We start from the raw sequence: 69,813 nt of genomic DNA on the forward strand, positions 1-69,813 counted from the left end.
AAGAAGCCAGGAATGCAGGAGCATTCAAGGGATAGAGGCAAGAAACTTTATTACAAAGGGTCACATTAGACAACAGTGCCCCCTGATGGAGCTCAGAAGAAATTGCACTTAGGAATACGTTTTTTTTCTGTTGCATTAGCTCTTGTCTGACACACTATGAGAGTAATGCGATTTCCATGGCTATAAATCCTTTGGCTGATACACTGGCTTTTGATAATAGAAATTGTATAGAAATTGCATGGATAAAGATAGACTGCTCATTCAGAAACGCACTTGGATATCACATACATATCACAGCTTACCAATCAAGTCTCTCTTTGTTTTTTTTTATATCATTAAAAGTATATCAGTAAAATCATTATGCACCTTCATAAAACTGAATGAACCTGATACGCTTTCAGAGGCTGCCCCTATGTGACATCACATCAGTCATCGTTCCGTCGCCTGCAGGTTAAAGTGGTGTCACCCTGTCACAGAGGGGGAGGAGGCGGGGCAGGCTTTACTATCATGGGGCAGGGCTAGGTCAGAGCAGCATGTGTATTTTTAGTCTAACATGCAGGTTGCAAAACAGCCAGTTGCCATCAGACAGAGAAAGAGAGAGACAGACAGAGAAATAGAGAGAGAGAAGGAGACAGGGGAAGAAGGGGAGAGAAAGTGAAAAAAGTAAAACATTGAGGGAGGAAAGGCAGAGTGATACTGGTGAGTGAGAGAGGACAACAGAGATAAAGAGTGAAAAAAGAGGAGAGAAACACTGAGCTAAGCTGTGAGACATGCTGAAGCACCTGTGCCTGCTCGTGCTTGTGAGTTTGGGGACACACGCCACGGACATCTTAGAAGGAGCCAGCGCCCCTGGAGACATCATCATTGGGGGGCTCTTCCCCATCCACGCCGGGGCCCGACGCTCAGCCACATATCAGCCAGGGCTCAGCCAGCCAGTCTGTGTGCAGTGAGTACTATAATCACACTGTGTTTTACGCCTTTAAATGTATCTCAAAGTTATCTCAGAGTTTTGGTTACTAGCGAGGTACCTCCCTAAAAAGCATGACAAATTGTTTCATAGTGTTGCCTGAAGTTGTCAATAAGGTAATGCACTTTGCCTTTCACTGTATTTTAATACATATGACTTCTCTTACAATAATCTTAACCCCATTTTGTCATTATCTGTACTTCATCAAAGTGCTTAATAATCAATTGATATGAATGAATTGGTGCCTACAAACACTTCTTTGAAAGCGCAACTGTTATAACTTACAATTGGATCAGATTTAGTTGTTCATGACTAGTTTAGGTCATGCACGTATTACTTAACAGTATTACTGTTTAAATTACAACTACTGACCAGAAAAGATAGGTGTTCAAATTTTAAATGAATAAGATAGTGGTTTCTAAGTTGTAACTGTAAATGTACTGTAACTATAACTATTAGCCATTACAGTAATAATAATGGTATAAAGATACATTAAATAAAGGCATGATATATTATAGTTATACAAGTCATAAGGCAGCTGTTTGGAGGTATGCATGTTAATTGTGTCATAACAATGTTTTCATGTTAAAAGAGTAATATGAAACAATAATCAATTATCATAAAAACATAACTAGCTATTGATGTGATTCAAATGAACAAAAACACGAATGCAACGTTCTTCAGAGGCAATGCAGGTTGCATTGTTTTCCAAGTTGATCAGGTGAACACACATAATTCAGAAGTCAAAAAATTCCCAAGAAAATTCTCAACAGAGTATCCACCCATTGGTAATTGCTGTATACACATACTGAGGCCCTTATTTCCCTCTGCTCCTTGGCTGCTGTCTTGATAACAGGTTAAATAAAGGTGGCCTCACCCAAGCCTTGGCCATGATCCAGGCCGTGGAGGAGGCCAACCGCTCCCCACAGCTCACCCGGCTGGGTATCACCCTGGGTTACCGCATCCATGACTCCTGCTCCGACGTCAGCACGGCCCTGCGGGCGTCCATGGATTTCACGCAGGACTCCAGCTCCAGCGGTGGCGGCGGTGACTGCCGTGTAGCCAGTGGCAACAGTTCTGAGCGTGCCCAGCCTGTGATGGCCGTACTGGGGGCGTCCTACTCTGAGCTCTCCATCGCTCTGGCACGACTGCTCACTCTGGAGTTCATCCCACAGGTACACCTGGGGAGACGGGGTACGGGTGGAACGCTGGTTATCTCTCATGTCCCTTTTGTGTTTCTACATGTAGTTTATGAGATTCAGCTCAGTTCAGCTATACAGTATATGAGCAGCCTTTGCTTATGCAAAAACTTCCTTTTCCTTATCCAAATGATATTGATATTTGTTTAAGCTCTTCGAGTTACCAGTGTGTAAGAACTGTGCTACGTCAGTAAATTCACCTGTCCCTGCCTTGTGTCAAAGATCAGCTACTCGTCCACCGCCACCATCCTGAGTGACAAGGTTCGCTTTCCTGCCTTCCTGAGGACCGTGCCCAACGACGTGTACCAGACGCGCGCCATGGTGAAGTTACTAAGCGACAACAACTGGAACTGGGTGGGCGTGATTACCACGGACGGCGACTACGGCCGCTCAGCGCTGGACAGTTTCGCCACGGAGGCAGCGAAGAAAGGTATCTGCCTGGCCTTCAAGGAGGTCCTGCCCGATTCGGTGACCAACCCCAAAGTGAACAGCTCCATCAGCCAGGTGGTCCAAACCATCCGCAACAACGGGCGGGCAAAGGTGATCGTGTCCTTCTCCAAGCCATCGTACATGCGGCAAATGTTCGAGCAGCTGCAGGACGGCACTGCCCACGACAGGGTGTGGATCGCCAGCGACAGCTGGTCCACCTCCAGCAACGAGATGGCACACATTGATTTCGCCTTAATCGGGAAGGTCGTGGGGTTCACCTTCAAGAGCGGAAACATGACGCCCTTCCATCGGTACCTCAGGGAGCTGAACGCCAGCAGAGAGATGCACTTGAGCAATGACACAAACATGCCCTTTATGAGGGAGTTCTACCATTATGTGGACAGTGCCAAGGCGGCAGCCATCCTGCTGAACAACACATACTCAGATGCAGTCTTCAGCATCCAGATGGGCATCTGTGCAATCTCCCAGGCAGTAGCAGACCTCTGTTCTAAAACAAATCCTAAAATAGATTGCAAGACTCCTGGAGCAGTCAAACCATGGCAGGTAAAACACACACTTCTAACATTGCTTATTGGCAGTTTCTTCAGCACCACACCTTATGAGGCAGACTGACAAACACAGGACTAGAAAGGTTAAAGCAAATAGAGATTCCGTTTCACATTCACTTCCTGACCTTAATGGATCCTTTTGCTGTCTTCTCTATTTCAGCTCCTTAAAGCCCTAAAGGGAACGGAGTTTGAGAAGGAAGGAAAGACCTATACATTTGATAAACATGGAGATGTGAACCTGGGTTACGACATCTGCATCTGGAACACCAGAAGAGGAGCCATACAATCCACCAACGTGGCCGAGTATCACCTTCACAACAACTCCATTACTCCGACCAGTCAGCTCGGTCCTTTAAAGGTGACTCACTCAACCGGGGAGCATAAACAGTTATGACAGCGAGTGTGACAGCACAGGCAGACTCACAGTCTGACAGAGAGCGTGACAGAGCTGACAGACTCACAGTCATTCAGCAAAAATGATAGGCAGCTCGTGCTAAGCCTCGCTTATCATACACCTACTCACACAGCACAATGGCACTGAAAGTTCGCACAATTATTAAACCTGTATTTACATCAGGGATTTGTCAAGGAAAAGTGCTTTTGTTTACTACTCCTGTATTGAGAGAGATTAATCCTATTCCTAATAGACTCTTCCGTTCTTAATCCTAGGCAATTGACTTTTTTTCATGATTTAAGAAAGTAGGGCGCAGATCTTTTTTTCTCTCTTTTTTTTCTCTCTCATGGATGACTGCTTTGATCTATACCTCTGGTCAACTTGTTGCATAGAGTTTGGGAAAGCGCTGTTTAGTGTGGTTTCAGTTCGCTTTCCAACAGCACAACTGTAGCACAAATAATAGCCTAATTATTAATGATTTGGCATTATTAAGTGCAAGATAAATATCTATCGGCCAAGAGGCTTGGATTACATTGACCAAAAACAGCACATTTGGCACAGATCAAAGCTAGGTAACTAGCAAATGTATTGTGGCTATACAAATGGGAATATCCATCTGCAAAAGATGTTCTTATATTTCTGCTGGATTCACTGGGTTCCGTTGGGTTCCCAACCCCCGAGGACAAAACTAGACAGTGAGCAGCCTGAAAAACTTGTCCTTAAAAAAGTTCACCCACAAAAACATGTTGAAAATTCCTGCGCAATGTTATGATAACAGCACTCCGCAGCACTCTAAACGGACGGAAGCCAATAGGGCAGATGATTCCAGAATGTAACCTGCATAGGCCCACGGGGCCAGCAGCCATCTCTCAGTGACAGCACCACGTCTGTCTAAGTGGTTTGTGATAAGCAGCTGTGCCCTATGACTGACATTAACTTACACATGTCTACGTCCTCTCTGTCCTTCAGGACGTGGTGTCCAAATGCTCCAACAGCTGTGAGGCAGGAGAGGTGAAGAAGACTGTGGAGGGCCAGCACACCTGCTGCTATGAGTGTATCAACTGCCCAGAAAACCATTACTCCAATGACACAGGTGAGCAGTTTAGCGTGTGTGGGTGTGTGTATGTGTATGTGTGTGTGCGTTTTTCGCAGGTGACATCGCTCCCACATGTGTCAGTCCAGTCTCCATATCTCCAAACAGAGGATAGCTAATATTTACACGGATAAATGAGAGACAGAGAGAGACAGAGCGAGAGAGGGATAGAGATAGAGACAGCACTTTACCGACACTTAAACGCTGAACGGGACGGTTCAGTGATGACTGAAATGTACACAAAATTTCCACTTCCTTGCCATGCTAGTCAAAACTTGGCAAGCAGAAACTGTACAGAGCAGGAAACCTCCATGGCCACCCATTTAGCATTTAGAAAGCATGCCAGTGCACTCTGCTGTGCCAGTGAACCCTGCCAAACCCTCAGGCCATCTCCACCAGACATGCCTATGGTCTTTCTGACAGTGGGACCCCATGCTCTATACACAAATGATGACAAAAGAGAAGAGTGGTGGCTATCTTGAACAGACTTGAACAGAGAAGTCCTTGTTTGGTCTCCTAGTCTACTGTCAGAAGTAGCTAGAAAGGCATAGGATAAAATTGTTTTATTGGTAAAATAGTTCCATAAGCAGAACTGATCAAATTATTTAATCAATAGACTTGTCCCTTTTCACTGTATGATCATGTAAATAGGTATAGTTTTATATTTGGAGTATTATTGTTTTAATATAGCCTAACATTAATAATTAACATGACAATTATTGTATGTAACAATCTTTACATACCCCACTGGTATGATATGTCTAAACAGTTCATGCATCTAAAATTTACTTCTGTGGAGTTGTAGTTGAGTAGTGCAGGAAATAATAGTACATACAGTATGTGACGCAAATAATATATCCTCTAATTAATATTTTTCATCTGCAGAAAAATGCTCTACAGATTGTCATTAGTTCTTATAATTATATACGTATATATAAATTATAATTTATGTTTAAGTATGTTTATGTTTTAAACAAGTATTACATTATATGTACATACACACACATATAAATATGCACTTGTACATTTTGGTTGTTAGATATGGACCAGTGCCTGAGCTGTAACACTGCCATTGAGTGGGCGCCAGAAAGAAGCTCAGCCTGCCAACCCAAGACCCTGGAGCTGTTTGACTGGGAGGACGGCTTCGCCATCGTGCTGCTGTCACTGGCAGCCCTGGGCGTCATCATGGCTCTGGCCATGGCTGTGCTGTTCCTATGGCAACGGAACACGCCGGTGGTGAGGGCGGCAGGGGGTCCACTGTGCCAGGTCATACTCCTCTCCCTGATGGGGAGCTTTGTCAGCGTGGTGTTCTTCGTGGGCCAGCCAAGCAGCATCAAGTGCAAGGTACTCTCACCCTGTGGCTAACTTGAAGCACATGCTAACAGGCCATTGCCTACTCTTAAGCTTTAAATGCCCAGTCTTCTAGCTGTCCATTGGGAAACAAACATAGTGGTTCGGACCGAGCCAAAAACAATCCCAATACACATACATCAGGAGTACTGAAGGAGGGGTGTAACTTTATTGGCTGTTGAGCTCACATATCAACAATCTTTGGCAAACCAAATCATGGACTCTGCCTTTAAGTCTCCATTTGTCCAGCAGTTGTCTTTTTTCTTTCATAAAGCTTAATTTTTTTTGTTTCACTTTTGTGCTGCCATCACTGTATGAAGGATGTGTGAGATGTGGATCTGGTTAAAGCCTGTGCTGTACTGTGCCAAGGATGACCCAGCCTCTGTAGGGATTTAATGTATTAGGCCTATGTGAGGGTTAGGAGCCAGGGCCTCTTGCTTGCTGGTGGCCGTGCTTTCGGCTCCTGGTAGGGTTTACCACTAAACTGCCCTAACTGGCTCGCCTCTTTAACCTAGTCCACGAAGCTCTGGGAGAATGCCAGAACTACCTTGAGAACCACCCTGCCACAGGGCTCATTTCCTCATCACGAGTCCCCCATTTGGAGGATTTTGGCACAAAGGAGAAAACGGCCCTGGTATTATTCTCTCAAAGCACAGGTAGAATTTCTCCTGTGAGCCCGGATCTCTGAAACCTTAAACCTTTGAAAACATCCTGGATTTGAAAGATCATACCGAATTACTGGAATGGAATTACTCTTTATCTTTACAAGCCTAATGTTGTTTAATGATTTATCATATAATATCATAAACTTAAAACGCAAAAGTTAGTTATGGCAAGGGGGTGCGGGTGAAACAAGAAAACACTGGGTACATTTTGTATAGCAGTGCTCTTACAACATAGTAGCTTATTTTCATAATATGGTCAGGGACAACCGTTTAGCCTATATGTTAGAAGGGATAGCTAGTCTAATTATTAATACAACAGGCATGCCTTAACATGAACATTATGTGGAGGATAAAAAAAATTGAGTTACAACTGTTTAAGTGTTTTATACAAGAGCTCTTATCAAATCATTTTTTAAAAATGTTTATCCCATAAAATAGCTATGTTTAACCGATAAAATAAAATGGTTAAAATGTTTAACTGTTCAAATGCCACAAAACATTTGGGATTCACTGGTATAATATTGCCCGATGTCTCCGTCAGGTGCGTCAGGTGTTGTTTGGTCTGAGCTTCACCCTGTGTGTGTCCTGCATACTGGTGAAGTCTCTGAAGATCCTGCTGGCCTTCCACTTCAACCCGTCCCTGCAGGAGGCCCTGCGGCGCCTCTACAAGCCCTACGCCATCGTGCTGGCCTGTGTGGGGGTGCAGGCTCTGGTGTGTGTCCTCTGGCTCGTGCTGCGCAGCCCTTGGTCCAGGCACACCGTGGGAGCCAGGTCTGTGCTGGCTGAGTGCCAGGAGGGTTCGTACGTAGCGTTTGGGACCATGCTGGGCTACATCGCCTTCCTGGCGGTCGTGTGCTTTGCCTTTGCCTTCAAAGGCCGGAAGCTTCCGGAGAGCTACAACGAGGCAAAGTTCATCACCTTTGGCATGCTCATCTACCTCATCTCCTGGGTGATCTTCGTCCCCGTGTATGTGACCACGTCGGGGAAGTACGTCCCCGCCGTTGAGATGGTGGTCATCCTCATCTCCAACTATGGCATCCTCTGCTGCCATTTCCTGCCCAAGTGCTACATCATCCTCTTCAAGAAGCAGCACAACACCAAAGACGCCTTCCTGCAAAGCGTCTACGAGTACTCGCAGAAGTCCACCAGCTCGGTCGGTAGCCCCGGCGCAGAGGACATAACGAAGAAGCAGTGTGAAGCCAGAGGCAGCGTGTCCATTGACCTGTCTTCAAGCACAGGAAGTGGAGAAAGCTCTACAGATACTGTGAACTCAGTAATCACAGTCTCACAGTTCACTGGAGGTCAGATACCTAGGCCACGGCTGAAGAGGACACTCAGCATATGATGGAATAATAACAACTCTTGTTTTTTTAATCATATCTCTAGGCTTTTTTGGTGATGAACATGATCTACGGTAATATTGTCATGTCATCGTAGATCTATTGGGGCCCTACCTTCACAGCCTGCTCTGGGATTTTTAATGAGGTCAGCATGTCTTACACAGGTAGCTATTGTTTCTGTAAATGATGTGGTGATCTGATGGTGTCATGTTTCATATTGAAAGCAAATTTCCCTTTTTGGTTCGTTTAGAGGATCTTGATCTCTGTTTATAAATAAAATTCCTGTGCATGGCACATTTTTTACTGCAAAAATGCATGAAAAACCGGTCCCTCTCCTGACAGTTGGGACAAGATAAGATGTCTGTGATGCGCGTGAGACTGCTCTCTGTGTGCTTCAGGGAAAAACCCTGAAACTGAGTTTTCCTCTTCTCTTCTACTCATCTCTCTTTCCCACGCGGTGAAACTCAACTGCTCCTTAAAGCCTCAAGCCAATATATAAAAATTATTGTTTTTATAACTAATAAAACCTATTTTTGTCAAACTCTCCTTGAAACATTATAATCCCACTCTTTGTGTACTGATAACCTCATATTGCCAGTTCTACATGAAAGTGATATAACCTGCTATACACACACACACACACACGTAACAATACAACCAAACACATGCATTAGTGTTACAGGATGCTGTCATGATCTTAGCTCTGGGTAAAATACCAGACAGATCTCAGTTTCTCTCTCAGGTGACTGCTGAGGAACACATTCACAGTCAGGTAAAGATGCCTGGAGGGCGATCTCTCCTTCAACTGACGTGACACATTTACAAGGTAGCATTACTCGTTTGCAGTAGAAACACACACACATTTACACACATCTGAAGGGATGTTGAGAAACCTGGGACTGCCCCATATTCTATGGCGTGCTTAAACCCTGCTGACATGTCTGGGGTTGGGAGAGTAAACCTATTGTTTCCCTCTGTGTTTTGACTGCATCACAAATATTTGCATTCCTCCCTGTCAGGTCAGGTGACAATGACTTAAAAAAAAAAATTGCAGGCCGAGCACCTTACAATGAGAGTACAAAACATATAATGAGTCATTACCTAATGATGAATTCATGATATTTCTGTGCAATACATGTTTATAAATTCACACGATGTTGGTGTGTTTAAAAAAATAATAATATTTAGACTGATTTTAAAATATATGTGGTTGCAAGCCATTTTGTAACTGGCCTGTCTGTGCCTCATTTTGGGAGAGGTTAACATGAATACTTATGTTAATTAATGGAACAGGCCACCAGCTATCTCTTGTTATAAAGAAGGGTTTTTCTATTTCATTGAATATATTTTGAATATATTTTGTTTTCGAGGAGACACAAATCAGTGAACAGAGACTAAGGTAACTTAATGATGAATTAACAATTACTATAGGAAGTGTTTTGTGTGACTACGTGAAGGTACACATTTTTCTTAAACTTATCATTAGGTCATGAAAAACATGTAATTAGCAAAGACTTATTGTTAGTGTTACCAATACCAATACTTATATCACCATAAAAGATAGACCAGACTTAACTAAACTAGTCCATACAATATTGACATGTTCTTGAAGAATCCTAAGACAATGAACATTTAAATGGTTATGGCAATTTCCTACAAGAACTTATATGGCGTAGCATCCAGATGATTGATACGTTTTTAAAACACACCTATAGGTCAACCGGTGGAGTCAGATGTCAACAAAACCAAGGTCAAAGAGTCACCAAGTCCTTGTTTTCCCTGGAATTGTTGGTTGCATGTCGCTTCAAACTAAACTTTGCACAATATATATATATATATATGTTTTGTTCAAAGTTATTTGCATATAATTACATTCCTCCCTGTAAGAATATAGATAGATATATTTCCATTTCCATCCATTCCTTTTCCTTTGTTTTGCAGAGTGTGTGCCCACATGAAACCTGCTGGGCATATTAGATATGACTAATCGCCTGATCCATTAGTAAGACAAATACGCATAAATCTATTTCAATGTTTTATTTATCTGAACATATTTCATGTTAAAAACTAAAATAATTTTTAAAATAACTACTGTGTATTATTTGGATCCATTTGGACTGTTTGGGCACATTTTCATAACCATGTTTCTAATTTACCACATTCAAATATATAAATTCGATATGGCGCTACATACAATGGGAGCATTCATGTGGCATGACAGCAAGTGATGTACAATGCCTTGAAGTGTTCCCATGTAAGTGACTTACTCAGAATTCCCCTCTCCAAACCTGAGACTCTGGTTTTTGGTCATTTGAATAGCCTTAAGGTACAAATGTGTATGCGCATGTGCTTTTTAAGTGTGTGTGTGCGTCCACTTAAAAAACAATCAAACAATCAAACTGAAAGTTTGGGTAATTATGGGTACAGGTGTATAGTCTAGTATTATGATCAACTACAAAAAACAGGTGTGAAGAATTACACCAAACACAAGAGGATCTGATTACAAAAGGTGAGTCCAGTTGGCTATTTCCATTTCCTCGAACCTCCACATTGATTCCACTCTCCATGAGGAACAATACAATTAACATCAAAAGTCAAACAATGTTTCGATCACAAGTAAATATTGGAGTTGAAGGAAGATATGGCAGTTTGTAAACTCAGATTTTAAAAAATTTAGACAGCCCATCTTTCAGTGCAAATATTTATTCAGAGATGATATTGACATTGGGAAAGCTTGAGATGAGTGCGATGTTGGAGAGGGGGTAGCAATCACACACACACCAACCGAAACTGTTTTGCCACCTGCGGGAGAGAATTAGACCAGGGTCCATTTAACATGGATATACTTTGTTGAAACCAGATCCACCCTGATTCTTCTATTTGGCCTAAAGCCCTGAGCTGTTTTCCTGAAGTCCTGAAACATAGTAAAGGTCTCTCCATGCATGTGCTGAATGAAATTTACCTGTGTTGTCAATCTGATGAGGAGTTGTCAGTTGTCTACCACCAATGTCACGGCTACATGGGAACTGGTAGAAAGTATTTTCCAACTAAAGCGTGATTCATTTAAATAAACCTTCCTTAACCTATTAGCTGAACCTATTAGCGGATGACTCGTTTGTTTTTAACCTTTACCGAATTTTAAGGTAATTTGTCTGCATGGTGACGCACTGAAGCATAGGTGTGTCAGACAGATTCATATCTCTGGTCTCTAGCCAACAGGAGGAGGAAGACCGGAATAGGCATTGTCGGTAAATATGAGGCGCTTCCCAAAAGTTTGTGACAGAATTGTTTTTGCATTGAGCTGTCTCCTAAAAAAACACAACAGGCTGAAGGAAATATAGTCACGCTGTCATCACGTGCCTTTACATTTAGTCCCCTGAAAAAAATCCTATGAGCAACAGGCCCTTTGCCATTCAAACTAATTAAATCTAGAGTACAGAAGAGCGTTCTTGATAAAGCCAGACAGACCATCCTCCTCGTATATACAAAACAGACAGATCTGAGCTCTCGTGGAACAGAAGAGTTTATTTGTTCTCCTCCATTTTACAGAATGTCAACATTCTTCAGTGCGGAGCGCAAAATACTCCTCTTAGAGTAGGTACCGACGCAGACTAGTACGCTTAACCTCTTTCAATGGACAAAAGAAAAAGAACCAAAACCTGAAGAAAACAAAAGATATCATACAATCAGTACAAACATGAGAAATATTAGAAAACTATACACGATTATGTTCTTGATGTTCAACCAAAAACACATTTTACAATCTCAATATACTGCTGTTTTTACCTCCTCTCTTCAACTGATAATGTAATTGCATCAGCACAGTCTGTTACATGCCAAAAAAAAGCATAAATAATAATAAAATAGAACCACAAATCCAAAGTAACATGATTTCAGGGGGAAAAAATTGCAATAAAGGGAAAGTTCCAGAAAACCTGGCTTGAGTCACACAGGGGGCGCATAGGGGTCAAAACGTCAAAGGTCGTTCACAGCAGGAGTAGAATTGAGAGTTCTCGCCCAGTACTAAGAAACACCAGGGAATGAAGCGTAAATGTTGGCAATAATCCACCTCTGTGCTGAGCTGTGCTGAGCCGAGCCGAGCGGACGCCAGCTTGTCTCCTGATAGGAGGGAGGAAGGGGATGACGAGGATGGAGAGCGAAGAAGAGCCTCTCGCTGTGACAGCGCTCTCCCTCCCGTCACTCCCATCAGATACTGCACACGAAGCTTCACTGGATTACCTCATCATGTCCGTCAGAAGCTTCCCATCAATCAAGAAACTCAGAGCTTACATGTATATATAATATACAGATTTATTTTCCTTTTTTTTTGGGAGTTAATCAGAGCATTTTCCTGATGATGTCAAATCTGAAAAGAAAAGAAAGAAAAAAACAAAACTGCTGCTCCACTCAACAAGTGGCCTTTGGCCATCGGAGAAGGAGGATTGCCACATCCTCTTTTGCGGGATGAAAGAAAATCTAAAAAGTTCAATCCAAAATGAAACACAACAAAAACTTTGTTAAGTGGACAATGAAACACTGCATAATGATCAAACACAATCAAAAACTGAAGGGAAAATGAAAACAAAAAAAGAAAAAGAAATAGGGGGAAAGTTGGAACAGCCCCATTAAAAACTGGAGCCACTGGAGCCTCTCTCCAACAGCCAGGAGCAGAGCCCCTCAGCTTCTATTGAGAGTCCGGACGGTAGTCTGTCCCGTCCAGAGTCTCTCTCTCCTCCTCACAGACACAATAAATAAGCCCAGACCAGTCCCGGAGATTAGAAGCTGTTAGTCAGCCGAGGACTGGGACAAGAGATAGCTATTCTCACACAATCAGAGATTCTGACACTGGGTGTCCAATGATGCAGACTAAATTGAGACTGGTTTGCAGGTGTGTGTGTGTGTGTGTGTGTGTGTTGCATGTGAGTGTGTGTGTGTGTGTTTCTACAGCAAACGAGTAATGCTACCTGTATGGTATGACTCTTTTGATGAGTTGGGATTGTTTCATTCCAGTGATGAATGATTATTGTTTATTTGTTGTTGTTTTTTTTCCTACTTTCCTTCTTCCATCTATCTGAGCAAGAAAGAGAAATGTTAGCACACACTGCATTAGAGTGCACATTCCTGTTGACCATCTGCACTTCTACAAGTCACGTGAGTGCTTTTTCTGAGGAGGTAGTTTCACATTCTAAAAGGGACATGGAGTAAAAAGTCTTTTTTGGGACACCAGTGCCAAAATAATAATAATAATAATAATAATAATAATAATAATAATAATGATAATAATGATAGGAATATAACACAGAAACAAAAAACATGAATGATATGTTTGCCATCGCTCCCTTCCAGTTGATTTTTTGGGGGCTGCTGGCAGGATGAGTTCAGATAACAGGAATTAGAAGGAGGAGGGAAAAGTAGCCATCCTACTCTCTGTGAATGGCAGAGGGCATCAGGGAGCCATGTTACTCTCGGCGGTCACACTCTGGAAGAGAGTCAGGGTGAAAGGAGAAAGAAGGGGAGCAGGGCAGGGTGGGGTGGGATGGGGTGGTGAGTATAAGGTGTAGAGATGGTATCGCTGGGGCTCAGGGGGAGGAGGGTTGGTTGTAGGGGTGTTAAAGCTGGAAGCCTTCCATGGGTCCCTCCTGCTGCTGGAAGATGTACTGGCCAGCGCTCTGATCCACCTGTGGGGCTATGCTGGCATCCTCTTCCTCCACGCCGAAGTAGGTCTCGATCAGGTCAAACGCCTTCTGGTAGATCTCCTGGTTCTCGTGGCTCTGCAGGAATTCGATCTTGTCCAAGCCTGCACGTTCCAAAGCACAAGCAGCAAGAGAGATTGATACTGAGGAAGCAGACACAAAAGATCTTCTCCTCAGACGGTAGCCATTTCTAATGCAATGGACCAAACTCTAGATCTATAAAAACAGAAGATCAACCTAGAGCTACAATCTACTTAAGAGAGCACAGGAGATGCCATGAGTGTGAGATTGAGGAAAGATAACAGTCTATCTCTGTCTTAATCTACCCAGACAGTGGCCTACTCTAGGACTATGAGCAGGATCAACCCTTCAGATAGTAGCCCACTCTGGGACTCTTTTTCTACGCATGTTTCCTATACCATCTCTTTAAGAGTTCCCCTAAGGCACACCATCCTATGTATACCTTAAGAGGCTGAATCTATATTTCTGGCATCGATTATTGCCATTCATGTATATTTGAGCCTGTGTGTGATGAGTGTGATGTGCATGACTCAGATTGGAGTGCAGCCGACAACAAGAAATACTGTACAGATCAAAATTGAAATAAAAGTTTCCAAATAAGTATGGCAGTAGGCTTGATGTTACCGAGGGCCCACTGTACCGTTGCATCCCTAGTGTTTGTGTGTGCGTGTGTGTGTGTGTGTGTGTGTGCACGTGTGTGTACCATAGGCCTCCTCTATGCAGGCACAGTAGGGGTTTCCTTTGCCGTTCTGCTTGGCCTCCTGCTCTCCCAATCTCAGGATGTTCTCCAAGCCGTTCAGGGACACCTGCACGATCTTAGAGTCCATCACAGTCAGGAGGTCACACATGGGCTTGATAGTGCCCAGCGACACCAGGTACCTATAGGCACGCGCCAAAGCACACACAGGCACACAAACAAATAGTTGTTAGTCATGTATATCATTGCTTATGAAATTAAAACAAATGATCAAATAAGCCAACAACTTAATAAGTCAATGTTTTAGATACATATTTATATAAGATGTTTGGACTGCAAGTGTGCAAAAACATTCTAAAACACTTTGTGGTGTGACGCCTGATACAAACACACACCTTATCTGCTCAGGAGTTCCCCCGGAGGTGGCGTTGGTTAATGCCCAGGCTGCCTCCTTCCTGGTGCGGAACTCAGCCTTCTGCAGGATTTCGATCAGAACGGGGAAGATGTTGGCATCGATCACCGTCTGGCAGAGGAAAAGGGAGCGAGCGAGGGAGAGGGAGAGAGAGAGAGAGAGAGAGAGAGACAGGGGGAGAGAGAGCGAGAGAACACTCCATTATTAGACCTATGTCTAACTTTCTTACATGATTAAATTAATAAAATACAAAGAAGCTAAAATCACCCAGGTTTACAGCGTCACATGAAAAAATAAGGAAAAGTCTTCAAATCCCTCCTACTTCTCCCCATTACACAGCAGCCTCCCCACCCCCCAACAAAAACTTAATAAAAAGACAAAACATCATTTACCAAGATAAAACATGCATATTTAATCTAAATGTGTCCCTTCACAATCCCCTTTAAAACCTAAAAAGAGATTAAGGAAGAGAGGGAGAGATACAGGGTGAAGGAGGAAGAGGAAGAGAGAGAAGGACAGAGATAGAGGGAGAAGGAGAGCTAGAGGGAGAGGAAGAGAGAAGGAACGATAGAGGTAGAGATAGAGGGAAAGGAACACACACACACAGGCGCACACACACACACACACACACACACACATACACACACCTGGATCTGTCGTCTGTTTCCAGCTGTAATGTTAGAGACCGTCCAACATGCCTCTTTTTTGATGGATTCCTTGGGACTGCTGAGAAGGTGTAGTAGGCAAGGCAGAGCTGAGCAGTTTAGAATGACCTTTAAAAAAACACACACACACACACACACACACAGAGATTAATATAGGCCTTACTTAAATACAATGTCGAACTTTATCAAACATACATATACAAATCTCCACACAAAACACTGTATTGCTGTTAGCTTGTTACTGTTGCTCATAATTACTCATCATGTAGGGCAATAGGCCTAATGGACCGGCCTCACCTGTGTCTGAATATCATCTCCCGTCACTATGTTCCCTACTGCTCTCAGTGCTGGGGACACCACCTTATAGTCATAGTGCCTAAGGAGGAGACAGAGGGAACAGGGGGACAACGGGACAGACCAGTTAGTACTATCGACACATAGGAAAGCTCAGGTACAAATGCATGTGAAGTGTAAAACCCATCTGCAGGGACTTCTCTTCTTACAACAGTTCAGGTAGTGATGATTTAGCTTTATCAGTGCTTGTTGTTGTTGTGCTATTAGGACGCGGCAAGCAGGTATTGTATACTCCATAGAAATTACCTTTTGTCCATTCAAAGGCATCGCTGGCGTTCTGTAAGCTCAGTGACCACACTCTGCCAGGTAATTGCCTTGTCCTTGTTCAGCAGGTGACACGGTTTCTGAGTAACTTTCTGTTAGAGCTCTGATTTTGCGCTCCTAATCTTATTTTATCTGGTTTAATTGCTGACGTTTCTTACCTAGAGCCAAAAACGTCTATACGATTATATTAAAAGTGACAATTATTCTGCCCTTAAGCATGTCTTTAATTATTTAATCCTGCTGTTACCGTAATACGGAATTCAGGATTTGTAAGATTTAAGAGAATTATTTAACATCATAAAAAATGCAACATCCTAATTTACCCAATTAAATTCCTTTTCTATGTGAACAAAATGTCCCTGTCTCCATCTGTGTCTAAGCAGGACAGTGCACAGCACTGCTAAGCTCTACGGGATTCTGCATCTATGCAGAAGGTTAATGCATAGGTAGCTAAATTCTATGCAGAGGCTAAATTCATAGGCAGTTAAATTATATGCAGAACATTAATGCTAAGACTGCTTAGAGTTCTAGAACACTATAGAACACTCTCTGTGTTCAGTGCAGAGGTGGAGCACACCGAATGCTTGGCTCTGTGCGTCATGTGTCTAGAGCAACACACTTCCTCTCTCAGGAAGTGCCTGGCTGGCTCTCTCGGGCCGTTAGCACACCTTGGGTTGTATTTACAGAACACCATGTGGTGTTCAATACGCCCCAGTTAATGCCTGGAGACGATGCAGCTACATGGATGGGTATCTATCCAAGCATAAACCAGGACTGTGTAAATGTACACACATCTCATTGACGCTATACATTATGGTAACAATCCTTGTCCGTTACATAACAGGTAAGGGGATGTGTAATGGTGTATTTTCCTGTGTTTTGGATGTGTATGTCAATGTGTGTGTTTGATAAAGTCCATGCCTTAAGGTGAAAGTGTTGAGCCTCAGTATTCAGTAGTTAAATGGTAGGGTATGTGTCAAAGGTGTGATGCTATTTGTGTATGTGTGTGCAGGCAGATGTGTTGCTACATATCAGTGACTGTTAGCAATTAGAAAGCATCTTCCTTTATTGCCTTAAGGTGAATAAAAAAATGACAAGGCGCAGGAGGTTGTGTGTACATACTGTATGTGTATTTCGATTCCTTGGAAAGGATAAGTGTGTGCACATGAGTGTGTGCACATGAGTACACATACAACCTCCTGCGGCTTGTCATGTTTTTTTTATTCACCTTTAGGCAATTTAACCATACCATTTAACTACTAGTGTGTATTAAGCGGGATTTAGGGTAGTTTTTTTAACGCAGAACGTAAGGACGCAAGATACACAAGAGCCCCTTGCACAGTTACAGAACCCCCCTTATGTGCTTAAGTGTGTCCCTCAAAACTTCTGACTATCCGACAAAGCCACGCCGGCCCCACGCAGCTCCAAAGACTGTGATTGGCCTGCTAACCACAGCCTTTCATGAGTCTCACGTTTCCAGTTTCATAGCATACTAGTCTTTTTTAGACCCAGAATTTTTTTTAATCATGAATAGTCTGCAGACTGTCTCACAAACCTTTTCTTGTGGATCATGAAAAACATAACAGAAGAGGTCCGAAGACATGAACTCCTTTACAAACCCTCTTTAAACACTTAATAAGGACGCTTAAATGACCGCAAATTTATGGAGAGAATATCCCATTTTCACAGGAGACATCACCCAAAGTTCAGTACGATGACGAGGGGAAGAAGACAACAAACAAAGAACAGTCTGCAAGCATTGCTTTACCACTGTTGGCTACCCGAGAGGAAAGACTTGATGTCCGTACCTGAGGTGTAGCAAGGACAGTCCACTCATTAGCAAAAACCCTGATCTCAGTGACACCTTCCAAAAATAAGAAGAAGGGCACTCAGACAGTGCAGACCTGTTTAGATAATGGGGTGTGTGTGTGTGTGTGTGTGTGTGTGTGTGTGTGTGTGTGTGTGTGTGTGTGTGTGTGTCCAGAAGGGTAAGGGACTGTGGTGCTTACATGAGCAGTTCCACCAGCCGGCGGCAGACCCCAGAGTCGATGACTGCCTGGATTTTCTCATTTGGCCCGTCGGAGAGGTAGGAGAGAGCCCAGCAGGCGTCAGCCAACACGTCAGGATCAGTCCTGAACAACAGCGTGGACAACACACTCAAACACGGCGACACCTGAGGACGGAGAGAGACGGGGGGGGGGGGGGGGTGTTCAAGTAAGAACGGAAGGCAGAAATATATAGATATATGCCGGTGTGAAGGGTGGTGCTTAGAAGGCCAAGATAGTGTGGCAGAGATGAAGCAAAAAGATGTTTATGCAAGAGTTAGGGAGAGTAAGAGAGGGGGGGGGTAGCAAAAGAGGAAGTGAAGTGATGGAGGAGAGGACTGAAAAAGCAGATCTATCTTGAACTAAAACTAAGCTTTTTCTGACTCTTTTTCCACCTGTTCACCTTTTCACAAGTGTACACACATGCCCAACTCGCTTTACTCTTGGTATTCTACTAGACAACTGATCAGGCAACTCAACTGTTAAAGTCAGAGAACCAGTAACAAAATCTTACCTTGACGAAGTCTGGAGGCGGGTTCTTCCCCCGGCACAGGTTGGACAGTGCCCACACGGCGTTCCTGGTGGTTCCGATGCGACTGGACTTGGCCAGCAGCCTACAGACCGGAGCAGAGAGATATCACAGAGGGAGAAGGCAGAGGTGGAAGGTCAGACACAGGGGGAAAGGTGTTCACTGGAGTTTCTCCCATTCTTCATTTAGCTGTTGTTTTATAAATTTCGTTTTATTTAATAATAGGGGTTGACGACGTAAGAGAGTATCTGTTCATTTCTCCAGGTTTGTTGTCAGGGACATCAGAGTGAGAACACAGAGGCAAACAGAAAAGGGGAAGGGGTCTTCACTAAAGGCCAAAGTATAGTAGCCGCGTCCGTGGAACCCCGTAGGTTTTCGCACCACAATGCATGTTTTGTCATCAGCATGTCCTGGGAAGACTGTCCACGTAGCACCAACATGTTGTGTCCATGCAGACTTGTGTGCATTGACTGCACATGTGCATGGAGGTTTTAAAGAGTTGGCTCAGGGTCAAGAGAAAACAAAATCCGCTTAGGTCATTTTAGCAGACCACAAATCCAAAGCATGACCATTATTGCTGCGGGATTTCCTCTATGGCCTCTATATTTAAGTACAGCCAGTTCTGTTTGAGTGAGTTAAGGCCACCACTGTCTGGTTTGACAGCGAGGCTGAGGCATTCAGCATGTCTCAGACCAATGCCCTGCTGATCTGGAAGGAATGTGGCAGGCCTGTGCTAAGGCCCTCAATGACAGGGCTAGAGCACAGATAACAGTGGAATTCCAATGGGACATTTTCAGCAAGCCATTCCTTTACATTAACAGTGTGAGGGTGTACCATGTTAACAGCGCTCCGTGAGAACTAATCCAATGAGCTTGAAGGTGACAGGGCCACTACAAGCCAATTTCCTTTTAATCGTTTAAGGAAGTGGGTTGGCACACACATTATTTCCAATGTAGAACTTTAAACAGAAAACGTTTAATGTTCAAATGATTAATTACAATGGCACTTCTGACTGTTCTGAATACTATTCGTATGTGTTAATGGATGAAAAATGCAGCAATGCAACTTTGAACACCTCACGCAGACAGACTGGTAGACACATAAAGGTCACTACACAGCTGACAACAAAATCAAAATCATGCCCAAGGCACAGACGCAATCCAAACACACTCACTGCTGTAGGGAAGGTAGGATGGCACAGTCGAGGACGTAGTCTCTGCATTCTGCGTTGTCCCCGGCGATGTTTCCCAGAGCCCACACAGCCTGAAACACATGGTTGCCATGGTAACTTCACCATCATTAATCTCGGTATAGCTGTTGCCCTGCAGTTAAAGTACTTTCTGTTACACATTTGAAACTTGCTCTATGTTCTTTCCACATCTGATTTTCACTAAAGACTCCATTCTGATACCCCAGTGTTCCTCCAATGTTGCCCTGCGAGTTGCCATCCCAAATCTGAGCCTGCTGACTGTGAAAGAGTGTTTTGGAGTCTGCACTAAACGGTTCTAGGTCCATGTACTGTGACTTGGCTAATTTGGACCTGCTGCTACTCTTTCATGAACCACCTGTACCATTAGTGAGAAGCTTAGGCCAAGATGGGATTTTGGGAATGCCATCTCATGGCTACGTGCTTGGGCCCAAAATGGGATTGTGGGAATGCCATCTCATGGCTACGTGCTTGTGCCCAAAATGGGATTGTGGGAATGCCATCTCATTGCTACGTGCTTAGGCCCAAGATGGGCTTGTGGGAATGCCATCTCATTGCTCAAGCTTTGGTGCCATTGCTCAACCCACCCCATTTCCATTCCTACCTGCTCCTGCACATCCTTGTTCTCTGAGTTGAGAAGCTCGATAAAGATGGGGACGGCCCCCGTCTCTATGACTACTTTGGTGTGGAGGAACGTCCCAGAAGCAATGTTGGTCAGGGCCCAGGCAGCCTCAAACTGCAAACAACAACGCAAACAAACAATTATACAGCATGAGTCACCTGACCTCAAATAGCAACATTAGCAAATTCACATGTTCATTTCCACGTCGTCACTTAATAGGGTAAACCACCAGGGTACCAGCTTTGCATACCAACTGACTATCAGGGCACAAACGGTTAGTCTAACAAATAAATTAACATAGTCTAGCATAGTCAAACAACTCCCATTGTCCAATGGAGGTCTTAACTATGCTAGAGGTGTTATCTGACAGTAATCAAGAGAGTGAGAGAATGTCAACAGCACAATAAACGGTAACCACATCGGTTCACCCGGGTTACTGTGTGCATGTAAACACAATCGAGGAGTCCTAAAACAGAACACTATTGACTGTGTGGTCCAATCTCAGGCTCTCAGCGACTCACTTAATCCAAATGTACTCTTCATCGTCTGCTAACTGTGTACCAACATGACATTCCTGTGCTTGTTTGTGACCAAATTAATACAGATATATCCACTTGATTGAGCAGAAATCTGAGGAATGTTGCATTCTATCCAATCAACTAAATTCAAAAGGTGGCCCGTTGCTAAGACCATCCAGCCACATGTGTTCATGTCTAAATTTTGATATGAGAAATACATCTGTGGGTTGTTTTCTAGCTCAGCTGCCTATGCACAGAGTAAAGAGACCTGCAGAGATAGAACTAAAAACAGGTTGTTATGAAGGTCACAGGTCTGAGTCCTCACACACTAACAGCATGTACTCTTTCGCTAACCTCAGTCACATTGGATTGGAAGCAACTCTATGTGGTAAACAAAATTAAAAATGAAACACACAAAGTCAATATCTGAGTAAAACCCCATAGGCCACCAGGACCATTCACCTGCAGGGTGCTGTCATCACTTCTTTTGAGAAATTCTACAAACTTGTTGATGATGCCAGGAGTGAGGATCACCTCATCAATGGGGGGATTGGGCTCTGTTACATAGAGAGAGAGAGAGACAGAGACAGAGACAGAGACAGAGACAGAGACAGAGACAGAGACAGAGACAGAGACAGAGACAGAGACAGAGACAGACAGAGACAGAGACAGAGACAGAGACAGAGACAGAGAGACGTTAGTGTTACCTTAGTCTCCCAGTAAGCTCTAATATTGGCCATGTTATGACAAGTCTACAAGAAAGTTAGTGAAATATAGTGATGTCATTGTTGCAGGCATAAAACATGGCATAATACATCTGAGCCAAACACACAAATAAGTAAAAATATTTATATACAAATTGCATCAAATAATGCTAGTCTCCTACTGCACCACCACTTTGTGGCAAATTTCCCCTGACAGTCACTTGCTTCCATTGCTAACCTGCTGGACATTATGCAAGTAACACAAAATAAGCAGGCAGTATAAACATGTTTGCATTGTGTGTGGTCACACCATGTTGCGCCGCCCGTCAGTGTCTGGTCACAGTTTTAAGAGGGTGTCTCGCACGGTTCACACTAGTCGGACCCCCGTCAACGGCTTTGCGGCTGACTGAGCAAGTTGAATAGGTGGCAGAGCTTGTTGGTGAGAGAGATCAGTCTGTTTGGCTGTTGTAATGTAATTGAAGGTTTCGTTTATCTCCAGCTCTCGACACAGGTTCAGCAGCAGTAGTAGGCCTATCCATGATTGCACCCATTTAGTGTGGTTTCTCCTTATTTTTCACCTCTGCCTCTTCCTTTCTTTTTCCACAACCAAAAGACCCAGGTCTGTCAATGGTAAATGCTACGAAGACTGATTTGTTTATAGTTTGGTATGGAGAGTTATTCCCTCTCACACAGGTGTAGAACGTATGTGCTAGTTGGCAGTTGGTTATAGTCTTTGTAGTGATTGAAGTGTAACTTTTAGTTCCAGACACCAGCGACACAATACTCGTCCTTTGACGCTGCTACTTCGTTGATGTCGGTTTGGTCGGTGTGTCTCTGGCTTTAGACATCTGCTCCTATGATTAAATCATATTTGTGAGGAGGCAAGAGAGCACATACCTTTGGACAGCAACTTCCTAAATTTTTGGGTTGCTATGAGCTGCTGGTCTGGGTCTTCTGAGAAGATCATTTGAATCATATCTGCTGTGATAACTCCCTCCTGCCCAAAAACACATAAACAGAACCACATTATAATATGTTTTATGTTTGTAACTCTATAACTTAAATCTAAAGAATGTTGCATTCTATCCAATCAACTCAATTTATAGTTGGCCCGTTGTTAAAGTGGCTTAGACTGTCTGAAACCACCGTTGTAAATTAACCGGAGGCAAACCTTGCATATAACACATAGATAAACTTGCATCAGATTTACACTCAAAAGTACAAACACACAGGCTTCCACTATCCATTCTGTCTCACAACCTGCATCTGTTGCACAAACACACACAGGTAAAGTAAACACCCACTTACTCCTGAGAGTGGCACGGTTGAACTGACATCGGGGTCCTGGATGGGGCATTCCAGCATCGCCTCGTCATCTGGCGGCAGGTTCACATTTCTTCTCTTGAAGAGCTGAATAGAGAAGACGAGAGGAGGGGTGAGCACCAGACCATAGTCTCAACCTGCCAAACTAACCATATTCAAGCTTACATGCTCATGGCCAATCACACTTTTAGCATAGGTGTGCACATGCGCTGTGTGTGCAACACTTTAAAAGTAAAGTAAAGCAGTGCATTCTCCATGTGGTCACTAATGCTACGACTACTGAGCAGTATTTCTTTTTCAGGCTCTCACCAACAATTCATAAGGTGAAAATCTTTCACCTATGTGCGTAGGAATGCTAGCTCATTTAGCAAAAGTGGCACAGGCAGTGTCAAACAAATACCTTCCCCTGACCATCTGGAAAAAGACCATCTTCCACAAACTATCATCATTTACAACTCAATGACTTATCAGCATTAAAGGCCAGTCAGTGGCTCACTAGTTTCTAGTTATGATGCAAGTGATCTTGGTCACATCAGTAACTTAAGCTGACTGGATCCTCTTAAACACAGATACTGTCCTTTGGCATGGCGTGCATTTACTGTACCTGTTCCTCTCTCTTTTGCTTACGAAGCTGAATCCCTTCCTCCTCTCTTCTCCTGCGCATCTCCTGTGGGTTCAACGCTTTGTTCTTGTAGCTCTTCATCCGATAACTATCCTTTCCAGGGCTTGCCATTGTGACTGAATGTTTGACAGATTCATGGAAGAAAGAATGCACTCACATTAAAAAATTCGCTGCACAATTAAGTTCTCATGCAACCAGCAGAATAAGCATGAAATCTGGTTGAACCTCCTCGTCAAAGAGACGTTGTGAGCAAAACCGTTGTGCCTCAATTATATATCTTCGTTCTATTAACACAAAATGTCAACTATGTTTGCCTTTATCTATGTAACTTTATATAACCTTGAGTAACCATTCACCAAACGGTCTGTAAACAGTTGCCACAGTAGTTCCCAGTGGAGTAAATTAGTTTCTCAATATGGCAAAATGCTAAATCGGAACTGTAAACGGAAATGTAAATGCTGTAAACAGTCTCTTACAGCAAATAGCCTCATCTTTAAATAACACAACCGGGTAGCTGACATAGCGAGCTAGTAGTTAGGCAATGTTATGCTACGTTAAACGGTTATTTAAGTGTTAGCTGTGTTGATGTCTTAACTTGTGTCTTACAGTTGTTCTAACCACGCTATACACCTCGAGTCAGGTAACGTTAGACAGTTTGGAGACATATGGCAAACGTTTAACCTAAATTATGCTGGATCTAGTCAAAAGCTGCTCATTTGCTAGCTAGCTAGCCAACGCTAAATTGCTTAATGATGAGCTACGGAAAATTGTAGACAAATAACGTCAGTTCGAAGCGTTCGAACATTTTTTTTCTTACGACCACAACAACCGACCACATACAGTCACCTTCCTTCGACCAGTTTGCAACTCTTAACACCGCTGACAGACAGTCCAAGTGACTAAGCACACAACAAGCAAAGCTCGTTTGTCAAATTTGCTAACACGTTAGCATCTGTTTTTGCCTATCTGTTAACGTTACCAGGTGAACTAGCTTAACCACGACCAGTTGGCTGTTTAGCTACTTAACTTACCCTACATCATTTACCCCTTTTCTGTAATGTTACCGTGTGGTCGCATAAAACGACAAACATCCGTTCAAGGTTCAGGTATATGTGTATGTCACTTGTGATGTCTTAAATACTTACCCATACACTTAGAGACAACTTGAGTGAGGATGTTAGCTACAATTTTTCCTCGCAGCCCTCTCCAGCTAAGACCAATATGGCGACGCTCTGTCAAAAGGTTGTTACCAATAATCGTCACATCCGGTGCACGGCTTGAAAACACGAACAAAACATGTATATGAATGGAAAGTGAAAAGGAAAAAGCCTAGGACAATTTTATAGAGTGCTTCTTTTATTGGTAGGTTAACAATATTATTCTACATTACAGGTTTCGGGTAGATGAATGTTGAAAATGGTTTGTTACCTTTACATAATGTTCCCTAACATGACTTCGCCGGCAATTTGTCTCGCTAAAATATTGAAGCTAATGCTCAGCTGCGGTTAGAAAGGAACAACTTGATATTCAAGTACCTTGTTAGCCGTAGCCAGCCTTTATATTAAAAGTATTGAGGTATACTTTGCATAACAGCGGGTCACAAGTTCGAATGCAAGTTGGCTTGAAAACGACTTGGCTATTTTCAATGATTTAGGATAACGTTTCAGACAACCATATTGGTATCTGTTATATTCAGGCTTGTCTGATCAGATACATCTGTTTGCATGAAGAATGCGTTAAATATGTTTCTTTCATCCAGTGGGCTAGGTCTTGAGATCATCATGCCGATTTGTGAGATCTGCAGCGAGGACGTTGCATCTGAGGCAGAGATGAGGACGCACCTTCTTCTCATTCACCTGGAGAATGAAATGCCCTGTCCTTTCTGCTCCCTGTCTGGTGTGTCATACGATGAACTAAGCTTACACATCAACACTGCTCACGCAGAGACGCCCAGCACGCCATCAGTGGAGGGCAGCGTGACCCACCGTGGTCCAGCTTGCACTGAAAACAGAGGAAAACGACGAACTGTGACTAGGAAAGAGGGACATTCGGGAGAAAGTCTGCCTCCTGGAACTCCATCCATTCAGACGCTAATACCAGTTGCAGAGAGTAGCGCTGATGCTTCAGTGGGAGTGTGTGGTGCAAACAGTAGGCCTACCTCACACAGCCCTGAGAGTTGCACACACACTAAGAACACCAAGGAGAGGCAAGAGAGTTTAGAGGAGCATGTCGCCTTGAAACAGAAGCGTCTGTCCTCTCCCTTGAAAGGTACAGAAGTATGAATGGTGACAATTTCAAATACTCCTGTTCACCCTACTGTGAGGGTTTTCGTGGTTGACGTGTTTTTTTTTTCTTCCAGAAAAGCTGTTCCCTTGTCCAATGTGCTCCCTTGTGTGTCGAGATGGCTTCATTTTGCAGGAACATGTGGAGTTGCACCTGCAGGAGCAGACCATAAATGAAGTTAAAGGTGTCCCATTTAACCACCATTGTGTGTGTTCTTCCTATACCATAAAATACACAGAAGTGTAGTTGCTGCATTTCCCCTCAGGTCCAGCCTCTCTCAAATCACTGTTATCTACTGAGTCTATTGAAAATAAGACACACTCTCTCTGACACACTTACCACTGTCTAGCTTTGCCTTATGTCTTGTGTTGATGTGCTTCAGGGGCTGAAACGGATGAAGGGGCATCAGCTTCTTCTACAAATACAGGTACAGTATTCCATAAACTCCCGAAACAGACTACACAATCAGTTTTACAGACTAGCCTGCTTTTTCCTGGTTCAGCAAGCATAAGCTGAATATCCATGCTGTTATTGGGCATAGGTGCTTATTACCCTGATTGCCCCCCACCTGTCCATAGGGGCTAAGCGCTATGAGTGCCCGTTGTGCTCCCTGTCCTTCCCGGACGGATTGTCTTTGCAGGAACACGTAGAGCTTCACCTGGATAATGGTGCAGCTACAGGAGCAGGTATACACACACATTTATACACAAACAAGCATGATTTAAGCTACTGGCAGATTTCCGTATTTATCTTAGGGTGCTTCCAGAATGGTGTACATGCCATATGGTATTTTCTGTGTGTGTGCGTCTGTGTTTGCACACATGACCTTCATTGTGTGTTCCTAGAGAGTTCTTCGTCAGACCTAACACTGGCCAGGCAGCTCCATGAGGAGGAGGAAGAGCAGCGAAAGCAGCAGGAGGCTAAACGCGAAGCGGAGGAGTTCAAGAAGCTGCAGGTAAACACGGACTTGTGCCTTCTACTATAAAACAGCCATGTGTTTCTGAAGCTTATCGTCTTACGTGTGATGCTACGGTTGCTAAACAGGGTAAATACGTCAGGTTCCAGGAAGTGTAGGGACTGACTACATGTAGTTCAACAGACTTAATAGATGAATAAAATGTTATTCTATAAGTGAAGTGTCTTTTATGCCAACCTCTGGTATTTAGTTGGTTGAATGTGTGTGTGTGTAACTGTCTGCCTGTTTGTGTCTGTGGTTGTGTAGAAACAGTTTGGTATGGATGGGAGTGGCGGTTATCGTAAACAGATTGAGCGGAACATGGAGAGGGCAGTTTCCCGTGGTAGCATGGTCCCCACAGAGTTCCACAGAAAGCGAGCGGAGCTGATGGAAAGCCTGGCCACAGGCATGGACGATGGGAAAACCAGAACCTCAGGTATAGCTCTGATCTGATTTGACCTCAAAGATATACTAGATGGATCAGTGTCAAAGTGACTCGACATAACACATTAATAATATCTTTATTCAGAACAGTTTAATTGAAAATCATACTTTACAAATGTATCCACATGGAGCTCCCTCCTACTTTGCCATGTGTGTGCGTGTGTGTAGGTTTGATGGGGGCGTTGTGTGATTACTTCCGGCGGGAGCCTCGGGACACAGCCCATGTGTGGCTCAGTGCAGACACAGACCACTACTCCTCCTCCACGGGAGACAAGGGCTGGGGCTGTGGCTACAGAAACTTCCAGATGCTCCTGTCCTCTCTCCACAAGCAGGAGCCATACAATAACGTCTTATGTGGTAGGAATGGGGAACCTTTCACATGTTTGGACACGTTTGGCGTTTAGCTATTACCATGTTGTTTTCAATGAAGAAACAGGAAACGTGTTGCAACCCTGTTTTTGACTAGTCAGCCAATGATGCATTTCTGAAAGCTGTAAGAGGCCTTCAAAAATAATAATAAGGCCATATTTTTCAGCCCAGAGATTTCACAGTGTACAGTTTTTAAAGTGTTTCCATTTATCGTTAAATTACATTATTTGTTGAAGGACATAATTGTCGTTTTGTCATCTTGTTCCTTAACTGGAGTCCTTTGAGATGCTAGTCTGGTATGCATGCATACATGCATGTAAGTATACACTTGTGGATTGGCTGTGAATCCTTCATATAGTTCCAGCGAAAACTGAACTGTGAGCAGCCAGCAGGCAATGCCTGGCAAGTCAGATGCTGCCATCCCATCAGCGAGACTTGCTTTCTCTTAACAGCCTTTCATTTCTCTGTCCGAAAGATATCCCCATCCCCAACATCCCTCGGGTGCAGGCCCTGATCGAAGAGGCCTGGAAGCAGGGAGTGGACCCTGCAGGGGCATCCCACTACAACAACCGGATCCAGGGCACCCGGGCCTGGGTCGGCACCACAGAGATCTACTCGCTCTTTACCTCTCTCAGTGCCAAGTAAGCATGCTTGATTGATCACACTGAATTGAATTAAACAGTAGAGAATGGAACAGATAGTGTAACATTCCTTCTTGACTCGAGATGTAACCATGGGAAGCAGGTACAAAAGCATGGCAGTGAGTAAACCTCACTCCCCAACATCTTAAGATGCATGTATGTGACAGACACTAGCACTCTTGGTAGCATGCCGCCGCCCATGCCCGATGTCACTGGTTCGTTCCTCGTGCTGGACTGTGCATTGTCTGTGAACACACAATGCAGACGGAACACACAGGCCACTCATTTAAGTTTTGGCATGTGTAGATTGTGTCAAAAGCTGATGCTAACAAGCACAACAACTTTCCCATTTTGTGTTAACATCTGCACCCTTACTTTGAGTTCTACCTTCATGATGTGTCAGGTTTTTCAAACACTGTAGACATGCCAATAATTTTCAATCACATTTAGACTATCCCCCATGGTTATCTCTGCAAAGCTCAGAGGCTAAAGGCACAGAACAACAAAGCCCATGTGCAGGGAAGTCTGTGTCAATACATGCATACTCTATGGAAGAGAGTAATTCTACTGTATTCTTTACTGTAGAGGGGCAGGACATACTATATAACTGTTTCAGTCAAGTTGCCAGCTATTCATTGGATATCCCAATTCCAGAAGTACACTGAGGATTAATACCACCAAACCAGTCATCCTATTCCAATGATATTGCTGAGCCATTGGGAAGCTATCAAGTATGCACACGCTACCTGATATAGTTTGGTGATATATTATATTGAGGTTTCCAGACCAGGACCAGGGAAACAACGTGAGTAACCGGGGATAGCTAGTGGGAACCACAGGTGTGTTTATCGGTCCATATGACCATATACCATCAACATGAATTTGAGGATGATTCAAAACTAGTTACCTCCACAAACATTCATTAAGAAAACGTAAAAACCTGCATACTGTCATTTTAATCCAAAATGACCACAGCATACTCCTCATTCTCTGTGGCCCCATTTCATGTTCCTGTGTGTGCCTGCAGTGCTCGTGTTGTGGACTTCCACAAGGCCACAGGTCAGGGAGGGACGCATCCACACCTGTTTGACTGGGTCAAGCAGTACTTCTCCCAATCAGCCACCCGAAACGGCAGACTACCTCCTAGGGTGGTGCAGACTTCTCTGCCCCCCATCTACCTCCAGCACCAAGGTAGGCCAATGTCAAAAGGCCAAGATTATCCCAGTTTAGCTTTAGGTGGAACCCCATAAGCCACAGGAACATAGGTTCCCCCCAGACTATATCGTTATTAAAACTCTTGCATTTTGCCCCTGAGTGTGACTTAATGTGAATATTATCTGGGTTGTAAGTGTAGGGCACTGTTAAAATATAAAGGTAAAAGCAAAGGCCAGGTATTTAGCAGATGCTTTTATCCAAAGCGATGAATAGACAACCTGCAGCGATTTGTACAAAACATACCATAACAGTATACATAGTGTCGCTTTAAGGGATGACCTGAAAGCAGCTGTTTGCGTGTCTCTGTGTACAGGCCACAGCAGGTCTGTGGTGGGGCTGGAGCAAAAGAGGAACGGCAGCCTGTGTCTGCTGCTCTTTGACCCCGGGTGCCCCCCCTCTGAGATGGCCAGGCTGCTGGAGCAAGACACGGCCGCCGTCACCACCGCCGTCCGCCGCATGAGGAAGTTCCCCAACCACCTGAAGCACCAGCAGTACCAGGTGCTGGTGGTGGAGGGCCTGCTCACACCAGAGCAGAAACAGGTGAGAATGAACACATACACTAAACATACACATACACATACACACACACACACACACACACACACACACACACACACACACACACTCTCTCTCATACAGAAACAGGTGGGATGAACACGAAAACATACACACACACACACAGGAGAGCAGATACGGATGATAATAAACACGCACGCCCACACACACACACACACACACACACACACACACACACAAGCACACAAGCACACAAGCAGATACAGGTGGGATGTGCACACGTACACACACACAAAATGTCTAAAGACACTTGACTTCTAAGAAAAGTGTCACTAATTACAGTGGGCCAGGTAGTTACAGGAGAATATTAACACATCATCAGAGGTTTGGTGATGCGTATTGGTATGAGTTGTTTCAGTCAGTACTGTAGTTCACTTCTGTCATGTTTTGTCCACAGTCTCCTTGTGACAGTGTATCTGCGGAGTGTCATGTTGTAGGACTGAAAATGCTCTTTGTGTATTTCAGAGGCAGATTGCCAATTCAAGAACATTTCATGCTGAACGAATTCCATGAAGGAATTCCAATTCCATGTTTGCAGGAAATACCCATACTGTGCAGCACTCAGGTTTATGTGGATTTTGTTTGTGTTTTTAGTGATTGATCAAATAATAAATTATTACTTTTTAGTAGTTTGTCTCCTTTTTCTACCATGGAAACCAATGAATATATATAAGTATGGATGATTGATGGAGGTACCCAGCAGAAGTCTACAGATAAAAGTAAAGGCACATCATGACCACGTGGTCCTTTGGGTGGATCCCAACCACTGCATCTGTATTATTAACCTCAACAGTCACACTCAGCACAGATGTTCTGGGTGTATTCTTCCTTTTATCTGCCGTGAAGAACAAAGAAAGTTCCTACTAAAAGTCTGAATGAAAAGGCATTATTCCAGGTTGTGTGTGTCTAGTTTGTCCTGCTGAGTCTGGAGGGAAAGGTAACCACATTTTCTACCAGAACAGGACGGATTATTTCCGCGCTCGAGAGGACACTCTGTCACCTTTGTGTTTATCACTCTGTAAATGAAATGGGAGAATTGCAAGAGCAGCACCACCACCACAGGGCTTGGGAGTGTTGTCTGTGGTCGTACAATTTGTACAATAGTGAGGAAGGGGGAGGTGGTTACCAAACAAGATTTTTTCTTAATTTTCTTAATTAGGTGGTTGTGTGTTTATGTTTGTTTGCCTGTGCCTAAATTACACAACCATTTTGAGATCTAGTCATTTCCCCAGAATATGCATTGCATTGCTTGAGGTAATTATGCATTGGCACAATAAAAGCAAATTTTAAGCGAGATGCAAACTCCCATTAACTTAGCTGGGTTGGTGTGTGTTTAGGTTGCATTTTAAACTTAAAGCTACTTTCAGGGCTCTCAAGTTTTGAAGACAGGCAAGAGTGATATATCCCCCCGGTCAAGCCCCCGACCTGCCCCCATTCTGCATTCCGTCCGCCCCGCCCCTGTCGTATGCCCCCCCCCCCCCCCCAGTAACAAGAAAAGTATGAATGTCTTATATATGCATAGTCATAGAATTAGATGTATTAATTGGGGAAAATTATATTCTTGTACATTGCAGTCAACCTTATGCATTTAAATGTACCTTGACCTCTTGTACACTCATCTCTGCAGTCAATGGCAAGTGCCTGCTGTGGCCTGATGCCCCTTACTGCCTATGTACCTCGTCACATCCAGCACACCTTGATGGGCACAGGAGTTCTCTTGGCGGCAGATAGAACACCAGTATGCTCATTTGTGGAAACATCAAAACACATTTTTGAACTTGAGCCAGAAACATTGTGTTTCACAGAACTAAATAAAAGGATGCTACGTTTGCTGGAAGCTAGTAGGGTTTTTGGAACGTTGGAACTTGTCTCATCGGTCCAACTAGAAGGTTTTGCCAATGGCTTTTTCCATGGGACTTTGTTGATGATTCAACAGTGTCATATCAGGAAGACCAAGCAGGAAGGAAGAAGAGCTGGTGGTAGACTACCGGCGGAGCAAGAAGAGGGCCCCGACCCCTATCATCATCCGAGGGGAGGAGGTAGAGGTGGTGGACAATTACAAGTTCCTGGGTGTATAATAACAAACTGGACTGGATTGACAACACCGAGGCCATTTACAGGGAGGGGCAGATGTTTTACCAGTCTGTAGTAGCCAGTGTCCTCTTCTTTGGCGTGGTGATGGGGGGGTAACATCAACACCAGGGAGGCAAACAAATTAAACATGCTTGTAAAGAAGGCTGGCTCCGTGGTGGGAGTTAAACTAGATAATCTGGAGGTAGTTGCGGAGGAGAGGACGAGGAGGAAGCTGAATGCTATCCTGAGGAACCCCTCCCATCCCCTCTATGACGAGCTACTGCAGATGGGGAGCACGTTCAGCCACAGAATGATGACCCTCCTCGGCACACCACAAAGCGCCTTGGCCAGTCCTTCCTGCCAGCCATTAGACTTCACAACCAACACAATCAAACATAAGTTTTATATAATATTTATATAATTTGCTATTTTGTCTATTTATTTATTTTATTTCTTATTCAAATTTATATTTATTTTTTTATGATGTATATATAGATACTTGATTCCTATTCTACCCCGCTGCTTTGGCAATTGAATTTCCTGCATGGGATTAATTAAAAGTTTATCCTATCCTATATGTGGATGTCTGTGTGTATGCACAGATACTCTGTCCCCTCTACCTTTCAGGCTATCATCAATCATCAATGAAGTCAATTGTGGTATTGTGGACCAATGACTACGGCTTCACACAATGTTACAGACGCTTTGTACCGAAGAGACATGTTTTTTTTTTTTTTTTAAAGGGCACTGGTGTGTGTGTGTGCGGGTGTGTGTGTATTGTTGTCTTTGCCTTTTATTAGGTTTGTACGTGTTGTGGATAGTATTAGTCAGCCAGTATGTGTGTGTCTGTGTGTGTGTGTGTGTGTTGTACTTTATTTTATTTTTTTTACCAGACATACAAAGAGACATCACGTACATTGATTGTCAGACAGAGAGCCATAGATGGGGTGTGGGGAAAAAGACAAAACAACCCCAAACAAGGACCACAACCAACACAAGCAAAACAAAAGGACAAAAAATAAATAAATAAGAAAAGGCAGCTTCACCAACATCATCGAGTGGGCATGTGTGTATGTGTGTGTGTGTATGTGCGTGTGTGTATGTGCGTGCATATGTATGTGCGTGTGGCTACATGCATTTAAGTATTACCTAAGGAAATCTCTAATTTTTATAATTATATGCTCTGGATAACATTTGTTCCATTTATCTATTTGATTTCTAATACTTAAAGTCATGAAGAGACATGTTGAAGACGTGTTATGTGGGTTTGTAAGAGACAAGCACATCCTCCGTACTCGTCAACGCAACCATCCCTATAATCATTCGCAGTTCACTTCCAAGAACCATCCGCATTATTTACCAGGAAGGCTGTTTGACAGTTCGGGACTACCGAAATGAATTCTCACGAGGTCACAAATGAAGACATCCAGGGAAACAGCTTGTCAGGTGAGCAAAGCGCGTTTAAAAAATTGATCAATTAAAAAAGTTATGTATGCATTGTATAGGTGTTTCACACATTTTCTTTCTTGTGTTAAAAGGTAAAATCGAAATCTTTATTGTTTTATTCTGTTTTAAGTCAATGTATGATTTTACTGAAAGCCCTTGGTTGGCATGGTTGCAGTTGTTTACCATTCATTTTCTGAAAGAGAAGAATTAGTTAAATTAGTTTTATAGGCAACTAGTTTTGGTATCATCCTTAATTTAATCTTGATAGCATATGGACATTTGAAGGACAGATAAACACCTGTGTCTTTCCCACTAGCCATCCATGATATGCACTATAGTTCTGTGTTTCCTGGCTGGAACACCTTGCAAAAATATAAGTAAAGCTTTCACAGCATGACATTGCCAACTATACTGCCAAGAGACAGCAGTTAGTGTGTTGGCAAGCTTTCTATCAGTGTAAACTGGGCTGTTGGTGGTGTTTGCAAGTTTTTTTGCTGGTAGTTAGCATGATAGTTTGGAACAAAACTCCGTATTGCTGCTTTAAATCAAATAATTTACCTTTCTGCATTAACTATGAAGTATAAACTCTGAAGACTGCCAGCTCTAAATCTTGGTTTCGTATGTCCTATTTGTCTGGTCATAGGACCACTTAGACTCACAAAAATAGTCTTAGTGATAAAGGACTAATAAGACATCTTTATCTAGAGGTTGTCCAATCAGCCAATTCATTAATTAACTAATTCATTAATGAATGAATCAATTATCTTAGAGTCTGCTGGTGAGGGCACTTCTGGTCAGGTCCCAGATGTGAGGTTGATTCTGCACCGGGGTTTATACTTGATCCCTGGTGTCAACCCTCCGCTGGTGGTGGACCAAATCCAGAACTGGGAAATCTGAGATTCGGACATCTTTCTCATCACATACCCCAAATCAGGTAACGAGTCACATCTTCACATTCACACACATTTCCAGTGTCACATCATGTTCCTGGTTGTACATTTGCAGGGTCAATTTTGACAGTGGCATTACTGTATGCAAAAGTTTGGGTACCCCTGGGAAAATTACGTCATGACTTTATGTAATTTATTTGAACTAAAAAAAGACGTAAATACCTGTCCTGAAGCAAACAGACATTACATTTCTCTCTTGAAATATTACTGCAATGTTATCTTTTATTTCATGAGCTTAAAAATTGGCATGCATGTGACCAGGTGGCCATACTGTTGCATACAATTGTGTGGCAAAATTACCTAGTTAAGGCTTTACCTATGCCTTTGACACGTGTCCCCATATTTATCTCCCCCAGGAACCATATGGATGCAGCAGATCATCATCCTCATTGAGGCGAAGGGCAACGTCATGGCAGCTGCAGGGAAGCCCAACTGTGAGCGCATGCCCTGGATCGAGGTCAAGGGAAGTGAGGAGACGTTTCTACAGGCTCCCTCGTCTTCTCCCCGCCTGAGCGTGACACACCTGCCGTACAGGCTCCTCCCAGTTGGCCTCAGACAGAAGAAAGCCAAGGTAAGCGTGTGTGAGTGTGTGTGTGGCACTCTGTCTGTTCAACTATCTGTGTTGTGCCTTTGTGTGTGAATACTAAACATGTGGACCAACACCTTATCTGAGTATAATTCATTTACACTGACAGTGCACAACATAGTGTAACTCGAGCACAGACAATCACACATTTATATACAACCCAGACGTGTTATAAATGTTAGAGAAGGCTGGTGTTTTGGGGTGATGGAGGGTGTCTATGGTTTCACTCATGGCACCCCAATCTTTTCACTTCCTGTTAACCACATAGAGTAGCCCGAGACTCCAGAGGCCACCAAATCCACTGAAATTGATGAGCGTGACGTGCAAAGTTTTGCCCAAGCACATCAAAACAACTCACTCATTTATGAAGCCAAAGTAATGAACATAATGAGAATATTGTTTTTTTTTTTTTTTTTAAAGCTCGACATCCTGCACATACACTCTCTCTCTCTCTAGTTTGAAAAATATAAGATAAGACATTTTTAAGGACACACTGCCTTCCAGTGTTAGAAAACTAAGAGCACCCGACATACTAATACTCAAAATGTAGAGCTTAACAACAAGGTTAGTCACACAAAAGTCAGCTCTCTGTTTGAGCATTTCTTGCCGTTTTTTCAGATAATTTATGTGGCGAGAAATCCGAAAGACGCCCTGGTGTCATATTACCACTTCCACCACTTTGCAGCAGTACTGGAGACTCCTAATAAAGGACTTCAATGACTTCTTTGAAAAGTTCATGGATGGCAGAGGTAGGAGTCATACTGGAAAGATGTAGCCCGTAAATAAAGGGACCCATACATTGTTTAAAGAGTATCTCTGCAGTCATTGTAGGTAGTGTGACTGATTTCCTTCAAACAATCACTGTTAGTGACCTATCTTGCTTTCTATTTCAGTGTATGGCAACACTTGGTTTGAGCACATTAAGGCCTATTACTCACACAAGGACGAGATGAACATCTTGTATGTCACATACGAGGACATGATTCAGGTGTGGCATAACTAGCATGACACATTCAGTTCTAATAGCAGTCTTGCCATGCTTGGTGCCTGTGCTGACTGTCTGAAGTGATGTGTCTCTTGCAGGATCTGCGGTCCGTGGTAGAGAAGGTGTGTTCTTTCTTGGACAGAGAACTCACTGACAGTCAGATGGCCAGCGTGGTGGAACACGCACGATTTAACAACATGATGCGGAACCCGTCCGCTATCTATAGACAAGTATCTGATACACTCCTCAACCACCAGAGGGGATCATTCATGAGGAAAGGTGGGCCGAGTCTTTTTCACGTTCTTATAGTTTCTAGAAATTAGTTATTCCCTCAATTCAGAGATGGGCAAACTATAATAATGAGAATATGAGGTCTTCTTTGCTTCTGATTAGTAGTTCCATATTCATTTAGTGTCTAAACTCAATACGTTTCCCTCTTACACTGAAAGGCCTCTTACTTGACTCTCTGAAAAATGATACCGTTACTAATGAAGAGAATATAGTGACAGAAGAGAAGAACAGCACACAAGCGAGGGTCCACAGCACTGTATGTGTCTAAGAACAAGTCACCCAATGGTGTCATCTGTACTCCATTGTGTTAAAATGAGGCTGTATGGGTTGTCAAGAATTTTATTCTTACCACAGCATTTTCCTTTCCTTTTTCCAGGGACTGTTGGTGATTGGAAAAACCTGTTCAGTGTTGCCCAGAGTGAACGATTTGATAAGGTGTTTCAGGAGGAGATGACGGACGTACCCCTCTCATTCAAATGGGATCTAAAAGAGGTCTCCCCCTCAGTTTAACTTGCGTACCCGACCCGTGTACCTGTGTGACCATAGCAAGCCTCTGAAATGTAATAAGGATATTTATCAATTTAGATGTGAACAGGAGAATATATGGTCCAAACCTGATGTGCGTTCTCTCCGTCTGCCTTGTATTCCTGTTCTCTTAGGGGGTGTGATCATTTCATACATGCAGTTTTTTTGCAGAACCACAGAACCACTGGTGATCACAGCTGCTCTTAATTAAGCAAAAGTGAAGTAAAACAAAATTCCACTTTGATGTTGTGACAGCAATCACAATATTCTGTCGTTGAAGACAAAAACTGTTTGATGTTAAACTGCAAACTGTAGCTCAACTAAACCACACTACATCATTGTTCTGTAAGAGATTTTACAATCATGTCTTCGCCTATAGATTTATGCCGGATGCCCTTCTCGTCTTATTTTTATCAACATTTCCAATAAAAACTTGCAACTTGCTTCTGCCCCCGACTGGCCATATTGTGCTACTACAACAATAGCATCACATGCAGCGCTATTATGCAGACAGGAAGAGGTCTTCACGTTCTGTACCTGAGAACACTACTGCACACCACTAAACACAGAACATGGCAGTCTGATCAGCTCAACAAGTCACAGTTCTGTCAGAAACCACATCCTGTGAGGCCTGCAATGGCCTTACAAGTTCTCTCTAGAAGATGGATTTATTGCTAACAGACATGGATAATATTGCTCAGGGTAATATGCTGGACATGCTAACCCATCCTATAAGAGTGGGCAATATATATTTTTGCCTATACATATCTTGTAATTATAAGGGTTTTCCATCCAATTTATGTATGTTTAGATCCACGGTGAAGTTGATTTAAAATATGACAGGGAAGCAACATCTAAATACTAGGAATAGTCATTGTTTAAGGCAAAGCATGATCTGTCACAATAATACAGAACGTTCAGTTCACGTTCACCAAAATTATGAACGAGTTCATGAACTTTCGTTCAATGAACGCGTTCAGGTACAACACTGCCTGTTAGTACTAATAGTAATAATAATACCAAGTGCTGCTACTGACTATCCAGAGGAGGGAGAGGCAGAGGTGACGGCTGATGAATTTAATGGCATAGGCGTAGAAATCATCAATCATATCAGGGGAAAACTGCACAGAAACACCCCGAGAGGAGGCGTCATCACAGATTACAGCTTTAGTGCGGAGACAGTCTGTGTTTCATACAGAGAGGACTGACAGGCAGCGTTGCGTTGCAGTGCCTTTCAAGTCTAAATGCCTTCACTTGGATCCCATCGCTTCAGTCCTCATCACTACCAAGTGCTAGTGGGTCGAAATCTGGGTCATCTTCATCCAGGTCCAAATCGTCAATGTCCTGGAACAGGGATTCGTCCACCTCCACACTGTTGCCAGCTGACAGGAACACAGAGAAGCAGTAGAGTTATGCTCTATAACAACACGCTTGCGGACTCCCTGCTTTTTACACAACAGCAGCAGGACATGTGTAACACTACGTGTGGTCCACTATAAAATGCAGAATGTGAAAATGAGATTCTGTACCTTCTTCCAGAAACTGGATATCGGATGTGTCTAGATTATGGTCTCTTTCAAAAAGCTGTTTTCCTGTTGGTAATAAACAAATGACAAACAAGCAGACAAATAGTTATAAGGGAGCTTATAAAACACCACATTATTTGTGTTTGGGTGAGAACCACCAGCTACAGTGGGCTACAATTTGCCACTTTTGTTGAGCTATGATTTTACAGGCAACTAGTTTTGCCCACATCACGTAAGGACAGATAAACACACTTTCCCATTAGCTGCCCAGGTTATGCGCTTTATAGCTCTGTCTGGGACGGACCACTCCACAAAATTAGATCACCAAAACCTTCAGTTAGTATTCTAGCAAGGATTTTAGAAAGTTAGCATGCTAGTTTTTGACCAAAACTCCTTACTGCTGCTCAAATCAAATGCAACAAACTATCAGAACAGTGCAAATGACATGGTTCTGATGGGATAGTTGTCAGTACACTAGTCTCTGGATCCTAAAGTTGTCAGTTGATATTTTTGTGCATTAGACTTTTTCAAGCTAAGACTGCCTAAACACAAAGAGCTATGTAAGGACAAAATACTTGTCTATGAAATCGGAATTAATGAACAAATCAGAACGTGTGCCTGAAAGCAGCCAGTACGACACAGTAGTTACTAGTCTATGCAACAAACAGCCATTCAAATATTACCTTGATTTCTATACTTTATGTGGCACAGCTTTTGATGTGATGGTGGCTTTAGAATTACTATCGATTAGGTCATTCTTGGAAATGCCTTAATTTGCATTATACCAGCATTTCTTTATTTATTTATGTATGCGTGGGTTTTTAAAGTGGAACACAATCATTAAATATAAAGGTTGAGAACAACAACACTCCATGTACTAATGTTGCATCAGGCCGGGCAGGGCTTGGGAGCAACCCAAGACCTCAGTACAACAAGGCCCAGGGGAAGGAGAGGCGTCAGCTTGTCCAATAAGAGGTTCGAGCAGGAGTGGAGGAGACCCGCTCGAGCAGGATGGTCGGGATGAGACAACAGGGGGCGTGGACAAGATGGGAGCAGGCACTGGACCGGAAGATCTCATGGACTGAGCTTTGGAAAGCGGAGCCGCTCCAGATTAAGTTCCTGATCCAGTCGGTCTATGACGTCCTCCCCAGCCCATCCAACCTCTTCTGTTGGGGTCTGGCAGAAACACCTGCTTGCCTGCTGTGCCTGAGGAGAGGTTCACTGGAGCACATCCTGAGCTGTTGCCCGAAAGCCTTGGGTGAGGGGCGCTACCGCTGGCGCCACGACCAGGTGCTGAAGGTGATAGCAGATACCATCTGCACAGGGATTGCACGCAGCAGACAACAACAGCCAGCTGGGCATTCCATCGCCTTTGTTAGAGCTGGAGAGAGGCCACGGCAGCGCCCAAGCCAAGGAGGGGGGCTCCTTACCACAGCTAGGGACTGGCAGCTGAAGGTGGACCTGGGCAGTCAGCTTAAATTCCCGGAGACCATCGCAGTGACCACACTCAGGCCCGACTTGATTCTCATGTCAGAATCAACAAGGCAGGTCATACTGCTGGAGCTGACTGTGCCCTGGGAAGACCGGATGGAGGAGGCATTTGAGAGGAAGAGGGCCAAGTACGAGGAGCTGGCAGGCGAATGCCGCCGCAACGGGTGGAAAACTCGGTGCAACCCCATCGAGGTTGGATGCCGAGGGTTTGCAGGCCAGTCACTCTACAGGGCTCTCAAGTTGTTGGGAATAAGGGGACTGCACAGCAAGAAAGCCATCAAGAACACCACAGATGCTGCTAAGAGGGCATCAAGATGGCTGTGGATCAAGAGGGGTGATCCGTGGGCAACACAAGCTACCTAGACAAAAGCCGGGGACTGATCAACGACTGATCAACTCCGGCTGGGTCGCCTGGGCGAGGGTGTCTGATGTTGAAAGACCCGAAACACCCGATGATCCCAGGTTCCATCACTGATGATGTGTCTAGGTTGCACCAGTTGGTGTATATTAAACCTCACTGATATTAAGTCGTCCAAAGGTTAAAGGGGCATTAAAAATGAAAACACACAAGGATTAAAAAGGAGATTTCTTGACACCTGATTTAATATCAACTGATCGACTCACACTGTTAAATCAACGAGGCAAATGTAGAGGTGAAGAGAAGCTCTCCTCACACACAGTATGAGTGTGACACAGATTAGTGTATGTTACCTGTGAGTTTGTTCTTCCCTGCCAGCTCCTCCTCTCTCTGGAGTATTCTCTTCTTCAGCTCACTCATGTCTTTCTCGAAACCTGCCTTCCACGTCAGGAAGTTTTCTATGGTGACCACTGTGCCCTGGAAGTGCTTCTGTTAAGCAAACAGACACACACAAACACACTCACTTCAGACAGAGCAGCAGCACGGGACCAACACTACCAGACAGTGACCAGAACAAGCCTCACCAAGCCATCACTCACAGGGCTGAAAGATTGTGTTTTTTACAGAAATGAATGCCAATGCTGATAAACAACTTAACATCAGAGGCAGAATTGGAAAAGAGGAAAGGGGTCCTATGCAAAGTTATTTACTTTAAGGAAAAAGTATGACCATTATGCATTCCTTAATTACTTTTTACTATCAAACATGGCATGTGACTTTTATCCTTATATATTTCACAAGCTCATCATAGGCTGTTACATCTTCCATTTGTTCGAACCTTCTCAGCCTCCTCCGTCTCCCTCTCTTGTCTCTTCTGCTCCTCCTCTTGCCTGATCTTTATCTGGTCAACTATCTCGTTCAGTTTCTCCTGCACAGCAGTGACTAACGTAAAGATCATCACCATTCCAAGGTTCTCTTCTGCCTGGAAACAAAAAACACACAAAATTGTACAGAGTTGTCCATGATGACGAACAAGAACAAGTAAACCCTGAGTATGACATAGAAGATGAGCAACAGCCAAGAAGTACAGTACAAAGTAGTGCTGAGATTTCACCATGTACAAAAACAAATAAATAAACACATACTCTCAAAAGGGTCATTGGGTTAAGCTGTTGTTGCTGTTTTTATTAGAGGCCTCTTATTAGAAAGTTATTGGAGAGTTGTTTATGGTAACCTGTGAACATGGCATAGAATCAGAGAGATGCAGTTCCAAAACACTACAAAAGCATATATTTGTTATTGTTAGATGTTAGAGAGCACAGCCAGTGATAATCATTCAGTTGTAAACAGCACTGTGCATATATGTAATCATCTGTATCAGGCTTCCAACAGATAAAATACTTTTGTAACATCTGTAGAACAGAATTGGATGCTTAGTACAGATGTCAACCATGCACGCAATGCAGTAAATACAACACATCTATTTTGCCTCACAATTTATGATGATGGGTCCTTGACAATGGGAGAGAAAAAGATTGACAAACACAGAGAGAGGGGGGGGGGGGGGAGAGAGAGAGAGAGAGAGAGAAAGAGAGACAGCTAGACAGACAGACAGACCTGCTGTTGTAGTAACTTGAGGACGTCCTCTGCGTCTCGATCCTCCAGGTTCTCCTTGGAGTCAATCTCCCAGAGGGGGGGCTCATCTGGGTACTTCTCCACATAGGTGAACTTTAACGTCACTTCCACCACTGGTAAAACACAAGGCACATTAAGTTAGTTATCATTAAGATGCTTTTAGCCAGATCAGCTTACAGTACACGATGTTAACTCCGGTTTAACTTTGTTTTAGAGTTCTGCAATAAACAGAGCTGCGTATTTGCTTTGAGAGCATCAAAGTTCTAAAGCCTTTCTACGGTGTGACAACGAGACAGTTGCAGGTGGTGTACACGCCTGTTATGTTACTACACAAAACTAAAACACAAAGATAATAGGTAGACACTTACTTTCGTCATCTTCCCCTGCATCTGACGTGACTGTGATGGTGAAGCTTGCTGGATCATCTGACAGTACTACAGAAATGTGGGAAAACAGAATAGTGTCCATGGACTAATTCAAGACCATGTCAAGTTTACTTCGGGAGAGAATGTCCGTTATCATCGCCATTGAATGTGGACTACCCTTGAAGGCAGCATGCATGTGGCAAGACAGATCTCTCCCACTTCGCCGACAAATGTAAGCTGCCTGTCTGATAAACTAGCGAGAAAGGTCTCTCGCGTAAATTAGCTGATATGGTAGCTACATAAGGTACATTATATATTCTATTTGTATCTATTATGAGTATTTTATTTATATTGCTGCTTAGCGAGAGGAAATAGCTAGCTAGGTAGCCATCTCCTGCATAGCCATTCTCATTTTGAGTCTAGCATTTCGAATAAGTTAGCTGGCTAGTGCTGGCTAGCCCATGGAGTGGTTCGCGTCTTTCTTTGATTCTGTTTACCTGTGAAAGAGTCTGGGTATATGGACTCTATTGCTTCCAACTCGTTCCTTTGCTCCTCTCCGTAGTCTGTCATTTTCTCTCGCTCCTGTCCATCTATTATGGATGGACCACGTTACAGTGCACCGAGCAGTGAGTCTTCTCTACAGAGGCCTTGAGTTCGATTCGATCGAGTACGATTTGTCATTCCTGAAATGATGCAGCTCTGCGGATCATTGTTAGTGTGGAATCGGTTATTGAGTGTACATTAAATGTAGTAGAGGCGCCCAGATACACGTGTCTATTAAGTTATTTACGTATTAAAAGCAAGTAAAGTAGACAGCAAACAACAGCCAACTTGCAACTGCATTACAATTCTGATATAGATTATTTGACCTGAATAAGACCACGTGACACGTCCCTTCATTTAAAGTGAGAGACACACGTAATATAGGTAGCCACAATATTGTTCTTCCACATGGCACACAATTGATGTAAAGATAACAACTCAGATTTGCAGAACAAGTCATAAACTATCGCATCCTTGGGTTAATGTCTCTGCTGTTTATTACCGAACTGATGACCCTCTGTATTGTCCTGCCTCTTAAGTTTGCAACACCACCTCCAGGGTTCTCTAATGCAGTGCTGTGTGCCTCGCCTTAGAACATTTGAAAGTTATGGAAATTGTTCAAGAATATTTTCAGTTCCCCATTTCTACCATCTTACATCTCTAATGGATAAATCATCCATTACATGTGGATACAAATTCAAGTAAACGTCAACTTACTAACTTACAACATTATGTGTGTGTGTGTGTGTGTGTGTGTGTGTGTGTTTATATATGATTATATATGAAATATATATATATTATTTATAATTTTTTGGGAAGAGAGACATCCCCACCTTTGTTTACCTACTGTACACAATACTGCAAATTGATTGGTTCTGAGAAAGTCATGGCTGAAACTATTGGTGTTTGCACTGTACATCAACAGAAGACAATTGTGTTGTGACCTTTCTGTGGTCAGGGAGAGAGAGAGACAGAGAGAGACAGAGAGAGAGAGAGAGAGAGAGAGAGAGAGAGAGAGAGAGAGAGAGGGAGAATCAAGTGACCAGTTAAAATTAAATGAAGGGTGGGTGTGTGTGATTACCGTGCATGAGTCAGACGCTGCCTCTGGCAGTATATATTCAGGGCAAGTTTGAACAGGGCACTAGTTTTAACTGCCATTCTTTAAAGCAATATGGTATTTTCACTCTGGTAATACATAGTATACAGTCATTAGCCTATTACACATATTTTGTGCAACATTTTTAGTTTTAGAAATAGTAGGTTTGTGTCTATAAATCACTTAACGGCCTTGCCCCACCCTATATTTCCGACTTGATTTCTTTTTATGATCCATCGCGTTGCCTAAGGTCCTCTAATAAATGTCTTCTCACGACCCCGAGAATAAACACCAATGCACACGGTGCCTTTAGTTACTGTGCCCCAACCCTCTGGAATAGCCTACCTCTGGAGTTAAGGTCATCACACTCAGTTCTCTCTTTAAAAAATGGAATTAAAACTTTTTTATTTTCTTCAGCCTATTCATGACTATACTGTAGGTCTTTGTTTTTAGCACTTCATTTTATTGTTTTTATTTTATTAATTGTATTGTTTTTATTTCATGAATATATATATACATATATATATATATATATTTGTTTATTTAGTTGGTTTGTTTGTTTATTTTAGATAATTGAATGTCTTCTCTGCACATTGAATGTTAATTCTCTGATAATTGAATGTCTTCTCTAGCACATTGTGTCTATGAAATGTGCTATATAAATAAACTTGAACTTGAACTTTATTTATTAACAAAGAATACAATTTAAGGTCATATTTTAAGATGAGATTCAGATGCATACATTTTTTTGTTTAAATTAAAATCATAAACTGATCATGTCTATGTACGCATGTGCTATAATGTCAACACACACTGAGGCAGACATGATGTAGATTATTTGGAATTGTGAAGCATACAAACATGTAAAGGCGCTCATACAATTATAAATATAAGTACTGAGAACGTCCATTATGTGCAATACCTGGACATAATTTATTTGGTCTTCTGTACGAACAACACAAACAAATACTGTGATATGGGAGTCATTTCTCATTTTTAGATTTTTGCCATATGCTTATCCAGTAGCTGATAATGGGGTCTATCACACCATATATGCACTGCAGTTAAAAAACATGACCATCAACTTACCCAACCAGTCAAGCATCTCTTTAACAGAGGCTGAATATGAAATACAACGCCAGTGCCATACATCTCCTCAATAGGAAATCAAAAGCTGGAGTTGTATGTGGTTGCAAACAGGAAAGGCACTAATAGAAGAAAAACATAATCTTAAACAGGCACATAATGCTGTATTGATGCTGAGGTCTATGGGCCTTAGTATTTTTCAGAGATGGCCCTGTCGTCTTCGTGGTAATAGAGTTTTACTAAGTGGTTTTTGATGGTCCATGCTCTTTGCCTAGAGGAAGTGCAGCATATTGTCCCTGAGGACTGCAGTCACATGACTTTCAGGCATCCACTTCTCTTTTCAGCCAGCCACAACCTGCTGATCATCAAGTAATAACACGGAATGTTACCTCAAGATGAAAATGCTGTTGACCCAAATCATCTGAAACCCTCTAAAACCAAACATTTCATTCAGCAGTCATCTCTATATGAGACCATCTCTATGCGAGACCATTTCTATGTAAGACCATCTCTATGTGAGACCATCTCTTGTGCAGCATTAATCTTGCATCTCTTCTCTACATCATCTCAACGCCACGTTCCACTTCCAAGACAGGTCTCTTCTCTGGGTCATAGTCTCGATCAGCACAGTCTACATAGCGCTGTAAGGTGCTGTAGTACTGTTCACTGTGTTGAAACGTGTACAGGGACGAGACCTGCTCCCAGGCCCTGTGGTTGGGGAAGGGGAATGCCTCAGGCTCGTGGTTCTCAAAGAAGCTCTTGAGATTGCGCTCTGCTAGTTTGGTGGCGTATTCACCGGCGTACACGTCAAACTTCTCTCGCTCCTTGTCCATGTAGCGCTTCCAGAACGTGAGCTGAAGGTAGCTCACCTGTGAGCGACAGTTTCTGTAGCAAGTGCCAATCAAACCTACCACAGCTGCAACTATGATGATGGTCCAACCCAGGATCTGCAAAACACGCACATCCAGTTAATATGTGTACAACCAAAACGGATTTGAAAATAAGGTTAATGAGTCTGATTTATTTTATAATATGAATATATTTGAAGTGAATATTTAAACACACCTAAATATGGTGCAATACGTAGACAATTTTTGTTGTCAATGACAAAACATTAAAGTGCCATGCCAAAGTAACAATTAAAAGATAATGTCCACCATCTAAATTATTTGACTCTGGCATTTAATATATTTCTCTTCATGTGCAAGTGCAAAAAGAGTGGTAATAAAAATGCCTGTACGAGACAAACAATATACAAGGGAATAGGGCCTTAAGAATGACATCATTGTTTTATTGTTTTTCTGAGAAAACAACATACTGCATTTTTTAATGTGTTCACTTTAAATGCAATGGTACAATATTTTCATCTATACATTACTACAATAATTTACTGAATGCCTCTTCACCTGTAGCAGGCCTCTTCTTCACTTACCTGTGACTGAGCCCGGAACATCAGGAGCAGCTCCATGTTCTCGTCTGCCGGGAGCTTGGATCTCTTGCATGGAACCCGTGCCAGTTCATCCCGGCACAATCTAGTCTTGTTCTTGCAAAGCAACGGCACCACCAGGTTGTCGTCCAGACCGCTGACGGCACACTCATAGAACGTGCCGTTGAGAAGTGCCACACAGAGCCACATAATGGGCGCCACAACCGCCCCAGCCAGCACTTTCATGAATGCCGCACAGCAGCCCATGCAGTTGCCCCTGGGGCAAAGCTTCATTGGGTTCAGGCAGCAGCCGGTGTAGAGCCTCCATAAGCGGTTGCTGACAAACAGCCCTATGAGCAGCAGCACTACGGCCGGTCCCAGCAGGAAGATTATCCCATAGGCAAAGTTCTGGTCACGGTTGCATGGGCATTTGAAAGACACCATGGAGAACATCCTCTCACCTCCTATAGTGAGGATGGCCATGAAGCCATAGCCTATGGTGGCTTTTTGGTCGGTCAGGATACGCATAACGACTTTGAAGGAATCCATTGTTTTCTCTGAGTTCCTTGGCACCTTCCAGATAGAAATAGGTTATGTGGGAGGATAAGACTATGGTATGCAGAGGAAGAACTTCTCATTCCTAACCTCTAAACTAGAGACTAAAACGCTGCCACAGTCGTGTCTGCTCCAGCCACTCCCATTGTTTTTTTCTCTTCTGAATCAGACCAGTTGTTTTTCCTTTTCTTCTCTTCACATCTCACCCTCCAACCACTTCCCCCACTCGTCCAGTTCCTCGTCTCATCCGTTGTTCCTCTGGGTGTTGCCTCCCTTTCCAAACTCCTCCCTGATTTTCTCCTTTATTCCCTCCCCTCCCCTCTCTCCTCTCCCTCTCTCTCTCTCTTCCCTGCTTTGGGAAGGCAACGGGAGTGGGAGTGCACATAAAAAGATGTGTCATGGTGGAGGATCATGCTTATATACTCAGATTTCTGTTTAAAACAGGGCTCCCCACCCCCTACCCCACCCCCTTTCCCTCGCACCGGTGAAGGGAGGGAGACACTGCCACAGAACAGGTTCAGAGCCTGCTGATCTGGTTTGGAAGTTCTCATGCAGTGTGTTGATTGTGTCTCTCTCTCTCTCTCTCGCTCTCGCTCTGTTTCTCTTTCTCACACAGAGAAATGTGTCTGAATGTGGATATCTCCCTCAACAATTATTGGCACCCTTGTCAAAGATCAGTAAAAAGTTATTTTTTTCTTCTAATCTTTTGGTGTATAAGCTTAGTCCCACACTAGTAAAATACATTTTAAAAATCCAACCTTTAATTGAAGTATATTTATTCTGAGAAAAGAAAACTTAAACAACATCTACTACAGTTATTGGCACAGCTGCATTTAATACTTTGTATAACCTCCCAAAAAAACAGCACTGAGTCTTCTCCTATAACATCATTAAAGGCTGGTGAATGCAGAGCAGGAAATGTCAGATCATTCCTTTTTACATAACACTCGTCCAGCCAGGGTCATACTTCCTCTCTTGTGCACATTCCTCTTAAACTTTGTGTTTGGTAAACTGTTTTTGTGTTGAATTATGGCCCAGTTTTAATTTCTGGTCAGAGGCAGACTTTTTATTTAAATCCATTATACCATGTACCCATTTGAAGGACAAACAGCCCCACAACATCACAGATCCTCCAGCATTCCTTACAATGGGATCAGGTTCTTTCAGTCTGTCATCCCTTGTTTTACGCCAAACCCTCCTGCAGAGTTTGTTAACAAAAAGCTCAATTTTTGTATCATCTGACAAAAGAACACGGTTTCAGTCAAAGTTCGCTAGCGTTTAGCAAACTCCACGGTGATTATGATTGTGGTTGAATGACTGATATACCGACATGTCTCCGAAATAATCTGTTGTAATGAAGGTGGTGTCTGATGGTAGTTTTGGAGACTTTTGTAACTCTCCAACAGGGATTTGTTGCCTCTCTTACCACCTTTCTCACTGTGCATGAGTGGCAAAATCAATTTGGGTCCTCTTCCAAACAAGTTGCTACAGTTCCAGTTGATTATAGTCGTAACGCTAGATATGGACATTTTTAGGTAAGTAGCTTTTTTTTGACTCATGGGTCAGCACACTTTTCCCTTTTTTGATTTAAATTTTTTTCTTATCATTCTCATATTGAAACATGTATAAGGGAATTTGGCCTCTGTGTCATCTCATTATACCCTAGTAAAACAGGAAGTCTATAGTTGTTGTGGTAGTAATGTTTATAAGTTTACCCTCTTTTCCAGGGGTGCCAATAATTGTGGAGGAGACGGTACCTATTTGTCACAATTGTGCTTTATTCCACTGTTTGCTTCACTTTCACATTCACACTCACACACACACACACACACACACACACACCGGTTACTACTATATACTACTATGTGCTACAAGGTTACAGATTATGTTAGTGTTGTTGTCATGTCACTGCTATCTTTCTGTCAATGTCTTAAATGAATTCCTTAAAACCTCTGCTATAACATCTGTTTCTCAGATGAGCACTCTTTGGTGATTTAGCTCCACAAGGGGGAGACAAAGGGTTGGGGAGAAGGGGGGGGGGGGACGGGACTTGAGAATCATGCAGATTCAGACATAAAGCCAAGGTATTAAGAACATTTCACAACAATCTGATGAAACCGGTAGCAGACACAGGCTATTTTTCAGATCCTCCTCCACCTTTGCCAAATCTTAAGCAATCCTGTGCACAACTGGCAAAAGACTAATCATATACGTGTCATAATGGATAGAGGAAGTGCTTGAAAACACCACACTTTCATTGCACGTCTGTGAAAGGAGTCCCCCCCCCTTGTGGGGGCTTGTGGGCTACATCTAAAAGATTTGTTATTTCTCCTCACTAATTAGGGATGCACGATATTGAATTTTAGCCGATATCCGATATGCCGATATTTACAAGCTCATTTTGGCCAATTGCCGATGCCGATATATACACCTCAGCTTTTTAATTATTGAAAAGTCTCTCCTGTACTAGAATTAATCTGTTATTATGCTAGGGTATTTCTGTAAATACAGGACATTACAGACTTGATTTGTATCATTTTAGAAATAAACATTCACTCATGAAACTGAAATGGTTTATATATAAATGTATAGATTTATATATAACAGATTTATTTATATTTTCACGTCACAATTTTCATACTTGAACAGTACCTCCTTGAACTTGAACTACACTCTGGAAATGCAGCTTGGCTTACTTGGCAAGCTAACGTTGGTTAACTGATATACAGTTTAATAACGTCCCTTCTAGGATTTCTAGACTAATCTATGTAACGTTATTGCCAAGTTAGCTGTATAAATTCCATATATGGAAAAGTTAGCCATGTACAGATAGCGTGGGCTCGTGACATAACGTTTCACATCGCGTCAAATGAGGCATCATCAACTTCTCTGGTGTCACGTAGCATGCTTGGCTAACTTTGCAAGCTAACCTTGGTTAACTGACTTACAGTTTAATAATGTCCCTTCTAAGATTTCTAGACTCATCTATGTAACGTTATTGCCAAGTTAGCTGTATAAATTCCATAAATGCAAACGTGAGCCATGTACAGATAGCGTGGGCTTGTGACATAATGTTTCACATCCCGTGAAATGAGGTATCATCAACTTCTCTGGTGTCACGTAGCATGCAAGCTAGTGTTGTCTAGCTAACTCCGTAACGTATTAACGTCTATTAGCGCGACAGGTAATGTTGTAAAGCGTGGCACGCGGGTGGTCTTCTTCTATGCATGCAACCTACGTTATGGCCAAGCTGCATCTCCTCCTCCTTCTCCTGAAAAGTTTTCTGACAAATAGGCATTTTGTCATCATCCTCTGATACTGTGAAGAAGGCTACTGCCACACAGCCAACGCTCATAAACATGTGCTTCGCGTGCGCATAATTTACTAGGGTGACCAGACGTCTGGATTTAGGCCGGACAGTCCGGATTTTCAATGCCCTGTCCGGCGTCCGGCGCACCATCAAGCAGGACGCATATTTGTCCTCCTTTTTGGAGTTGCACTGGGCCTAAAGAATTGACCCTTCGCTAAGCCACGCCCAAAAACTGCCCCAGGCCAATCGTAGTTTAGCAACGGGTAACTAAGCGCGGAAGACCTGACAAACATTTGGCAAAGTGAAGATTCCGAAGCACTGTGCCTATGGGTTGTGCAAAACCGACAGCCGATACCCAAAGAGTTTGGAGGGTGGGGTTGAATTTTTCCATTCCCAAAACCCAAAACTCAATATGAGAAATGCCGTGAGTGGGTAAAGAAGTGTGGGAGGCCCCAATCGCAGCTGAATGTTTACAAAGAACACTTACATTTGCTTACAACAAGCTAATGTTAGCAAGCGAGCTAACTCATCTCAGTATTGCTTGCATATAATTACAGTTCTTTGTTCACAATGCACATATTTTAACGTAAAATGAGACTATAAGATACATATCTACTGTTCGCGTTTGACATACTGTTGAATGTATTTTGGCACTTTGTTAAGTCTCCCACATGAGGACAAGCTAATGTTATCAAGCTAGCGGATAGGTAACTCATCTCAGTATTGCTTGCAAATGATTACGGTTCTTTGTTTATAATGCGTACATTTTAACGTAAAATAAAATGGTAAGAGACAAGATGCAGGCTCGCTTTGACATACTGTTCAATATATTTTAGCATTTTGTTAAATGACGGCCGACACACAACTTCCCCAATCCGATTGCTGCTCTCCCTGTGTCAGTTCCTACGTGGGAGCATCAGGGGGGTTGCCGGAGGTTTTAATATGTATTTCCCCATTGTCTGACTTCGCGCAGATATCATGTATGTATCCCTCAAAAGCATACTGAAGCCCCTTTTGCCTCGTTCTTTCAGAGATCTCCCCTGAACTCCAGAAATTAGTAATTATCTCTCTGCGGACGTCAGATAACGGCACTTATCATTGAGATTGATATGCCAGGTACGAAAGCTTGTCAGGCGTAGCAACAGTAGTTAAGGTGGGCGGGGCTTAGCGAAGGGTGAATTGCGCTCTAGAATATTTTTGCTGGAACGCGGTATAACACATGATTGGCTTAAAGTGGTGTCTGATTAATATCTGATAGGCTTCACGTAAATTCTAACCCTATATCATTGGTTAAAAACGTAAACAAGGCTCCATGTGCTGGCTACGTCGTACATATGCTGCTGGCTACATTGACTTAACACACATAGAAGAAACATGCCTAAACGCCAGACGTCTTTCAATCCAGAGTGGGCAAAAGAACACGACTTTATATCAAAAAGCAGTCGAGACTCCTTGCATGGCTTCTGCACTTACTGTCGCTGTGACATTGACATAAGCAGTCAAGGTAAACGCGCACAAACTTTCCTCTTCTTTCTCGTGCCAGCTCTGCTAATGCGAGTGGACGTGCTTTCAATGTATCATGCTAGCATACAATAAACGTTGTGTTGCCGTGTGCGTTACCGACAATGTAAGTGTAATTCATGTATCTGCTATCTTTACATTCTTTATATTAATGGTTACAAGCAATAGCTGCTATAACTAGTCATTTCTCGCATACTTGTTCTAGCCTGTGTATACGACGCTAATACGGAGATCCATTTGTTTTGATATTGCTGGTAGCTTAGAGTTCAGACTGCCAGGCCATTTGTGGTCTTAGAGTGCCACCTTGTGGTATAGTAATGTAACAGCATTGCAATTACAGTGTTGCTGATACACTGATATGCATAATAGTGAATTATATAATACATGATTCATAACTGATAGGTAATTGTGTATATTGTTCAGATATTTATATATTTACGTATATTAGTACAGATTGGGAGTTATGAATATTTGTTATATTCTGTATTTCTTTATTCTACAGAAACCACATAAACAAACAAATACTTCTTTTAATGTATGATTATTTCACTGCAAGCACTTAATGCACTTGATCAACCAGCTAGAGGTTAAACACAAATAAACCTGTTTCTACTACACCTGAAGGTTGTGGCTACTCTCCGACCGGAGTACGTAGTTAGATAAGGGCAAACCAGTGTGTAACGCCCGACTCACATTGCTGCGTTGATGCGTCAGGGTTAACGCATCCCCATTCACTTTGCATGGGGTGACATCATCCTTTGCCGAACTGAATTGTGGCTCCGTTTGGTTCGCGTGCGTTGCGTTTCATGCTTTGCTCGCGACAAGAGTTGAAGAAGGTTCAACTTTTCAACAGGCAATGCATGCATCAGCCAATCATATTGCCTTTCATGCATAACTGACAGCACAGGCACTAGCCAATCATATCCCGTATATGCTCACGTCTACAGAGCGGCAAACTCAAAAAAAAAAACATGGCTGCCAAACTCCGTAGATGGTCGTATTTGTACCTACAAGTTGGTTGTTTGACTTTTTTTTGGTTAGATTTTTTAAAAGTTACCGAGAAATAGACACTGTACAATGTAAAAACCCCTTTATTGTAACTGAGAAATACGTATCATAGGATTTGCGAGGTGTCTGAGCACACTGTCTAATGATGGGTTAGGGTTAGCATGCTACTACTCACAGGGTAAAAGCTTACTAGTGACGTGATTGGTTTTTGACCTGTCAATCTCACTATAACGTCTCCGTTATCAACAGAACCCCATGCGCCAAACTCCTCCTCCACCGTCCGTTGCATCAACGCAACAATGTGAGTCGGGCGTAACGCACAGGGGCGGAGTGGCCATCGGGAGCACCGAGATTTTTCCCGGTGGGCCTGTCGGCCAATTATCTCTCGAGAACCAGCCTGCAGGCCGGCCTTCGCAGCTGTTGAGTCAAAGCCATGAGCGGCCCATAGAATTTGCATGTACGTCAAATCATGGTCCCGTGAAAATCTCTAAATTCTCCGAAAGTTACAGGATTGAGCCGTCCAACCACTATTTATAGCGCTATTTGTCTCTGTACATCACACCTATGGTGGCGTCTGTCAAACTCACTCCCATTAATCCAACCTTCTGATTTTTGTTTAGCCTCCTATATTGATGTAATTCTTTTTATTCAGACGCTCCATTACTTTCATGACCACAAATATAAATTGGCCAGCGATTTAATTCGTTTTTTTGTTGAATGTAGAATGGTCGAGCAAAGCATCATGGGAAATGTGTATCGTTCTGCCTTTATCAAGTGAACCTAGGGAGATAAATTAGCGGCTATCAGGGAGAGAGAGCAGGTGAAGCGTACCTGATGGAGGGACATAAGAGAAAGGAGAAAGGAGGGGGCAAAAAGGCCAGACTGAAAAAGAGGCGGATGCAGGAGGAAAGTGCATCAAAATGTACAAGAATTACGGATTTATTCAACCAGCCGTCAACTAGATGCGAGTGAGTTGACAGGACACATTGTTGCGAATTAGCATAACATTTGAGCCAATACGGGACGCGATTTGTTCCGTATTTCCATAAATGTACATATACAAATACACTGTCACTGTCACTGTCATGTCTGTCACCCACACATCAACTCTAAATCTAACAATAATGATCAAAAGCCGCCCGTTTGTTTCTGTAGTTGATATATGGGAGGTGGAGGGGATGCGGGTTGGGCCAGTTGTGGGCACGTTGTGGGCACGTTGTGGGCCGGTGGTGGGCCGGTGCAGTTAGAATTGTCCCGGTGGATTTTTGTGTCCCACTCCGCCCCTGGTAACGCATACGGACTTCACATACATCATATATCAATTACACAAGTTGTATTGTAAAGGGGAGCACGCCAGAGTCCTATGTAATTATTCACAGCACCACGAAATTCCGTGATTCCGAAATTTCGTGTTCCAAGTTCCGCATAGTGTCCTCCTTTTTGGTGTTATGGATATGGTCACCCTACACCTTATCGGCCAGGTATATCGGAAGAAATGTTTCATATCTGCAGATACCGATAATTAAGTTTTGAAGCCGATATCTGCCGATACCGATGTCTTGCCGATAATATCGTGCATCTGAAGACCTTGTCATGCTGAAGTAGAGAAGTATGCGAGGGGAACACTTTTAGTTCCCTTATCTTCTGAAAGCCCCTAAGCTATAAGCATCAAAAGTTGAATTTCCTTTAACCCTTTTTACTCATCTGTCCCGGGGGTGCCAATAATTGTGGAGGAGACGGTACTTATTTGTCAAAATTGTGGTTTATTCCACTGTTTGCTTCACTTTCACATTCACACACACACACCTGTTCCTATTTTGTTCTACAAGGTAAGAGATTATGGGGGGAAGGGGGGGGAGAATTCATTGCGTGTCTGAAAGAAGTCTGCCCCCCTTGTGGGGGCTTATGGGCTAAATCTCAAAGATTTGCTATTTCTCCTAACTAATGCATCTGAAGACCTTGTCAAGCAAAAGTGCTCTAAACAGACCAATGGGCAAACTTTGCACAGCATCTGCAATAAGTTGCATATGTAAGCAGTATCATTAGTGAACATTAATGAACTTCTTGGATTCATTTAAACAAAAGTAGCATCAATAAATTAACATAAGGTAAGATGTTATGATCCTTATGTTCCTTATCCTTGATACGGAAATCTTTCACTGGCCAGCATTTATTGTGATTCATCAGGCGCAATTCTCCACCTAATGGCTTTGCATGTGATTTCCTGTCCCATTTACACACACAGGATGTTAGATAGAACTGAAACTGAGAGAGCTGACCACAGAGAGAAACATTAATTCAAAACCCTGGTAATCATATCTGCTCGCTGAATGTATCTAAGTGTTTGCACAAGCTTCTGTGACGTCTATTTCATCACGAATAAGGAAGCAGATAGAATAATGAAAGGTTTATGCTGTAAAAGATATTTCCTATTGAAGAACATAAGGCCACTAATAAACCAAGGATTGTAATATGAACATTACTCATTAGCAGATGTACAAAAACGTTCACTTCTTCTAAAAGTCTTCAAATATTCTTCAAAACATTATAAAAATGGAAGTGCTGTGCACTTGAAAGAATGTACAACCGAATGACCTCCATCTCACAGCATCATTGTGTCTTCGTCCACAAAGTCCAGGGCTGCTGGGTTAGAGATGTTACCTGATTTAGTCGAAAGGACTCCCATAGGGTTCTCAGGGTTCTTGCACGTCTCCACATACTTGTGTACCGTGCTGTAATACTTATCCATGGCCCCGAACTTGTAGAAGCTGGATATCTTTTTCCAGGCGTTCCTTGGAGGGGTCTTCAGAGGCTCCGGTATTTCCATCTCAAAAAAGCTCTTGACGTTCCTCTCTGCGAGTTTCTCGGCGTGCTTGGTGGCGTAGCAGTCGAGAAAGTTGCTTTCCTTCTGAGAGTAGGCCTTCCAGAACTTGAGCTGGAGGTAGCTCACTGGGGAGTTGCACCTGGCCACACAGGTGAGCAGCAGAGAGACGAGCATGATAGAGGCTATCACCAACCAGCCCAGGACCTGGAAGGCAGCGGATGACAGAGGCTAATTAACATTCAGCCAAGACCAACACTCAGTCAAGTGGTTAATCTTGTCTAAAGGAACCGTATGCAGACATTTGCCACTTCTTGATACATGTTTTTACAGGCAACCAGTTTTGGTATCAGGTTAAAATTAATTTGCATGGTACATAGTGATGTGGACAGATGAGATCACCTGTGCTTCTCACTGGCCACCCAGACCAACCACCATCAACACTACTACCACAATTCCTACACCCCTAAAAACAACAATATCAAAAACAACAATAATAGATTGAGGTTCTGACGATGATCGACTAATCTTCTGCCTTTACTTAAAAATACTTTACAGACACATTAATTAGTCCTCATAGTGAAAAAAACTGCATAAAATACCCCCAAGTAAACTGTGACTAGGTTGTATTGTGGAACTGAATATGAGCATGAACATGATCACAGGTGAGCTCAGCTTACTGTGGTGACAGTATATAGTCTTCCATATGAATTACTTCCCAGAAACCCTATAGCACCATCAGTCTCAGCAATTAAAGCTTTCACACTTTCTGACAAAGAAAATACAGTTCACGGAACTGTTCTATCATCATAACCATCAAATAGGCTACTCGGTCACTCACTTACCTGAGACTGCGCGCGTATGGTTGTAAGGATAGCGTCTCTGTCCGTCGACTTAAGAGATGTTTTATCACAGGGCAACTTGTAGAGCTCGATCTGGCAGGAGTCTGATCTTCCATGACACAAGAAGCTCTTCAGATGAGTGAAATTAAGGCCCGTAATAATACATTCAAAATAAACGCCGTTAAGAAGCGCTATTGCGATCCAGGAGACAGGTGCCACCATAGCAGTCATTGTAATCTGAAGAAAAACACCTAGGCAGCGGCACATGTATTTGAAACGACAAAGTTTAGATTTATTCAGACACAAGCCCGTGAACAGTATCCACGTTTTATTGTTTAGCATGTACCCAAGTAGAAGCAGAGCCGCGGCAGGCACAAGAAGAGACACCGTCCCATACAGAAAGCTCCACTCGCTGCATGGACACTTGAAGGCAAAGGTTGAAAAATGACGCTCTGCACCAGCCGTCAGTAATGGTATTAGGCCTAATCCAAGGGTTGTTTGCCAATTTTGGACTAAATCCATCAAGACCTTAAACTTATCCATTGCGACGCGACCTTTTATCCTTTCAACCAAAATTCAAACCTGTGACAAAAAGAAACTCTTACCAAAAACCCATGAACGTCTGCCAAGTCAGTTTGTAGAGAAGTATATTATGGGAAGGGAACACTTTTAGTTCCCTTATCTTTTGAATGCCCCTAAGCTATTTCATCAAAAGGTGGATTTCCTATAACCCTTTTTACTTATCTTTCCCAGGGTCAGGGGTGCCAATAATTGTGGAGGAGACGGTACTTATTTGTCAAAATTGTGCCTTATTCCACTGTTCGCTTCACTTACACGCACACGCACGCACACACACACACACACACACACACACACACACACCCACACACACACACACACACACACACAAACACACACACACACACACACACCTGTTACAATTTTGTTCTACAAGGTTAGAGAGTATGTTATTGTTGTTGTCATGTCACTGTTATCTATCTGTCACTGCCTTAAATGAATCCCTTAAAACCTCTGCTATAACCTCTGTTAGTCAGATTAGCACACTTTGGTCCTTACAAGGGCGAGACAAACGGGTGGTGGGGAACTGGAGAATAATGCAGATTCAGGCATAACGCCAAGGAATTCAAAACATTTCACAACAATCTGATGACCGGTAGCAGACACAGGCTTTTTTTCAGATTGTCCTCCACCTTTGCCACCTCTTAAGCAATCCTGCACAACTGTCAAAACACAAAAGACTAAGCATATATGTGACATTTTGGATAGAGGAAGTGGTTGAAAACACCACACTTTTATTTCCTTCTAGGGGCTCGTGGGCTAAATCTAAAAGATTTGCTATTTCTCATCACTAACGCATCTGAAGACCTTTTCATGCTGAGGTGCTCTAAACAGACCAACGGGCAGATTTTGCACAGCATCTGGAAGTGAACAGTAGTGAACAGAAGTGAACTGCTTGGATTCATTTAAACAAAAGTAGCACTGATAAGATAACATAAGATAAGATGTTATGATCCTTATGTTCTTTATCCTTGATAGGGAAATCTTTAACTGGCCAGCATTTATTGTGATTCATCAGGCGTAATTCTCCACCTAAAGGCTTTGCATACGATTTCCTGTCCCATTTAGGCACAAAGGATGTTAGATAGAACTGAAACCGAGAGAGCTGACCACAGAGAGAAACACTCATTCAAGACACTGGTAAACATATCTGCTCGCTGAATGTATCCAAGTGTTTGCACAAGCTTCTGTGACGACTTTTTCATTACAAATAAGGAAGCAGACAGAACAATGAAAGGTTTATGCTGTAAAAGATATTTCCTATTGAAGCACATGAGGCCAATAATAAACTAAGGATTGTAAACTGAACTTTTGTAAACTCTATATTACTCATTAGCAGATGCTGAGTATACTTGTGCTTCTTATTTGAGAAAAATGATAACACCATAATGGTTAAGGAAACAATCCCTATTCTAAATATCAGTTTTAAGCACACAAAACGTCATCATATACATAAGTACAAAAACATTCACTTCTTCTAAAAGTCTTCAAATATTCTTCAAAACATCATGAAATGGAAATACTGTGCACTTGAAAACATTTCCAACCAAATGACCCTTACGACCTCCATCTCACAGCATCATTGTGCCTTCGTCCACAAAGTCCAGGGCTGCTGGGTTAGAGATGTTACCGGATTTAGTCGAAAGGATTCTAATAGGGTTCTCAGGGTTCTTGCACGTCTCCACATACTTGTGTACTGTGCTGTAATACTTATCCATGGTCCTGAACTTGTAGAACCTGGAGATCTTTTCCCACGCGTACCTTGAAGGGGTCGCTTGAGACTCCGGTATTTCCATCTCAAAGAAGCTCTTGATGTTCCTCTCGGCGAGCTTCTCAGCGTGCTTGGTGGCGTAGCTGTCAAAACAGTTGCTTTCCTTCTGAGAGTAGGCCTTCCAGAACTTGAGCTGGAGGTAGCTCACTGGGGAGTTGCACCTGGCCACACAGGTGAGCAGCAGAGAGACGAGCATGATAGAGGCTATCACCAACCAGCCCAGGACCTGGAAGGCAGCGGATGACGCTAATTAACATTCAGTCAAGACCAAAACTCAGTCAAGTGGTTCATCTGCGACATTGTCTAAAGGAACAGTATGCAGACAATTGCCACTTTTTGATTGTATGTTTTTTTTAGGCAACCAGTTTTGGTATCATGTTCAAATTCATTTTCATGGTACATAATGATGTGGAGGACAGATCACCTGTCCTTCCCACTGGCCACCCAAACTATGTACTATAGTTCTGTGGTCAGGGTTAAACCTCCCTGTGAAAATGTAAGAAAAGCTTTCCCAGTACGACATTGCCAACAATATAACCCAAAGAAACTAGTTAGCGTGCTAGCAAGCTTTTATCAGCATCAACTGAGTTTTTGTTTGCAGGGTTTTTGCAAAGGTTTTTTTTAGGTGGTTAGCTTGCTAGTTTTACTGCCACTACAAAGTGGACATTCGCTGGGAGGCAGAAGTCTAATTTTTTTCATTTGATAATTTCCTCAAGGAACTTAAACATACTTCATAGACACATGAATTAGTCTTCATGGTGAAAAACACAGCATAAAGTAAAGTGTGAATAGGTTGTATTGTGGAACTGAATACATGAGAGGTGAGCTCAGCTTACTGTTGTGGCAGTATAGTCTTACATATTAGTTAGGCTACTTCCAAGAAACTCTATAGCACTATCAGTCTCAGCAATTAAAGCTTTCACGCCTTCTGTCAAAGAAAATACAATTCACGGAACCGTTAGGCTATATTATCAAAACCATCAAATAGGCTACTTGGTCACTCACTTACCTGAGACTGTGCGCGTATGGTTGTAAGGATAGCGTCTCTGTCCGCCGCAGTTTTATCACAGGGCAACTTGTGGAGCTCGATCTGACAGGAGTCTGATCTTCCATGACACAAGAAGCTATTCAGATGAGTGAAATTAAGGCCCGTAATAATACATTCAAAATAAACGCCGTTAAGAAGCGCTATTGCCATCCAGGAGACAGGTGCCACCATAGCGGTCATTGTGATCTGAAGGAAAACACCTAGGCAGCCGCACATGTATTTGAAACGACAAAGTTTAGACTTATTCAGACACAAGCCCGTGAAAAGTTTCCACGTTTTATTGCTTAGCATGTACCCAAGTATAAGCAGAGCCGCGGCAGGCACAAGAAGAGACACCGTCCCATACAGAAAGCTCCACTCGCTGCATGGACACTTGAAGGCAAAGGTTGAAAAAACATGCTCCGCACCAGCCGTTAGTAACGGAATAAGGCCAAATCCAAGGGTGGTTTGCCGTTTTTGGACTAAATTCATCACAGCCCTGAACTTATCCATTGCGACGCGTTCCTTTTCTTCTTTCAACCAACATTCAAACCTCTGGCAAAAATGAACTCTTAACAAAAACCTATGAACGTCATCTTGAAGTCTATTATGGGAGGGGCACACTTTCAGTTCCCGTATCTTCGGAATGCCCTTAGTTATATCATCAAAAGTCACATTTATAGTCCATGGGCCCGGACCTGAAATTTCACATATCGGTACCATCTGGGTGGACAAAGTTGCTATTTTTTAAATGTTATACATCCCTAGATTATGTTTTGATGTGATAACCCTTTCAGAGTGGCAGCTTTTTAGTGGTTTTCACCTCTTGAACAGAGAGAGAGACCCATATCAGGCTAACTGGAAAGATGAATGCTCCAGTCATCTTGTATAACTGTACCATTATACTATTATCTCATCTCCATTGAAATAAACCCACCAATAAATACTTTTAATGGCCTCCTATGTACTTGAACAGTTCACATTGTCAATTGTATAAGGATATATAGTCTACTTTTGCGAAATTTGCCGTTTTTAAATAATAATATTTTGTGGTTCTCTCTTCAAATACAACATTAAGTTAAATTTAACTATAGTAGTCCCTCAGTTTGTATTTAATGAACCTAGACCACAATAATTATGATAAAACTACACACGATACAGGCAAACAATGTTGTGGCATGTAAAATAGTTTTCGTATTACCAGTCCTTCAAAACGTACATTACATGTAAAACTGTTTAATTAGTGGTCTGACAGTGCATATGTCCAGATGATGCTACACCTGAACACATAATACACTTGGACTGACGGTGTCAAAACTATTGAAGGCATGCATGCCAAGCAAGGCATCAGAGACACCTCTTCCTAGTGATTGACAACTGCTTTGTAGCCAGACTGTGCTGCAGAGCAAGTAACAGCATGCGAGTGTCAGCTTCTTCCTGGGAAGATCTGAGCTTTGTTACCTCCTCCAATAGTTCATCACATGTGTCATACATGCCTTGTTCTGGAGTTTTTCTCTGTGTCTGGGTCCCTTCCATTCATCGACCAAGAACTTGATTAGACTTGCCTTGTTGGAGGAACTGCATTGTTGGATGTTGTGACCCGGTGTTATGTTCTTGAACTGAATGCCTAGGTCTGGACCGCTGTTGGCTCTTTCTGCATCTTTATGGATGTCTCCTTATAGACATCATTCACAACATCAATGCTCTTGGCTCAATCATGGAGGACCTTGGCTAGGGCTGATTCTGCCATCTGAGTGAAAGTCTTGTCATCCCCTTTCATCTGCTACACCAAGCTCATCCCATCGATGATGGTTGTTGATGGTTCTGGGATAACGTCTACAGGGGCAACGCTTTTCTCCAGCTCTCTCGCCAGAGCACCTTTATTGGTGTTGCGCAGAGATCCATCGCCATGGGGAAGAGCCAAGACATCACTCATGTGAAGCCGTCGGCTCTCAGCCACTAGGATCATCCTTTAGAACTGCTTGCTTGACTTGTTTCATGGCTTTTGTCTGAGAACGTTTTCAGCTGCTGCTACCATTATTCAGAGACAACAAACTTCTAGATTCTAGCTAACAACTGACCGGTTAACGCCAACGGGTGTTCCTAGTAAATGTCTGTGGGTGTTAACCGGTCAGATGTTAGCACAGGGTTATATCTAGATATAACAACTTTGTTATTTTGATATGCAGTTCACTTTATGTTTTGATATGCAGACCACAAAGGTAATGATTATGAATGAGCAGAAGTGCAGAATCAGCTTCTTCAGAAAGGTGCCATAATAAACGTTTCCACATAACCCTCGCATGAGTGAAATGGCAACCTTTTTTAGGCAAAAAGGTCTATCTCCTTGGCTAAGAAGTCCTGTGGTTCTATAAAGAATCATATAAACCCTTTTTTCTAAGAGTGTAAGTATCAGGCAAATGAAGTAGATCACATTCGCCAGTGGCAGAATGAGAGGACCCCGTCCTGGCTTATAAATGCAATTAGAGTCCTCATAAATGAATAGGGAGCAGGGTGTGGAAAAGAGGCGTTAAGGAAGGGCAGACCGATGAAAAAGCGGGACATTATCCTAATATGCGTGACAAAGGCTTAAATGGCTGTACATTCTAACCTTAAGCAAAATCAAACTTTTTTTTTTCCAATAGTTGCAACATTTGACTTATATGAACAATTTACAAATAATTGAGATAATGACCAAAATTATATCACTGTTAAGATGATATTAGCACATGTGTGATTTGGGGAAATTTTGCTTAAGCGCTGATCAGTGAAAACGGTTATATAGCCCAAAAATATGAAAAGCTGCTTTTGTGCAAGGGTTATCATATATTAATAGACTATCAGTCCTACAAACAACTTAGCATAGGTACAGTTTTGCCCCCTCAGATGGTACCAATATGTTGTCTGGCCCATGGACTAATAACCCTTTTTACTCATCTTTCCTAGGGGTGCCAATAATTGCGGAGGAGACTGTACCTATTGGTCACAATTGAGCTTTATTCCACTTTTTGCTTCATTTTCACACACACACACACACACACACAGACACACACGCACGCACACAGACACACACACACACACACACACACACTCACACACACACACACACACACACACACAAACACACACACACTCACACACAAACACACTCACACACACCGGTTAATACTTTGTTCTACAAGGTTATTGATTATGTTATTATTGTTGTCATGTCAATGCTATCTTTCTGTCAATGTCTTAAATGAATCCCTTAAAACCTCTGCTATAACATCTGGTACTCAGATGAGCACACTTTGGTGATTTAGCTCCACAAGGGGGAGACAAAGGGTTGGGGGGGGGGGGGGTGCTGAAGATTAATGCAGATTCAGACATAAAGCCAAGGTATTAAAAACATTTCTTACCAATCTGATGAAAACCGTAACAGACACAGGCTATTTTTCAGATCATCCTCCACCTTTGCCAAATCTTAAGCAGTCCTGTGCACAACTGGCAAAAGACTTATCATGTACGTGACTTTATGGACAGAGGAAATGGTTGAAAATGCCACACTTCCATTGTGCGTCTCTGAAAGAAGTCCCCCTCCTTTATATTACTCATTAGCAGAAGCTGAGTATACTTGTGCTTTTTATTTGGGAAAAGTTAAAACACCATAATGGTTAAGGAAACACTCCCTATTATAAATATCAGTTTTTAGCACAAAAAACGTCATCATATATGAAACAAGTACAAAAACATTCACTTCTTCTAAAAGTCTTCAAATATTCTTCAAATATCATAAAAATGGAAATACTGTGCACTTGAAAAACATTTCCAACCAAATGACCCTTATGACCTCCATCTCACAGCATTATTGTGCTTTCGTCCACAAAGTCCAGGGCTGCTGGGTTAGAGATGTCACCTGATTTAGTGGGAAGGACTCTTATAGGGTTCTCAGGGTTCTTGCACGTCTCCACATACTTGTGTACTGTGCTGTAATACTTATCCATGGTCTTAAACTTGTAGAACCTGGAGATCTGCTCCCACGCGTACCTTGGAGGGCTCGCTTGAGACTCTGGTGTTCTCATCTCAAAGAAGCTCTTGATGTTCCTCTCGGCGAGCTTCTCGGCGTGTTCAGTGGCGTAGCTGTCAAAAAAATTGCTTTCCTTCTGAGAGTAGGCCTTCCAGAACTTGATCTGGAGGTAGCTCACTGGGGAGTTGCACCTCGCCACACAGGTGAGCAGCAGAGAGGAGAGCATGATAGAGGCTATCACCAACCCGCCCACGACCTAGAAGGCAGCGGATGACAGAGGCTAATTAACATTCAGTCAAGACCAACACTCAGTCAAGTGGTTAATCTGCAACATTGTTTAAAGGAAAGGTATGCAGACATTTGCCACTTTTTGATGTATGTTTGTTTTTATAGGCAACCAGTTTTGGGATCATGTTAAAATTAATTTTCATGGTACATAGTTATTTGGAAGACAGATAAGATCACCTGTCCTTCCCACTGGCCACCCAGACCAACCACCATTACTACTACTACCACAATTCCTACTACCACCACTAACAACAACAATAATAGTAGATAGTGGTTCTGATGATAATCATAATACTGACTAGTCATCTGCATTTACTTAAACATACTAAAAAAAACTGCATTCAATGAAGTAAACTGTGACTAGGTTGTATTGTGAAACTGAATATGAACACATTATCACAGGTGAGTTCAGCTTACTGTGGTGACAGTATATAGTCATCAATATGAATTAGGGCTTCCAAGAAACCCTATAGCACTATCAGTCTCAGCAATTAAAGCTTTCACGCCTTCTGATGCAATTCACGGAACTGTAATATTATCAACCAACCAATGCGCTACTCGGTCACTCACTTACCTGAGACAGTGCGTGTATGGTTGTAAGGATGGCGTCTCTGTTCGCCGCAGTTTTATCACAGGGCAACTTGTGGAGGTCTATCTGGCAAGAGTCTGATCTTCCATGACACAGGTAGCTCTTTAGATGAGTGAAATTAGAGCCCGTCATTATACATTCAAAATAAACGCCGTTAAGAAGCGCTATTGCGATCCAGGAGACAGGTGCCAACATAACGGCCATTGTGATCTGAAGGAAAACAACTAGGCAGCCGCACATGGATTTGAAACGAAAAAGTTTAGCCTTATTAAGACACAGGCCCGTGAACAGTTTCCACGTTTTATTGCTTAGCATGTACCCAAGTATAAGCAGAGCCACGGCCGGCACAAGAAGAAACACCGTCCCATACAGAAAGCTCCACTCGCTGCATGGACACTTGAAGGCAAAGTTTGAAAAAACATGTTCCGCACCAGCCGTTAGTAACGGAATTAGGCCGAATCCAAGGGTGGTTTGCCGTTTTTGGACTAAATTCATCAAAACCCTGAACTTATCCATTGCGACGCGTTCCTTTTCTTCTTTCAACCAACATTCAAACCTCTGGCAAAAAAATAAACTCTTACCAAAAACCCGTCAGCTTGTAAATAAGTCTATTATGGGAGGGGCACACTTTCACTTATCTTCTGAATGCCCAGCTAAGTTATCGGGCGTGTCTCCGTGAAATAAGTATGGTTGCATATAATTCCAGCGTAATTAATCAGTTGATAATGCTACTCTAGAGCATTTATAATTGAGCGTTCACAAGTATAACTGTCTCTTGCAGTCTAGGTAATTCTCTCTCGATTGGAGCGCCACCGTGTTGTCTCAAATGTCAAGACCTGTCTCATCAACGTGAGCTTCTCTACAGACGCAGTAGGTAGGGAGGTGGGAACAGCATTACCAGACAAACATAATCATAAGCTGATGATTAGACGCGGTGGTCCTGCATTGATGGAAAAGCATTTAGGATGATGACTGAACGGATAACCAGGGGGGAAAAGGTGGACTACAAACAAGGTCCAACGTTTCTCATTCACATGTACGCACGCACGCACACACACACACACACACACACACACACACACACACACACACACACACACACACGCACACAGGGACAGAGAGAGAGAGAGAAAGAGAGCTTATTGCTGTCCATTTCACATGACAGTCTCTTATGACAAAGTCATACTGCAGGCTGTATTCATTGCACTTCTGAAGGTGTCTGGTTACTATCAGAAGCCATGTGTCAGGTCAGGACTGAAATATGTCAAGTGTTTCTGGCTCTGGGTGTCGCTGTATCCCACATGACCAAAATGCATGTGACCGTTTTGGATAGGCGGGGCTACGGTGTAACAATTTAGCTAATACGCTCACTGTATGTCTACAGAATACACTGGACACAACTGTTACGCAGGCCGGGTATTTAGCTGCAGCCGCAACTCACCTTCAGCCAATTTGCCACTAAATGATATGCGTTCAAATGAAGTAGCTTACGGCCACCACATCCGACTGACAGAGGAAGAACCGAAACGACTGAAAAGTAAGTAGATAGCTTTGTGATGTTGGATGTCATGTTTTCCACATAAGGGTTACTGTTAGAGCCTGTCCGTTCGTCCGTCCTGTCAAATGGAGCATCGGACGTCTCTGAATCAGTTGTCACGGCTCGGTCAGCAGGGACTATAACAAAGGTTGTATCGGTAATTTCCCCCCAATATCCCGTTTGTCCCCTTAGCTGGACAGTTGCTAGGAAACCTGACCCGAATAGCAGCTGACTCTGGCTCAGATCTTTTTTAGAGTAAGCAGGTAGGGGTTGATGGCTGAGATTTGAAAGTGATGGTGGAGGCATACGCACGGTGAATCCCCCCCGCGAAAACAGCCTCAGTCTCCATCGTAGACCAGGCCAACCTATCCGATTTTTCATCGTTTAATCTCTGGTAGAATGCAAAAAACATTCATGGCGAATAACATTCAAGATGAAAGTAAGCGCTGCCGCAAAGGATGCAGTCATAGAAAACTGGAGAAAACTGGCAAAGCTTTTAATGTTTAATGCATGTATTCAGCAATCTTGCAATACTAGCCCTTATTGATAAACAAGGTGACACCTGGTCAAGTGCAACAGTACATGTCAGGTTCTTGGCTGAAAATGTCGATTGTTTTTAGCTGTATTTTTCATCTGCTTCATTCATTTTCATCTGGTAATCTTGTCTGAACATCTGAAGTAGAATGGAGATATGGTCCAATTAAACATTCTAAGACTCTCTTTCTCTCTCTCTCTCTCTCTCTCTCTCTCTCTGCCTGCCTGTCTCTTGACTTTGCTCTTGGGTGACTGCCAGCAGTCCTTTGAAGGTCATTCAGTCATTGGATCAATAGCACCTGGAGATGGCCAGGAGATGGGAGGACATTAAATGCAGATGAGCCTAGGATCTAATCACCTGGATGGCCTCCTGTGGCTCTGCTGGGTAGCATATGGGTTTGCCAGAGTCATGTCTCAGACTGCTCCTGATCAGGATGACTAATAGGCTAGCCCACTCTGTGATAGGGTGCTCCACGGTCTGCTTCTGGGTGAGTAGGCTTTGGGTTGTGTCACTTCGCACAAAACTGGTGCTGTGTCAAACTGACATAACTGACACAATCTGAAAACTTTGTGCAGTGCCCCAGGTAAGAGTGGTCAAGTGTGTGTTTCTGGATGTGCAATTTGTGCATATATAGGTGTGTGTGTGTGTGTGTATCTGTGTGTGAGTGTGTGAGGACTGTGATTTTTCATGTGATGATTCATTTGGATGAGTATTGGGGTCCGCCCACGCTCGATGAGTCTGCATGGGGTTGAGTAGTGAAACAAAACTGAATTCAGTGTTAGTGCTGCACAGCTCTTTAACCCCAGCATCCTGCTATGCCTGTAACTCACCAGTTGACAAGGCAACCACTGTCTCTGCAAGGGATCTGTGGTGAATCTGTGCCACATCACGTCCACTATCTGTCAGAGAGAATCTGTGAGTCTAAGCGTTCATGTTAACTGACTTTCGCCCTCTCTTCAGGCTACTGGACGGGCTCAGTGAAGCTACCACAATAAGTGTCAGCCAGCCAGAGCTCACTTCCTCCTTCACTCCATCTAACCCGCCTCCACCACCACCACCCTGACAGGAGAATGCCCTCTGAGCCTCTTCTCAGGTAGGCTATTGTGTCTGAGGTCACTGCAGTTCCCCACACAGTGAATGACTCTGGAGCAGGTCTGGAAAAGGATCTGGTCTGGTTATGGACCACATCAGCCCCAGTCGAGTCAGCTACATTGTGTGTCCCTGCTCTAGGGTCCCCGCAATGACACAGTCCGGTCCAGTCCAGTGCCATGCATATAGACACTGATGGTCAGATGTGTGTGACATTTGTTAAGGAAGTGGTTGTCCGAGGCCCAATGGTCTTATATCACAGGTGCAGAATCTCAAGGCTGGGAATGAGGTCTTGTGATTAGAGTTTGGGTGAGTTCCAGTGTCCTCTCTTGGTGTACCCTTAAAGACCTGGACATTTGTCTATAAGGCTCATATGCTTAGCATAAGTGTGCTGGTTTCTGGTTTCTCAAACAAGCCAAAGTTCATAGACATTGATGTGCAGTTTTTGTTTTAAGTTATGCCAAACCTACCTTTTTGTACGATTCACAAAAGCATTTGGATACTTAAGTCTGCTTACAATATGGTCATTACTACCCCTGGGGAGAGAGCGAGCGAGCGAGAGAGAGAGAGAGAGAGAGAGAGAGAGAGAGAGAGAGAGAGAGAGAGAGAGAGAGAGAGAGAGATTCTCCTCTGATGATGGGCAGGTTGCAGGATAAATAAACAAAGATAATATGAATTTGGCTCGAGTAGGCAAAGTGTCATTTTACTGTCAAAGATACATGGTAAATCAGAGATGGATCCTGGGGAGGTATGGGCTAGTAGTGGCAGGGGTGGAACTTCACCTGTGTGGAGCAAAATATACCAGATTCCAATTTAAATACAGCAGAGGAGCAGGATAGTGTAGCCCTTGTCTTTGCAGAGCTTGATACTATCTGAGGGACTGTGTTTACCTATAATACCCCATAACAACCAGAATAATTATGAATGATTCTCTGTACGCATCTCTTTTCTGTGTATATGTGTATGGACGGGGTGTGTATATGTCTTTACATGCATATACATCTTGTGTATAGGTCTTATCCCGACATTTATGAATATGCATTGAATGTTATATTGTTATTACTGAGAGCCAAAGCTGTTTTTTGTTAGAGTGAACATATTTCTGCACAGGGATAAGGAGAAAGAGGGTGAGTAAGTGAGAAAAAGAGAGATGTTGAGTAAGGGAGAGAGATTGATTGAGAGAGAGAGAGAGAAAGAGAGAGAAAGAGAGAGTGTGTGTGTGTGTGTGTGTGAAAAAGAGAGGGGGTGTGTTTGGAATAGGTAGGGAGGGAGGCATAGAGAGAAAGAATTGGAAAAAGAGAGAGATTGATTGTGTGTATGGTAAAGAGAGAGAGAGAGAGGCCATAACTGTATTTAGTTGACGACATCATGTGGACATCACATGGGTCAGAGGGTGAGAGGGCCTATAGTCTCACAATGGAGACACAGAACTGCCTGTTCTTGGAGGCCCTTTTCTCCTCCTCCTGTTCTCTCATTCAAATTCAAATTCAGAAAAGCATGACTGAAAAAATGTAGTATTACCAAACAGCAATACATTCACTTCCCTGTGTCCTTCACTCTTCTCTTTGGATTTCTCTCTCCCTCTCATCCCTTCTCTGTCTCTGTCTCTGTCTCTGTCTTTCTCTGTTGTTCTCTCTCGCTCTCTATCTATCTATCTTTTCATATCTCTCTCCATCTTAGTTCCCAGGACATGCTGAAAGGCCAGAGGCTGTGTCAGTCCAGGTCGCACCAGGACTCCGTTCTCTCCGCCCTCAACCAGCAGCGGAAGGATGGCCTCTTTTGTGA

General features: G+C 43.0%; 9 protein-coding genes, 1 long non-coding RNA gene and 1 pseudogene across 13 annotated transcripts in view; 5 read left to right on the forward strand and 6 right to left on the reverse strand.

The window, feature by feature from the left end:
• Positions 1-770: 770 nt before the first annotated feature.
• On the forward strand, positions 771-8,011 carry gprc6a (G protein-coupled receptor, class C, group 6, member A; the record flags this gene model as incomplete). Its single annotated transcript, XM_080857387.1, has 7 exons — positions 771-946; positions 1,824-2,142; positions 2,389-3,159; positions 3,325-3,522; positions 4,528-4,651; positions 5,691-5,995; positions 7,208-8,011. 7 exons carry the CDS (start codon positions 771-773, stop codon positions 8,009-8,011), a joined length of 2,697 nt encoding a protein of 898 aa, XP_080713513.1.
• Positions 8,012-11,511: 3,500 nt separating this feature from the next.
• On the reverse strand, positions 11,512-24,898 carry kpna5 (karyopherin alpha 5 (importin alpha 6)). 2 transcript variants are annotated; one of them, XM_080858422.1, is made up of 14 exons: positions 24,828-24,898; positions 23,665-23,798; positions 23,046-23,147; positions 22,635-22,734; positions 21,496-21,590; positions 20,498-20,629; positions 19,861-19,949; positions 18,672-18,771; positions 18,122-18,285; positions 15,792-15,870; positions 15,477-15,602; positions 14,813-14,940; positions 14,424-14,599; positions 11,512-13,803 (listed from the first exon to the last, which is right to left on the reverse strand). In XM_080858422.1, the coding sequence occupies exons 1-14, from the start codon at positions 24,829-24,831 to the stop codon at positions 13,616-13,618; spliced, it is 1,617 nt and encodes a 538-aa protein (XP_080714548.1). In that variant the 5' UTR covers positions 24,832-24,898; the 3' UTR covers positions 11,512-13,615. The 2 variants fall into 2 exon arrangements, with proteins under 2 accessions (XP_080714548.1, XP_080714549.1); XM_080858423.1 differs by having other exon boundaries at positions 13,674-13,915.
• Positions 24,899-24,966: 68 nt separating this feature from the next.
• On the forward strand, positions 24,967-30,760 carry zufsp (zinc finger containing ubiquitin peptidase 1). Its single transcript, XM_080858544.1, has 12 exons — positions 24,967-25,044; positions 25,442-25,950; positions 26,042-26,149; positions 26,348-26,392; positions 26,544-26,651; positions 26,811-26,920; positions 27,188-27,356; positions 27,533-27,721; positions 28,209-28,374; positions 29,402-29,565; positions 29,903-30,129; positions 30,631-30,760. Exons 2-12 carry the CDS (start codon positions 25,464-25,466, stop codon positions 30,676-30,678), a joined length of 1,821 nt encoding a protein of 606 aa, XP_080714670.1. The 5' UTR covers positions 24,967-25,044; positions 25,442-25,463; the 3' UTR covers positions 30,679-30,760.
• Positions 30,761-33,632: 2,872 nt separating this feature from the next.
• LOC308380114 (amine sulfotransferase-like) lies at positions 33,633-37,006 on the forward strand (annotated as a pseudogene). The gene is made up of 7 exons: positions 33,633-33,684; positions 34,454-34,618; positions 34,991-35,205; positions 35,839-35,969; positions 36,114-36,208; positions 36,304-36,484; positions 36,873-37,006. The product of its transcript is annotated as an amine sulfotransferase-like (transcript).
• A 1,077-nt stretch (positions 37,007-38,083) lies between these two features.
• Positions 38,084-43,222, reverse strand: rwdd1 (RWD domain containing 1). The gene is made up of 7 exons (XM_080858590.1): positions 42,894-43,222; positions 42,400-42,465; positions 42,014-42,144; positions 41,235-41,378; positions 40,750-40,885; positions 38,551-38,613; positions 38,084-38,403 (listed from the first exon to the last, which is right to left on the reverse strand). Exons 1-7 carry the CDS (start codon positions 42,964-42,966, stop codon positions 38,291-38,293), a joined length of 726 nt encoding a protein of 241 aa, XP_080714716.1. The 5' UTR covers positions 42,967-43,222; the 3' UTR covers positions 38,084-38,290.
• Positions 43,223-45,678: 2,456 nt separating this feature from the next.
• On the reverse strand, positions 45,679-47,096 carry calhm5.1 (calcium homeostasis modulator family member 5, tandem duplicate 1; the record flags this gene model as incomplete). Its single annotated transcript, XM_080857491.1, has 2 exons — positions 45,679-46,068; positions 46,554-47,096. 2 exons carry the CDS (start codon positions 47,094-47,096, stop codon positions 45,679-45,681), a joined length of 933 nt encoding a protein of 310 aa, XP_080713617.1.
• An 8,447-nt stretch (positions 47,097-55,543) lies between these two features.
• On the reverse strand, positions 55,544-57,147 carry LOC308381094 (calcium homeostasis modulator protein 5-like; the record flags this gene model as incomplete). Its single annotated transcript, XM_080858604.1, has 2 exons — positions 55,544-55,969; positions 56,608-57,147. The coding sequence occupies 2 exons, from the start codon at positions 57,145-57,147 to the stop codon at positions 55,544-55,546; spliced, it is 966 nt and encodes a 321-aa protein (XP_080714730.1).
• Positions 57,148-58,754: 1,607 nt separating this feature from the next.
• calhm6 (calcium homeostasis modulator family member 6) lies at positions 58,755-60,494 on the reverse strand (the record flags this gene model as incomplete). Its single annotated transcript, XM_080858605.1, has 2 exons — positions 58,755-59,180; positions 59,964-60,494. The coding sequence occupies 2 exons, from the start codon at positions 60,492-60,494 to the stop codon at positions 58,755-58,757; spliced, it is 957 nt and encodes a 318-aa protein (XP_080714731.1).
• Positions 60,495-63,820: 3,326 nt separating this feature from the next.
• On the reverse strand, positions 63,821-65,383 carry LOC308381096 (calcium homeostasis modulator protein 6-like; the record flags this gene model as incomplete). The annotated part of the gene is made up of 2 exons (XM_080858606.1): positions 63,821-64,246; positions 64,853-65,383. 2 exons carry the CDS (start codon positions 65,381-65,383, stop codon positions 63,821-63,823), a joined length of 957 nt encoding a protein of 318 aa, XP_080714732.1.
• Positions 65,384-66,318: 935 nt separating this feature from the next.
• On the forward strand, positions 66,319-67,988 carry LOC308380342. Its single transcript, XR_013969012.1, has 3 exons — positions 66,319-66,404; positions 67,198-67,426; positions 67,900-67,988. It is a non-coding gene; the product is annotated as an uncharacterized lncRNA (long non-coding RNA).
• A 21-nt stretch (positions 67,989-68,009) lies between these two features.
• klhl32 (kelch-like family member 32) overlaps positions 68,010-69,813 on the forward strand; it is a gene marked incomplete at both ends in the record, with an annotated part of 19,955 nt that continues 18,151 nt past the window's right edge. For both annotated transcript variants that reach the window (XM_080858433.1, XM_080858434.1), the window contains 2 exons: positions 68,010-68,032; positions 69,709-69,813. The exon at positions 69,709-69,813 is cut by the window's right edge and continues 76 nt beyond it. In XM_080858433.1, coding sequence (XP_080714559.1) covers positions 68,010-68,032; positions 69,709-69,813 — 128 coding nt within the window. The remainder of the gene's footprint in view (positions 68,033-69,708) is intronic.

This window comes from Sprattus sprattus (genome assembly GCF_963457725.1).
Source record: "Sprattus sprattus genome assembly, chromosome: 19".
In the NCBI taxonomy this organism is placed as follows: Eukaryota; Metazoa; Chordata; class Actinopteri; order Clupeiformes; family Clupeidae; genus Sprattus; species Sprattus sprattus.

What these genes read in the sequence shown, in the direction of transcription:
- kpna5 (XM_080858422.1), bottom strand. An exon ending in ACAAGGATGTGCAGGAGCAG is followed by an intron (nt 19,950 to 20,497) that starts GTAGGAATGGAA and finishes CATGTGTTTCAG; the next exon opens with GCTGTGTGGGCTCTGGGAAA. An exon ending in CTGCATAGAGGAGGCCTATG is followed by an intron (nt 13,804 to 14,423) that starts GTACACACACGT and finishes TGGAACGTGCAG; the next exon opens with GCTTGGACAAGATCGAATTC.
- rwdd1 (XM_080858590.1), bottom strand. Translation starts at nt 42,966, where the DNA reads ATGACAGACTACGGAGAGGAGCAAAGGAACGAGTTGGAAGCAATAGAG. An exon ending in TCAAGTTACTACAACAGCAG is followed by an intron (nt 41,379 to 42,013) that starts GTCTGTCTGTCT and finishes TTTTGTTTCCAG; the next exon opens with GCAGAAGAGAACCTTGGAAT. An exon ending in AGACGGAGGAGGCTGAGAAG is followed by an intron (nt 40,886 to 41,234) that starts GTTCGAACAAAT and finishes TTTGCTTAACAG; the next exon opens with AAGCACTTCCAGGGCACAGT.
- zufsp (XM_080858544.1), top strand. Translation starts at nt 25,464, where the DNA reads ATGCCGATTTGTGAGATCTGCAGCGAGGACGTTGCATCTGAGGCAGAG. An exon ending in TCTGTCCTCTCCCTTGAAAG is followed by an intron (nt 25,951 to 26,041) that starts GTACAGAAGTAT and finishes TTTTTCTTCCAG; the next exon opens with AAAAGCTGTTCCCTTGTCCA. An exon ending in TGGTGCAGCTACAGGAGCAG is followed by an intron (nt 26,652 to 26,810) that starts GTATACACACAC and finishes GTGTGTTCCTAG; the next exon opens with AGAGTTCTTCGTCAGACCTA.